General features: G+C 38.9%; 1 pseudogene across 1 annotated transcript; it reads right to left on the reverse strand.

Moving 5' to 3' along the window:
• Positions 1–24,577: 24,577 nt before the first annotated feature.
• LOC311187541 (proteasome subunit alpha type-6-like) lies at positions 24,578–25,069 on the reverse strand (annotated as a pseudogene). The gene has a single exon. The product of its transcript is annotated as a proteasome subunit alpha type-6-like (transcript).
• Positions 25,070–72,089: the final 47,020 nt, after the last annotated feature.

The following is a 72,089-nucleotide window of genomic DNA, read 5'->3' on the forward strand; positions in this document are numbered from 1 at the left end:
TGTCTCACCCAAAATAATGTCTTCAGTGTCCAGTAGTCCCAAACAAAACACTGCTTATTCAAGATGGTGCTGGAGCTGGAGCTAATGGCACACCAGTCAGCAGCATAACTGTAGTAACTCATGGTAGCAGCTGAAGTTGTTCATGGGTGGATCTCTGAGGTCCCACAGCAATAGTGTGAAGGCCATGTTGGACATTACTATTCAATGGACCAGACAACAACAGAGACAACAACACTGGGAGGTTGTGCTAGATGATCAGATGGGGTGGACAGCTCTCAAAGGTGGCTGGACACAGAGTGAAAGTCACCTGTCAACAGTGCTGGTTAGTGCCTCTCAGCAGTGCCAGTCACCACTGGTCACAAGAAGGCAGTTTCAGAGATATCAATGTTACACCTTTTTTTGGGTCGTTGGCCTTCACCACCAACAAAAAGTTCTTTGTGAGCTATTGGTGTAAGCCAATAGCAACCAACTCCTTTGAAACACTGGGTCAGGCCAGCAGTGCTCTTTGCAGGCAGTCTCAGAAGCAGGGTCAGAGGCAGGTGCAGCAGCCAGGTGTCTGCAAAGGTCTATGGAGATCTGGGAGTCTGCTGAATACCATGGAGGTCATCTGCTGAATGTACCTTCTCTTGGAGAACTTCTGCTGAATCCTTCATGTCTCTTCAGAGGACTTAAGCAGAATGAATCAGTTTGGTTCCTGCCCTGCATTATATCCTCTTTCAGGTCCCCAACTATATAAGCCTGATAGACACATTTACAATCCTAAACATCTGATTGGTGCCAGTTAGCACCAATCAGCTCATTTCACTTCCATTATATAACCAAGATGAAAATGCATACATTGTGCAAAAATAAAAAAATTATGTAAAAATATATAAAATAAAATTAAAATTAAAAAATTGAAAATGCATACATTGTGCAAAAATGAAAAATGATGTAAAAATATATAAAATAAAAATTCAAAAAGCCTATGTCTTCCCATCACCCACATATATTTCTGTCTCCCCCCCTCTTAATTGTTTGTATCCCAATAATCCTTGATTATTTTTTTTCGTTATAGTGTTACTTACCTTTGTCTTTTAATCTTTCTCGTAGCTTCATAAGTGATTTATTCACTATCTTTACTACACTTTTATTTTCTTTGAAAATTTACATATGGCTTCATATATTAATAACATTTTACTGCTTTATCATTGGTTTATAATGCTATGTAAGCTTCAGGAGTACAGCGTCATACTCTGATACATGTATATACATCACTGCCCCACCACTGACATTCTAGTGTCATTCTCCATTATCAATTTGACATCCTCAAATCTCTCTTCCCAACCCCTTCGACTTGTCTTGGCAAACAACATATTTCTTAGAGTCTGAGAGTTATTTTTGTTGTGTTCAGTTACATCATTTGCCTTGGTTAATTATATTCCACACACGAGTAAAGCCATCCTGTAATTGTCTTTCACTTTCTGATGTCACCTAGTATAATCACCTCAAGTTCCATCCATATTGCCATAAAAGGCCAATTTTTTCATAGCTAAGTAGTATTCCATTGTGTATATCTACACAACTGCTATATACAAGATTGGCTTGAGTAAGAATTGAATTAATTTATTAAAGAATCAAGATTTAGGACTCAAGCTTGGAAACAGGTTCCAAATGGCTTTGGGAGAGATGCTTAATCTTTGAGCTTCTCAATCATGATTTTATAGAATTTGTAAGGGAAACACATCAAGGATCCAGGCAGGTGGTTAATGTATCTATCTGATGTTCTCTATACATTAAGGAAAACAAAAATTGTTGACATTTATCCATCTATGTACAGCCTTATCTTCTGGAAATTGGGAGTTTTACCAGTGTCATAATCCATGAAGTCTGTTTTTCTTTGAAGTTACTGATTTTCTTGGAGGCAACAGTATTCAAAATGTTACTTTTTCACAAGGGCAGCATTTTTTTTTTTTTTGGACATAGGAGCAGAAAAGTTGCATGTTGACTCTTGACTTGTGCCCTTTAGTTGGAATAAGAGAGTGGGGTACCCACTTAATTGTTAGCTTTGGTCAACAATCCCCCCTCCCCTTTTGCTCACCGCCGCGGCGGATCCTGCAGGATTCTCCACAGCTCCCGTTCACAGGGTGTGGTGGCTGAAATAGTTCCTTTCCACTCACAGTCCCGCTTGCTGCGTAGTTTGTTCTTGTTGGTCCTTTTAGTTTGTTGTTTTCCTCCTCTCTGCCGGTCGGAGAGTGCAGCCTCTGTGGGCGGGGGAGGGGAGCAGGGTTTTGCGCTTTCCTCCCTTCTGGTCCTCTTTTATGGCCACTTTCTTCTTCGGGCAGTTTGATGGAGTCCTCCGTTTATCTTCCGTGTCCCAGTTCTCACTGGGACCTGCCGCTTTTCCTCCGTATTAACTTTTTTTAATGGGAGATCTTTCTCGCAGTGTCTCCTTGCTGCCATGTTGCTCCGCCCATCCCATAATGCATAATTCTTGTGGTATATGTTGAATTCAATTTGTTGGCATTTTGTTGAAGTTTTTGGTGTTGATATTCATGAGGGATAGTGGTCTCTAATTTTCTTTTCATGTGTTTTCTTCTGGTTTTGGTATTATGGTAATGTTGGCTTCATAAAATACATTAAGGAACATTCCTTCTTGAATATTTAGAAACAATTTAGCATGGTAAGCATTAGTTCTTTATGATTTGATAAAATACATTTGTAAATCCATCTGCTTTGGGGCTTCTTTTTTTCCTGAGGATTTTTTTTTTTTTACTGTTTCAATTTCTGTGCCTACGATCGGTTTGTGCAATCCATCTGGTAGGCTTTTGATCTGGAAATTGTTCCATGTCTTCAAGATTATTAAATTTATTGGCATAAATTTTTCTTAGTAATATCTTGTTATCTTTTATATTCTGTTCATTCCAGGGACACAAGGATGGTTCAACATTCGAAAATCAATCAATGTTATCCAACACATCAACAAAAAGAAATATAAAAACCATATGATAATATCAATCAATGCTGAGAAAGCTTTTGACAAAGGGCAACACCCATTCATGATAAAAGCCCTTGGAATTCTTGGGATACAAGGAACATACCTCAACATCATAAAGGCCATCTATGACAAGCCAACAGCCAGTATCATCCTCAATGGTGAAAAGCTGAAAGCAATTCCATTAAGATCTGGAACAAGACAAGGATGTCCACTCTCACCACTGCTTTTCAATATATTACTGGAAGTCCTAGCCAGAGCAATAAGACAAGAGAAAGACATCCAAGGAATCCACATAAGAAAAGAAGAAGTGAAACTATCACTATTTGCAGATGATATGATAATATACATAGAGAACCCTAAAACTCCACAGAAAAACTAATTCAACTTATCAATCAATTCAGTAAAGTGGCAGGATACAAAATCAACACGCAAAAGTCAGTAGCCTTCCTATACACAAACAATAAATCTGAAGAAGAAGAAATAAAAAAAATATCCCTTTAATTATCGAAACAAAAAAAATCAAATATTTGGGAATAAATCTAACAAAAGAGGTAAAGGACCTATACAAAGAAAATTATAAAACACTGTTAAAAGAAATAGAAGAAGACACAAAGAAATGGAAAGACATCCCCTGCTCATGGATTGGAAGAATAAACATTATTAAAATGGCCATCCTACCAAAAGCAATATACCCATTCAATGCTATTCCAATCAAAATTTCAATGTCATTCTTCAAAGAAATAGAACAATTATTGATGAAATTCATATGGAATCACCAAAAACCCCGAATAGCCAAAGCTCTCCTGAAAAAAAAAGAAGGAAATGGAGGCATCACACTCCCAGACTTCAAACTATACTACAAAGCCATAATCATCAAAACTGCATGGTGGGCCTCCCCGGTGGCGCAGCGGTTGAGCGCTGGGTTGCGAAGCTGCCCGCGGCCTCTGCAGCGCCGGTTCGATCCCCGGTTGCTCCCCGGCCACCGGAGGAGGGTCCCACATGGTGCGCAGACCTCTCCTGCCGCCCGCTGCTCCCCTCAGCAGTGTACTTCGGTCCTTCTGCCTGCTCTGCTCCCCGCTCTGGCTCTGGTGAATTCTCTCACCCTCCCGCGCTTCTGACTGTACCCAGTGCATGTATAAACCAAAACAAACAAACAAATAATAAATAAATAAATAAATAAGACATGCCTCTAGAAAATTAAAAAACAAAACAAAACAAAACAAAAAAACTGCATGGTATTGGAACAAGAACAGACATACAGACCAATGGAATCAAATAGAAAATCCAGAAATAAACCCACAGATTTATGGTCAACTAATCTTTGACAAAGGAGCAAAGACTATGCATTGGAGCAAAGAAAGTTTGTTCAATAAATGGTGCTGGGAAAACTGGGTCGCTACATGCAAAAGAATGAAGCTTGACCACTACCTCACACCATACACAAAAATCAACTCAAAATGGATTAAAGAACTTGACATAAGACCTGAAACCATAAAATATATAGAAGAAAATTTAGGCAAAACACTACGTGATTTGCACATCAAAGACATCTTTACAGACACATCACCCAAAGCAGTGATAGTGAAGGCAAAGATAAACAGCTGGGACTACATCAAATTAAAGAGCTTCTGCACAGCAAAAGAGACAATAACAAAAACAAAGAGAAACCTCACCGACTGGGAGAACATTTTTGCACACAACACTAATGATAAAGGACTGATCACAAAAATCTGCAAAGAGCTGATGAGACTCAACAACAACAAAGAAAAGAATCCAGTCAAAAAATGGGCAGAAGAGCTAAAAAGAAACTTCTCTGAAGAGGAAATGCAAATGGCCAACAGGCATATGAAAAAATGTTCAACATCACTTGTAGTCAGGGAAATGCAAATCAATACTACCATGAGATACCATCTTACACCAGTGAGAATGGCACATATTAAAAAAACTAGCAACAACATATATTGGCGAGGGTGTGGAGAAAAAGGAACTCTTCTGCACTGTTGGTGGGAGTGCAAACTGGTCCAACCACTGTGGAGAGCTGTGTGGAGATTTCTGGACCTACTAAACATAGAGCTTCCATATGATCCAGCAATTCCACTCCTAGGTATTTACCCAAAGGACACAGAAACATCAATTCCTAAGAACACCTGCACCCCTATGTTTATAGCAGCACTGTTTACAATAGCTAAGCTTTGGAAACAACCCAAATGCCCAAAAATAGATGACTGGATCAAGAAGATGTGGTACATATATACCATGGAATATTACTCAGCATTCAAAAAAGATAAACACATGCAATTTGCAGCAACATGGATGGCGCTGGAAGGGATCATGCTCAGCGAAATAAGCCAGAAAGAAAAAGAAAAATACTGGATGGTCTCACTCATAGCAGGAATCTATAAAACTTAAATAAGGGACCAGGAAAATGATTAACTATAAGAAAGTGAAAATCAAAATCAACAAAAAACTATGAACCAGAGACACTTTTAGGGGGGTGGGGGCGGGAGGGGAGGGATTGGGGTCAGAATGGGGGGGGGCTGCAATTGTATGGGGAGTATAAAAATAAAATTTATAAAAAAATAAAAAAAAATAATGGAATATACACACACACACACAAAAAAAAAGAATTATGCATTATGATCTAATGAGATTCATCACAGGGTTGTGAGGATCGTTTAATGGTAATGATAAAAGACCCGACCATATCAAAAGACACAGAGAAAGCATTTGATAAGATTCAGCAATTATTTATGATGCACACTTTTTTTTTAAAGATTTATTTATTTATTTTTACAAGCACTGGGTACAGTCACAAGCATGGGAGGGTGAGAAAATTCACCAGAGCCAGAGGGGAGAGTAGAACAGGCAGAAAGACCGAAGTACACTGCTGAGGGGAGCAGTGGGAGGCAGGAGAGGTCTGCGCGCCATGTGGGACCCTCGCCGGGTGGTCAGGGATCGAACCGGAGCTGCAGAGGCTGCGGGCAGCTTCACAACCCAGCGCTCAACCACTGCGCCACCAGGGAGGCCCTGATACACACTCTTAATAAAATGGAGATAGAGGAAACTTACCTCAATAAAATAAAATCTATATACCACATGCCAGCAGCCAATATAATACTCAACGGAGATAAGCTGAAAGCTTTCTCCGTAAGATTTGACACAAGACAAAATGCTTATTGTCTTCTACAAGTGGATGGAGCCCCAAAAAAAAATCAGGGCCAGCAATAATAATAATGGATAAAATAGATTTCTGGTTAAAAATAGGTAATAAGACACAGGAATGGACACTACATAATGGTTAAGATAACAATACATCAGGAGGATGTAACAATTATCAGCAAAGGAGCACTGGAATACATTAGGCAACTACTATCAATTCAGAAAACATATACTGGAAAAAACACATTTGTTGTAGAAAACTTCAACACCCCACTCTCACCAGTGGACAGAGCAACAACACAAAACAATTAATAAGGACTTAATAGCTTCAAACAAAGAATTAGACAATATGAACCTAATATTTATAATATAGGAGCCTGCATATCAAAAAAAGCAATAAAACCCAGAGTTTACTTTTTTTTTTTCAAGTGCACATGAAACCTTCTTTAGGATTCACCACATATTGGGCCACAAGACAAACATCTATAAATTCATGAAGATTGAAATCATACCAAGTATCTTCTAGGAACATAAAGGTATCAAAGTAGAAATCAGCTACAAAAAGAGAGCAAACATCTAATATATGAAGACTGCACAACACACTACAAAAAGACCACTGGCTCAAAGAGGAAATCAAAGAAAAAATCAGAAAGTAACTAGCAGGAAATGACAACGAGAACACAAATTTCCAGAATATATGAGACACAGCAAAAACAGTACAAGAGGGAAGTGTGTAACAGTATAAGGTCACATCAAAAACAAGAAAGGACACAAAGAGACAACCTTATATTTCATCTTGGGAACTAGGGAAAGAAGAACAAAAAATTCAAAGACTAGTAGAAAGAAGAAAATAATAAAAAATAGAGAAAAAATACATGAAAAAGAAATTTTAAAAACATCAAAAGATCAACGAAGCAAAAAGCTGAATCATTGAGAAAATAAAATTGACAAACCTTCAGGTAGGCTCAATAAATAGGATCAGAAACCAAACAGAAGTTACAACAGACACTGCAGAAACTCATAAAATAATAAGAGACTACTGTGAATACTTATACATAAACGAATTCAATAACCTAGATGAGATGGACAAAGTCTTAGAATTATACAATCATCTGAGACTGAATAAGGAAGAAATAGAAAACCTAAACCAACCACAAGCAAGGAAATGGAAACAGTAACCAAAACTCTCCCTAAAAGGTAAACAAGGAACAGATGGCTCCCCAATTGAAATCTGCTAAATATTCAAGGAGAAAATAATACTTATTCTGTTCAAACTTTTTCAAAACATTGAGAAGGAAGGAATACTACCAAATATATTTTATGAGGCCAACATATATGTTAACACCAAAGCCAAACAAAGACAACACAAAGAAAGAAAACTCCCTAATGAGCACAGATGGTAAAATCTCCCTAATGAGCACAGATGGTAAAATCTTCGATAAAATCTTAGCAAACTGAATTCACAGTGCATTGAAAAAATTATACACCATGACCAAGTGGGATTTATACTAGGAACACAAGGGTAATTCAGTATCTGAAAATCAACCAACATAATTCACCACATCAACCAAAAGGTAAGTAAAAAACATATGGTCATATTAATAGATGCCAAGACAGCATTTGACAAGATTTATCAAACATTTATGATGAAAACCCTTGAATAACTGGGGATAAAAGGGATATATGTTAACATAATAATAACCATACATGACAAACCCACTGCAAGTATTCTCGATGGCGAAAAATTGAAAGTATTTCCACTTGTCTGCTATAAGACAAGGATGTCCACTTTCAGCACTACTATTCAGTATAGAATTGGAAATCCTAGCCAGAGAAACTAAGTGAGAGAAAAATATAAAAATGAATCCAAGTTGGGAAAGAAGAATTAAAGGTATCATTATTTAGAGGTGATATGATACCTAAAGACCCCATATAAAAACTAATCAAATTAATAAACCAGTTCAGCAGAGTGGCAAACTGTAATATCAACACCCAAAAATCAGTTGCTTTCCAGCATGCAAATGATGGGCTAGAAGAAGAAATAAAACTTTTTCATTTATAATGTCACAAAGTTACTTAAATACCTGAGAGAATAAGCATAACAAAGGAGGCGAAGGACCTATGTAAGAAAAACTAAGAAACATTGCTAAAAGAAATAGAAGACACAAAGAAATGGAGAGACATTGATGGCTTGGAAGAATCAACATTGTCAAAATGGCCATCCTACCCAAAGCAATTTACAGATTTAATGCAGTCCCAATAAAAATCTCAATGGCATTCTTCAAAGAAATTGAACAAATATCACCGAAATTCATATATGGAATTGAAAAAGTCAAACTACAATACAAAGCCATAATAATCAAAGCATCATGGTATTGGAACAACAACAACAACAACAACAACAAACAATAGACACACAGACCAATGGAAAATAATTGAGAGGGCCTCCCCTGGTGGCACAGGCAGTTGAGTGCTGTGCCGTGAAACTGTCAGCAGCTTCTGCAGTGCTGATTCGATCCTGGCTGGCCAGAGAGGGTCCCACATGGTGCAACAGACCTCTCCTGTCGTGCCCACTGCTCCCCTCAGCAGTGTATTTCAGTCGTCTGCCTGTTCTGTTCCCCGCTCTGTCTCTCGTGAATCCTCTCACCCTCCCGCGGATCTGGCCTGTACCCAGGCTCTTATATAAATAAATAAATCTTTAAAAACAAAAAAAAAGAAAACAATTGAGACTCAGAATAAAGTCACATATATGCAGACAACTAAGCTACAATAAAGATGCAAATAATATACACTGATGGGAAGAAAAACTTCTCAAGAAATGGTGCTGGAAAAATTGAACTGAAACATGCAAAAGAAATTTAAAAAAGAAGAAAATAGACCACCAACTCACAACATACATGAAAATCAATTCAACATGGATAAAGGACATGGATGTAAGACACAAAACCATAAAATACATATAAGAAAACAACTGCAAAACACTCTATGGCATAAACTTCAGAAATCTCTTTGAGGATTCATCTCCAGAAGTAGGAAACAAAGCAGAATATAAACAATTGGGACTACATCAAACTGAGAAGTTTCTATACAGCAAAAGAGATGGCAGCCAAAATGAAGAAAGCCCCACTGAGAGGGAGAAAATATATACACATCATACATCTAACCTGGGTTTGATACTGAAGGACTAGAGAGATTACACACAACTCAACAAAAAGAAAACAAACAACTCAATCCAAAAATGTGCAAAAAAGATAAATAGGCACTTCTCTAACAAAAACATACAGATCACCAACAGCACTTGAAAAAATGTTCGTCATCACTTATCATCAGGGAAATGCAAATCAAAACTACAATGAGATACTATCCCATACCTGTGAGAATGACCCATATTTAAATAATAATTTTAACAAAAACAGAAACAGTAAGTGCTGGATAGGGTGTGAAGAAAAAGGGACCCTCCTACACTTGGTGGGAAGGTATACTGGTCCAACCCCTGTGGAACACAGTGTGGAGATTCCTCAAAGACTGAAAATGGATCTGCCATAGCACCCAGCAATTCACTCCTAGGTATCTATTCAAAGAACACAAAAAATCAATTCAAAAGGAAACCTGCATTCTTATCTTTATCGCAACATTTTTTACAATACCCAAGACATGGAAATAACCTAAATGTACCATAACAAATGAGTGTATATATACCACATCAAAAAGATGTGGTATATATACACAATGAAATAGCATGCAGCAATCAGAAAAGATAAACTCGTGTCATTTGAGGCAATGTGGATGGAGCTGGAGGGGATTATGCTAAGCAAAATAAGCCAGAAATTGAGCGCTAAATACCATATGGTATATGTTGAACATAAAATAATCAAGCAAAAGGTCATACACTTTAAAACCAATTCTTGAAAACTAAAAATATATCTGAGGCATCTGAGAAGGGAGGAGAAGAGGGAGGGAGAGACAGTGGAATGAGATTGTGTGGGGGAAAGGAGAGCACAATGGACTCAGATGGGAGATTATGGGTGCTTTGGTGTTGGGAGACGTGTGATCTCCACACCTGAAGGGAGAAATTTTACATTGTCAAAATATTAACAAAGATGTAAAACAATGATTCTTCACTAACAAAAACATAGTAAAAATAAAATAAAAACTTAAAAATTTGGTGGCATATTATATTGCAACTGATGAAAGCACAAACATCAATAAAACCACACAGTTAACTATATTTATTCACAGTGTTCAAAGGATTTTTGATATGACCAAAGGATTTTTGGGCAAAATGTCTCTAATAGGAATAACATTAAGAAATTACTTTTTTGGGGCCTCCCTGGTGGCGCAGCAGGTTGAGCGCAGCACTGTGAAGCTGTCTGCAGCCTCTGCAGCACCAAGTTCGATTCCCGGTCAGCCAGGGAGATTCCCAGCTGGCCAGGGAGATTCCCACATGGTGCACAGGTTGAGCGCAGCACTATGAAGCTGTATGCAGCCTCTGCAGCACCAAGTTCGATTCCCGGTTAGCCAGGGAGATTCCCAGCTGGCCAGGTTGATTCCCACATGGTGCAGCAGACCTCTTTTGTCCTGCCCGCTTCTCCCCTCAGCAGTGTATTTTTGTCTGTCTGCCTGTTCTGCTCCCCTCTCTGTCTCTGGTGACTCCTCTCACCCTCCCACGCCTGTGGCCTATACCCCAGCTCGTGTCTGAAAATAAATAAGTCTTTTTTAAAAAGAAGAAATTACTTTTTTATGTATTATTAGGGAAATGTTCATGTTGGACAAATTCAAAATTATTAATCAACACTGTATAAATGATCAGTGGTCTATAAGTTTAATTCAAGGTAACAACATGCTCCTAAGTTACAGAAGTATAAGAAATAATAACCGGTCCGTGCCTCCCTGGTGGTGCAAGGGGTTGAGACACAACCTTTGAAGCTATCTAAAGCCACTGCAACACCAGTTCGATTCCTGGCCAGGGAGATACCCACATGGCACAGCAGACCTCTCCTGACTCGCCCACTGCTCCCCTCAGCAGTGTATGTCTGTCAATGTGCGTATTCTGTTCCCCACTCTGTCTCTGGTGAATCCTCTCAACCCCTCACACCTCTGGCCTGTCCCCCAGTTCTTGCATGCATAAATAAATCTTTAAAAAAAAGAAATAATAACTGGTCCACTTTTGTACCCTGAAATTGGTTTCTAGAAATTAAAATATTGCTTCAACTAGCTTCTCAAAAGTAGTAGAGTTGAGGACTGAGTTCCAAGAAATATCTGACTTAACATTTTGTAACAATGACTTAGCATTTTGCAGTTAACCTTCTTTTGTGAACAAAGAACTAAACATACAATACTAAACTGGGGCAAAACAAAGCTGCAAAACAAATATGTTGGCATTAAGATATTAGAACTCTACAAGTATTTCAGATATAGCTATGCTAAATAAGAAACAAGTCTGCTAAAATATTTTCGATGTTCAGAATGCTTTATGTTCGCTGTTTTCAAATCATGAAAATGAATAAAATGTAACAATGCCCCTATTAAAGTATTATGCTTGAATATTTATTGTACATGGAAATTCAAAATGCAAAAATGAAAGGTATACCTTAATTCCAATGAAAAAAATAACTGAGGACAGAGGGAGAAAGATAAGTACTGGATGGTTTCACTTATTGTGGAATCTAGAGAAAATAAACAAATGATCAGGAAAAGACAAACTCTAAAAGTGACCCTTGAAAGCAGATGTAGATTTGAGACCCTCAGGAAGAGAGAGGAAGGGGAAGTGAGTGGAAGAGTATAGAACTGGGGGGATATGAATGGTATGGAGTATAGAGGAGCACTGTGGGAAAACAATGGTGACCACACATAAGGAAAGTAATCTTACATTTTGAAAATAAATAAGTATGTTTAAAACAAATATTAAAAAATTGAGGGTTTGGGTTCCAAATCAAATAAATAAAAAATTATGAAATAAAGATGATGACTACTTTCACCACTTCTGTTTAACTTACATGGGTTGACGAGTTATCAGACAAACAGGAGATAATGGGAATCCAAGGAGGAAAACAAGTGAAACTATCATTATTCACAGAAAATATGATATTATATATGGAAAATTCTAAATACTCCCTCAAAGTTGTTAGAAACAATAAATGAATACAGCAATATGGCAGGCACCAAAATTAACATCACATATTTATAGCCTTTTATTTTTTTATTTTATTTTAATTTGATTTTTATATTCCCCACACAATTGCAACTTCCTTATTTTGACCCAATTCCCTCCTTTCCCCAGCACCCCATAGTGTGTCTCTGGTTCACAGTTGTTTGTTGATTTTGATTTTTTCTTTCTTATAGTTATTCTTTCTCCTGGTCCCTCATTTAGATTTTCTAGATTCCTGCTATGAGACCATCCAGTATTTTTCTTTTTCTTTCTGGCTTATTTCTCTGAGCATGATCTCTTCCAGCTCCATCCATGTTGCTGCAAATTGCATGTGTTTATCTTTTCTGAATGCTGAGTAATATTCCATTGTGTATATGCACCACGTCATCTTGATCCAGTCATATATTTTTGGGCATTTGGGTTGTTTCCAAAGCTTAGCTATTGTAAATAGTGCTGCTAGAAACATAGTGGTGCAGGTGCTCTTTGGAATTAATGTTTCTGTGTCCTTTGGGTAAACATCTAGGAGTGAAATTGCTGGATCATATGGAAGCTCTATCTTTAGTAGGTTGAGGAATATCCACACAGCTTTCCATAGTGGTTGCACTCCCACCAGCAGTGCAGGGGAGTTCCTTTTTCTCCACAACCTCGCCAAAATTTGTTTTTGCTAGTTTTTTTTTTTTTAATATGTGCCATTCTCACTGGTGTAATATGGTATCTCATTGTAGTTTTGATTTGCATTTCCCTGATTACAAGTGATGTTGAACATTTTTTCATATGCCTGAACATTTCTCTTCAGAGAAGTTTCTTTTCAGCTGTTCTACCCATTTTTGACTGGATTATTTTCTTTGTTTTTGTTGAGTCTCATCAGCTCTTTGTAGATTTTTTGTGATCAGTCCTTTATCATTAGTGTTGTGTGCAAATATGTTCTCCCAGTCAGTGGGGTTTCTCTTTGTTTTTGTTATTGTCTCTTTTGCTGTGCAGAAGCTCTTTAATTTGATGTAGTCCCAGCTGTTTTTCTTTGCCTTCACTATCACTGCTTTGGGTGACGTGTCCGTAAAGATGTATTTGAGGTGCATGTCATGTAGTGTTTCGCCTATATTTCCTTCTATATATTTTATGGTTTCAGGTATTATGACTAGTGCTTTAATCCATTTTGAGTTGGTTTTTATACATGGTGTGAGGTAATAGTTAAGTTTCATTCTTTTGCGTGTAGTGACCCAGTTTTCCCAGCACCATTTATTGGACAAACTTTCTTTGCTCCAGTGCATAGTCTTTGCTCCTTTGTCAAAGATTAGTTGACCATAAATCTGTGTGTCTATTTCTGGGTTTTCTATTTGGTTCCATTGCTCCATGTGTCTGTTCTGGTTCCAATACCATGCAGTTTTGATTATTATGGCTTTATAGTATAGTTTGAAATCTGGGCGAGTGATGCCTCCATTCCCTTCTTTTTTTTTTTTTGTCAGTAGAGTTTTGGCTATTTGGGATTTTTGGTGGCTTCATATGAATTTCATGAATTTTTTTTCTATTTTTTGAAGAATGACATTGAAATTTTAATTGGGATAGCATTGAATCTGTAGATTGCTTTTGGTAGGATGGCCATTTTGATAATGTTAATTCTTCTGATCCATGAGAAGGAGATGTCTTTCCATTTCTTTGTGTCTACTTCTATTTCATTTAATAGTGTTTGATGGTTTTCTTTGTATAGGCCCTTTACTTCTTTTGTTAGGTTTATTCCCAAGTATTTGATTTTTTTTTTGTTTCAATAATAAAAGGAATGGTTTTCTTTATTTCTTCTTCTTCAGATTTATTGTTTGTGTATAGGAAGGCTACTGATTTTTGTGTGTTGATTTTGTTTCCTGCCACTTTACTAAACTGATTGATTAGTTGAATTAGGTTTTCTGTGGGGATTTTGGGGTTCTCTATGTATATTATCATATCATCTGCAAATAGTGATAGTTTGACTTTTCCTTGCCTATTTGGATTCCTTGTATGTCTTTCTCTTGTCTTATTGCTCTGGCTAGGACTTCCAGTATTATGTTGAAAAGCAGAGGTGATAGTGGACATCCTTGTCTTGTTACAGATCTTAATGGGAATGCTTTCAGATTTTCACCATTGAGAATGATATTGGCTGTGGGCTTGTCTTATATGTCCAGGTATGTTCTTTGTATCCCGCGATTTCAAGGGCCTTTATCATAAATGGGTGTTGTACTTTGTGAAATGCTTTCTCAGCATCTATGGATATTATCATATGGTTTTTATATTTCTTTTTGTTGATGTGTTGGATTACATTGACTGATTTTCGGATGTTGACCATCCTTGTGTCCCTAGAATAAATCCTACTTGGTCATGGTGAATTATCTATGGATGCATTGTCAGATTCTGTTGGCAAGGATTTTGTTGAGCATTTTTACATCAGTGTTCATTAGGAAGATTGGCCTGTACTTTTTTTTTATTGTGCTGTCTTTGTTGGGTTTTGGTATTAGTGTAATATTGGCTTTGTAGAACGTATTTGGTAGTATTCCTTCTTTTTCAATTTTTTGAAAGAGTTTTTGTAGGATAGGCACTAATTCACTGCTGAACGTTTGGTAGAACTCATTTGTGAAGCCGTCTGGGCCTGGGATTTTGTTTTTGGTGAGTGCTTTGATTACTGCTTCAATTTTGCTGCTTGTAATTGGTCTGTTTACTTGTTCTATTTCTTCTTTGCCCACCTTTTGATGATTATATTGTTCTAGGAGTTTTTCCATCTCTTCTAGGTTGTTGAATTTGTTTGTGTATAAGTGTTCATGATAACCTCTGATTATTCTTTTGATTTCTACTGAGTCTGTTGTGATTTCTCCTCTTTCATTTATAATCCTATTTATATGTGTTTTCTCCCATTTTTTTCTTTGTGAGCTTTGCTAGAGGTTTGTCTATTTTGTTTATTTTTGCAAAGAACCAACTTTTCATTTCATTGATCTTTTTGATTGTTTTTTAAATTTCTAATTCATTTATTTCTGCTTTGATTTTTATTATTTCCTTTCTTCTACTGGTTTTAGGGATTTTTTGTTCTTTGTCTAGTTCTTTGAGATGTGAGATTAGGTTTTTTCTTTGAGTTCTTTCTTGTTTGTTGATGTGAGCCTGTATTGCTATATATTTTCCTCTTATTACTGCTTTTGCTGCATCCCATACATTCTGGAAAGTGGTGTCCTCCTTGTCATTCAACTGAAAGTATTTTTTAATTTCTTTTTGATGTCCAGTGTTCTTCCAGTAGTGTGCATTTCAATCTCCACAAAGTGGGAGGGTTCCTTGTTTTCAATTCATGATTTATTTCTAGCTCAATGTCTTTATGATTGGAGAAGATAATCAGAATGATTTTGATTTTCATGTATCTGTTGATGTTTGTCTTGTGGTCCAGTATGTGTTTGATTCTGGAGAATGATCCATGCACACTTGAGACAAATGTGTGCTAGGATTTATTGGGTTGCAGTGTCCTAGTGATGTCTGTTAAGTCCATGAGTTCTATGTCTTTATTTAGGGCCCTAGTGTCTTTGTTTATTTTTTGTCTCATTGATCAGTCCATTTGTGAGAGTGGGGTGTTGAAGTCTCCCACTATATATATATTTTCTTTAATATTTTTTTTCAGAGCTGATAATAATTGTCAAATATGTTTTGGTGCCCCTTCATTTGGTGAGTGTATGTTGATGAGTGTTATAAATTCCTGATGTATTGCCCCCTTGTTCATAATGTAGTGTCCATCTATGTCTCCTTTTCCTTTTTTTAATTTGAAGTCTATTTTATCTGATATAAGTATAGCTGTTCCCACCTTCTTTTTTGGTCCATTTGCTTTTAGGATTGCTTTCCAACCTTTTACTTTCAGTGTGTTTATCTTTTGTGGTTAAATGTGTTTCCTGGAGACTGCAGAAGGTTGGTTTTTGTTTTTTAATCCAGCCTTCTACTCTGTGTCTTTTTATTGGTGAGTTTAATACATTTACATTTAGAGTTAATATTGATATGTTGTCATCTGTGTTTGCATTTTGTTTCTCTTTTTTGTATTTTTATTTCTTTCTTTATTCTGTTCTTCTTGTTCATTCCTCTGATATTTTTCGCTTTAGGACTTGTAGAATGTTTTGGAGTGGGGTTTTAGTTGCAATGAATTTCTGGAGTTTCTGTTTGCCTGAGAAGGTCTGTATTTTTTCTTTGTAGAGGAAGGAGAGCTTTGCAGGGCAAAGTATTCTTGGTTGGCATTTGCTGTCTTGAAGTTGGCTGAATATGTTACTCCATTCTCTTCTTGTCCGTAATGTTTCTTCGGAGAAGTCAGAAGTTAACCTTATTGGGTTTCCCTTATAAGTTATCTGTTTCTTCCCCTTTGCCAGTTTCATTATCTTTTCCTTGTCTTGAACTCTTGCAAGCTTTACTATTAGGTGTCTTGCTGTAGTTTTCATTGTGGTAATTGGGAGTTCTTCTTGCTTCTTGTATGTCTATATTCATCTCCTTTTTCATGCTTGGGATGTTTTCTTCAATTATCTCCTTGAATAATTTCTCAGTTCCTTTGTCTCTATCCTCACCTTCTGGAATGCCTATAACTCTTACATTTCCTCTCTTCATGGAGTCTGATAATTGTCTAAGAGTCTCCTCCTACTGCTTCATTTGCACTTCTCTCTCCTTTTCTCTTTGGCTCTTTTTATTTCTGTATTTTGATAGTACTGATTCATTCTTCCATTTCATCGATTCCATTTTCATTGCTTTTCCCAGAGTTCCTTGTCTCCTCTAGTAATCTTTTTGTCTCCTGCTTTTCTTTTCTTTCCTTTCTTAAGGTCTCAATTTCATTCTTTAGTTCAGTGATTATTAGTCTCAAATCGTTTTTTTTTTCCTTTTCATTTTCTTTCTGCTTTTTAATCAGGATGTTCCTTAATTCTCTATCTGATGGGCCTAGAATTTCTTCCATGTCATTGTTGAGCTCTGGTGACTGTATTTCTTTACGTGGTGTGTCCTCCTGCTGGCTTCCTTGGTTATTTATATTTTTTTCTTCTCCCTGTTGTTTGCTTTCTAATTAGTTCTATGCATTGGGAATTTGTGCCACTGGTGTTGGCAGGCATCTCTTTGGAGTGCTGCTTTAGAGGTGTCGGAAAGAGTTTACTGAACTGAGACCAGCACTGGTAGGCCAAAACTCCACCAGGGTGTTGATGCTGTGTTGCTGGGCACTGTCCCTTACAGTTCCCTCCCTCTGTATTTAGGTCATTTCCAACAGGGAATCAGCTAGTTGGTGATTTTGTTCTGGTCACGAGGTGGTGCCAGAGACCCGTACTTGCTGACCTCTGCTTTTTGCTAGTGGTTCTCTGAGTGTGTGTGTGTGTGTGGGGGGTGCACGGAGGGGAGCACCTCAACACAGGGGCTCTTATTCAAGCCTCAATCCGGGTGCTGTGTCTGCCCCATATTCACTGGGTGTTGTGTCCGCAGCTGTAGGGATCCTGCGCCCTGAATTCTGCACTCTAGGTCTCAGTTCCAGGGCTTTGGGATCCAAAACGCTGGCTGTCACCCTGTACAGTGCCTGCTGCTATGTCATGTCCCTTGCCCTGGATCCTGTGCCTAGCTCTCAGTTCCAGGATGGTGTCTTTCTCCAGGTCTTATTTCCCTCCTTACCCCAATTTGCTTGGCCCACCCTCTCTCAGCGCCTGAGGGTGTTTTTGGGATCCCAGGTTTCCAACTATAGGGTGTTGGTGATTTTTTTCTGGTCATTAGGCGGCGCCATAGATCTTTCCTAGTGTCCTTCGGGAAATGTTTTTTTTTTATCCAGTGGGTGTGGGGAACAGAGTCGGAATGGCGTGGAGCACTCAAATGTGTGGGGGTGCTGTGTCTGCCTTGTGCCCCACCGTTGTGGGGATCTCACACCCTCAAATCCATGCCCTATGTCTCAGTTCCAAAGCCCTCAGGTCCAGGACGTGGGCTGTAGCCCAGTTCAGTGTCCGCAGAAATGGGTCTTTTTGTACCCCGCCCCTATGTCTGGGGGCCTGGTTTCTGATTACTCAGTGAGGGACATTCCTCTCAATGAGGGCTCCAGCGTGTCTCCCCACAAGCCTAGGTGGCAGGTGCGGGGACCTGGGCAGCTGTGATCCACATATGCTTATCAAGTGCATGGTTTTTCTGCTCAAGCTTACTGGCTGGCCTTGGGCTATTTGTAGGTCTCCTGTGAGTCTTTGTTTTTCTCTAAAGGTGCCTGGAGCCATTTGCTCACCTCCACAGTGATTCCTGCACCTTCTCCACAGTTCCAGTTCTAGGGTACAGTGACTGAAATATAGTTTCTTTCCACTCACAGTCCCGCTTGATGCATAGTTTGTTCTTGTTTGTTGTTTTAGTTTTTTTTTTCCCCTCCTTTCTGTTGGTCTGAGAGTGCTGACTTTGTGGGTGGCGGAGGGTAACAGGCTTCTGAGCTTTCCTCCCTTCTAGTTTTCTTTCATGGCAACTTTCTTTTTCAGGCAGTTTGCCAGAGTCACCCATTTCTCTTCCATGTCCCAGTTCTCTCAGGGACCTGCTGCTTTTCCTTTTCCTCCCTATTAACTTTTTTTTTTTTATGAGAGGTCTTACTCACAGAGTTTTCTAGTCATGTTGATCCAAGTCTCCTTATGGCCTTTTAAATGCAAACAACAAATAAAAGAAACAACCAAAATTAAGAAAATAATTCCATTTATTATTGCTTCAAAAGAATTGGATGCTTCAGAATCAATCTAACAAAGGAGATGAAAGAACTGTTCAAGTAGAACTGCAATATATTAAAGGATTTAGATAGAGAAATAAGGAGATAGAAGGATCTCCCATGCTCATGGATTGGAAGAATCATTATAATCAAAATGACTATGTTCCCTAAAGTTATATATAAATTTAATGCAATCCCTACCAAAATATCAGAAATAGTTTTCAAAGAAACTGAAAGAAAATATTAAAATTTATATGAAGCCACAAAAGGCCCCAAATTGCAAAAGCAACCCTAAGAAAATGACAGAAATGAATATGTTATATTACCCCACTTTAAAATTTACTATAAAGCGATGGAGCTAGAAGGTATTATGTGCAGTAAAATAAGCCAGAAGGAAAAATAAAAATATTGGATGGTTTCCCTTATAACAGGAATATAGGGGAACCAAATTAGACATCAGTATAAAAATAATAGCAGTACAAACCACAACAACACAAAAACAGACAATTATAAACCAGAGACATACTGCAGGGGAGGAGGCGGAAGAGGAGTGAGAGGGAGGGAGTGAGGAGCACAGGGACTGTAGTGATGGTGCATGTGTGCCTTGGAGAATGAAATTCTAGGGGGACTCAATCTGAGAGGGTAGGGGGAAGCAAATATTATCTAAAACATGTAAAATATCATAAATGTTAAAATAAAAATATTATAAAGCAACAATATTAAAAATAATATGTTACTGGTATAAAAATATACATTTGGGTCAAAGGAACAGAATAAAGAAAAACAGAAATTCACATACATAACATTACTTAATGTATGGTAAAACCCTTACCCATAAAATGAGAACAAGACAGTCTCTTTAATAAATGGTCTTGGAAAACTGGAAAGTCACACATAACAGAATGAAGTTGGGTTACTCTTTAATACCATACACAGAAAGTAAATGTCAAATGGATTTAAGATTTAGATTTAAGACCTGAAACAATAAAATATACTGAAGAAAACATTAGTAATATATTCCATGATAATGAGACACAGGGCAAGCTAGAAATTAGGCAGTTTTAGGGACAGTGCAGGAGGGGACCTCTGAAGAATTTAGGGAGGCTTCAGAGATCAGTACAACCAAGGGAATGTAACCAATTCCACTAGGAAAAACAAACATCTCAGGACCAAGGACAATATTGTTAAAGCTGGTCCTGGTTTCCTTCAAGTGGTAAAGTGAGGCAGAGATTGGAGAAATGGAGAGTGGTTTAATTTATGGACAACTTAGAAGGGCAGCTGTTTAACTTCAATGCAGGGATGCCCATCCAGAGGACTGGGCCATAAATATAAAGATGCAACAAATGGGGAAAGACAAATCTGTTAGATAAGGAATGTGAAGATCCCCCACTCAGTAGCAAATTAAGTGATACAGCTGAGAACTAACCAATCACAAAGAGACTGGTGGAGATTTAGAATAATGAGGGAAGAAAAGGTATATATTCCCTGAGACACGACTCCATTTGGGCTTCCTTGCCCCTCCCAGGCCTGGTTCCCTGGCCTGGGAGTCCCACTTTATTTCTGTTCTTTTTCTCCTCAATAAACTTTTTCTTTCTCAAAACAAACCTGCCTCTTCTCGCTTGCTTGCCTGAGTGTCTGCGAAGTTCCTGCTGCTGCTTCGTGAGACACCAACCCATGGGGGTCTAGTGGCTGGGACTCAGCACTGCCCCTGCAGCCTGGAATCTGTTCCTGGCTAGGAGACTAGACCTGACAATTCCGGTATCAATAACAACAACAAAATATCACCTCACATCCATGACAACATCATATATTGAAAAGCTCCCCCCATTGAACAAGTGTTGGAGAGGATGTGCAGATAAAGAAAGCCTATTATACTGCTGGTAGGAATGTGAGCTGGTACAACCACTATAGAAAGAACTCTGAATTTACCTTAAAAAACTAAAATGGAAATACTGCACAACCGAGCAATACCACTCTTGAGCTTATAAACAATCACTAAAAAAGAACAACATATATTCCACAATGTTCAAGGCAGCATTAATTACAATAGCTAGGACATAGAAGCAGCCTAAATGTCCATTGGCAGACAATTGGATCAAGAAGATGTGGTATTCCACACCATGGAATATTATGCATTCATAAGAAAGTATGAAATACAGCCATTTTCAACAAATTGGAGGTAATTTTGTAACCAGTGGCTGAAGCCAAAAACTGTTACAGGTGGTGCTCCCTGGAGGGTGGTGCTGGTGAGAATGGATAGCCCCAGGGAATATGCCAAAAATTATCAGTGGGGGTGGAGACTCTGATATAAGGTATTGCAGAAGCAGCCCTGCACATTCAGTGTTTGGGATTGAGCTTTTGGGATTTCAGCATTTTGGGATCTTCAGGGAGTCCAGGGTCAGCCATTTAGAAATGGCTGATCTTCCATGAAGATCGTCTTCCATGCCGATCTTCCAGAAGGCTGTTGAAGGCCTCTAAAGAACATGGAGAGGCTTCCAGCAATCAGTCTCAGAGAGAAAAAGTTTGGACGCTATACAAGTAGCAGATGACCGACTGTTTCTGTTTTTGCTGTTGTTACAGCCTGGCAGGGAAGGCAAAGACCCAGAGCCAATCACCTTGCTGAGCTGTATGAATGTGGGTCATTTGTTGGGTAGTTCAGCTGCTGCAGATGCTGTTTTGAGTGTCGCTTGTCTGGTGCTGTGCTGAGGCATCTTGGCAGCTCTGATGAGCATCTCCTGTTCTGTCTTCTGCTGTCTTCATGAGTTGGAACCTAGTCTATAGTCTGGCTGCCACATGCTCCATGTCCTCAGTGGCAGGAAGATGCCATCTTGGGAGCATTTGTGTTTAGGAATTTAAAACAATAAACAGTGCTTTGGGTGAGGTAAACAGCCATTTCTAGACTTAGTCACTCTTTTTTTTTTAAGATTTATTTAATTATTTAATTATTTATTTATACATACAAGAACCAGGGTACAGACCAGATGCGTGGGAGGGTGAGAAGATTCATCAGATAGAGCGGGAAACAGAACAGGCAGACTGATGAAATACAATGCTGAGGGGAGCAGCAGGCACGATAGGAGAGGTCTGCTGCGCCATGTGGGACCCTCGCCGGTGGGCCGGGATCAAACCGGCGCTGCAGAGGCTGCGGACAGCTTCACAGAATGGCACTCAACTGCTTGCGCCACCAAGGGAGGCCCTAGACTTAGTGACTCTTTGTTTTTCCCTGGTTTGTTAAATAAATCCCATTACTGTTCTCTGAACCTGAGTAGTCTTACAATGAGATGAGTGTGAAGAACTCAGGTGGCGACCGGTAAACTATTTGGGGAGAGTCCTTATCCAGTTTTAGTGCCCCTTGCTGCCCTGTATCAATTTGAGAGAATTATGTGCAGTAAAGTAAGTCAGAATAATAAAAACAAATACTGGACATTTATGTAGCACAGCATTTGATAATGTAAAATGCTTTCAAAAACTAGTGGGTATTAATAGACTTCCTGAGATCTCTGAGGCTGAGGGAGAGGCGAAAGAGAAAAATGAGGGGCCTCCCTGGTGGTGCAAGGGGTTAAGCACCACACTATGAAGCAATATGCAGCCTCTGCAACACGAGTTTGATCCCTGGTGGCCAGGGAGTAGCCCACATGGCACAGCAGACCCCTCCTGTCTCGCCCTCTGCTCCCCTCAGCAGTATGCTTTGGTCGATCTGCCTGTTCTGTTCCCCCTTCTGTCTCTGGTGTATCCTCTCACCCCCTGCACTTCTGGCTTATGTCCCAGCTCTTGTATGCACAAAATAAGTAAATCTATAAAAAAAAAAAAGAAAAAAGAAAGAGAATATGAGACACAAGGGATGGTGCTGGGGTGGAGATTGGGAAATTAACATAATTACATACATTTGTTCTAACAATTAAATTTAAGCTAAAATAAGGGAAGAGGGTGATTACAAAGATAATTGTAGTGGAAAAAAACGATATCTCCCTTGGCCTATACTTATTTGAATTTTTTTCAACTTTTAAGAAAGATTTATTTATTTATGCATACAAGAGTTGGGGTACAGGCCAGAGATGCGGGGGGTGAGAGTATTCACCAGAGACAGAGTGGGGAACAGAACAGGCAGACTGACTGAAATACACTGCTGAGGGGAGCAGCGGGCGAGACAGGTCTGCTGTGCCATGTGGGTTGCTCCCTGGCCGGCCAGGGATTGAACTCATGCTGCAGAGGCTGCAGATTGCTTCATAGTGCGGTGTTTAACCCCTTGTGCCACCAGGGAGGTCCTAAGCCTATAATTATTTGCACCTTGTAAGAAACATAATTATTCTGGGCTAAGACTTATTATCCCGAACAGTAAACTTTTCATTGGCCCAATTTGTTTTCATAGAGGCTTGACAAGGGGATTGATAACTATATTCCAGTATACATAATTATCTATATTTGTGCAATTTATAAGGGTGTTAAGGTCAGGATTTTTATTGTTACTAGTTCCAGTATTATACCAAATGCTGGTTTGGTTTAGTGTTGAGTATAGTTACAAAACAATTTTATTAGTTGCATAATAGCGTTTTTATGTGCTCACATGACAGATTGTTCTACTTCTAGTCCTAGTCCACAATTGTGTGTTTTTCATCCTTGTGGTTGTGGATTCTACAAAGGTGTAGTCAATTCCTAGAGATTGGCAGCCATCCTAGAGCTATTTGGAAGCTGTTTCTGGGCTGAGATATCAGTCTTGATTCTTTAATAAGCTCACTTAATTTTGCTTGCTTCAATAACACCAGCCATCCATTTATGGGCATTTAGGTTGTTTCCATGTCTTGGCTATTTTAAACAATGCTGTTGTGAATATTGGGGTGCATATGTCTTTTTAAGTTAACATTTTAATTTTCTTCAGTTTAAATATCTAGGAGCAGTAATACTGGATCACGGGATATTTTAATTTTTAGTTTTTTAGGTAATCTTTATGCTGTTGACAAAGAAACTACACCAATTGTATGTTTACTTTTGTCAGTGAGACTAAGCTTTATTACTACTTCTTAGTGAGACTTCTAATCTTTTCTTTTTAAAGATTTATTTATTCAAGCATACAAGAACCGGAGTACAGGCCAGATGTGTGGGAAGTTGAGAGAATTCACCAGAGACAGAGCGGGAAATAGAACAGGCAGACAGACCGAAATACACTGTTGAGGGGAGCAGCGGGAAAGACAGGAGAGGTCTTCCGTGCCATGTGGGCATCTCTTTGGCCGGCTGGGTTCGAACCCATGCTGCAGAGGCTGCAGACAGACCCACAGCGCCGCACTCAACTGCCTGCGCCACCAGAGAGACCCGCTTCTAATCTTTTTATAGAGGTCCCTTTAATATTTCTCAAAGACTGATTTGGTAGTGATAAATCTTTTGTCTGAAAAGTTCTTTCTTTTAAAATTCTGAACAATATGTTTCCTGGGTAGAGTATTTGTAATTGAAAGTGTAATCTTATTGCTTTTTTTTTTCCCAAAAAGCAGTTTTTATTTATACAGAGTTCTAACCACTTCAGCAGGAGGAGGAATGGAAAAGGTTCCCTTTGTAATTCAGGGACCTCCATAATATTGATCTGTTGTTAGCAAATACACAGGCAAGTGGTGTCATGAATTTGGTAAGCTAACTACAAAATTTGGTCTCTCTCTTCTAGAGGAACAAGGTGAGCATTAATTGCTGCTTCTACAAGAATCCTGAATTTGGGATTTTCAAATGTAACTACTCCAGCTTCTGTATCGGAAGATTTTAAATCAATTGAGAGAACAGTAGACAGGCATTCAATCATTTTCCAGTGTCAGTTTAAATGTCCAATCAAATTTATTCTTGACTCCCCCACCCAGGGAACTGTTGGTTCAGATTGTTTAACTTCTGCTCTAGAGGCTTTAAACCCACAGTAGTAATCTGCAGGATCACACTTGTACTCCTGAGGGCTTTGTTCATCACTATGCCAATTAAAATCATAAAATAGCCTCATTTCAGCATTTTGTGTGTAAACCTGACAAATATCAGCAATTATTTTACACAGCATGTCCACGGGAATCTCATAACCACACTTGTATTTCCGATTAACTGTCAAATAGTTTGCCTTCTGAACCCGGGATCTGCTATCAGCTGTCATTCACACAGCTAATGTTTTTAATTATCTTGAATAAGTGAGTAACCATGCTGGAATCTAGTCATTTGTCAGGTACATTCTTCTGTTTGACAGTTACTGCAGTCTTTCTCTCTTACACCTGTTGATGTAAGACCATCCTGGTTAATACTCTAAAGAGCATATTATACTGGTAGAGCCAGCCCTTGGGAGAAAAAAAAATGATAACGTGACAGTCAAAACCAGCACTGGAACCAAGGAACCTGTTATTGCACACACCATTTCAAGCCCTCAGCCCTGCAGCTCCAGCACCAGACCAGAAGTATTTTCTTTTCAGCACTTGGAACATATCATGCCATTCCTTTCTGATCTGCAAAGTTTATGTTGAGAGATCCACTTATCACCTTATGGGGATTCCTTTGTAAGTAAGTTGTTTTTCCTCTTTCTGGTTTTAGTATTCTCTCTAACTTCTGCTATATTATTTATAGTATATCAGGTGTGTGTTTTTGGACTCAGAAGTCTTGAAGCTTCTTCTTCTGGATGTCTGTTTCCTTTTCTAGGTTAGGGAAATGTGCAGCCATTATTTCTCCAAACATATTTTCTGTCATTTTCTCTCTCTCTTCTCTTACTAGTACCCATATAATAATGCAAATGTCATTCCTCTTGACATTATCCCATAGGTCCCTTAAACTATACTTTTTTAAATTCTTTTTTTTTTCTTTTTGTTGTTCTGTTTAGGTGAATTCAACTAGCCTGTCTTCCAGACCACTGGTTCTGTTGCTTCATCTAGTCTGCTGTTGAATCTCTCTATTGTATTATATTTAGTTTAGCTATCATATTCTTCAGCTTTGTGAATTCAATTTGGAACTTTTTCATGTTTTCTCTTTCTAAAGTTCCTCCTTTGTTCACACATTCTTCTCCTGTGCTTTTTGTGTATGTTTAGGATAATTTGAAATCTTTATCAGGTAATTTATTTTCCTCTGCTTCGTTAAGAATTTTACCTGTGGCTTTATCTTGTTCTTTTGCTTTGGACATATTCCTTTGTCTCCTCATATTTTTTGTCTCTGTGTTTATTTCTATGTGTTAGGTTAAACAGTCTAGAAGAATTAAGTTTGTGTTGGAAATTAATTTTATTGATTAACCTTGTACTACTTTTTTGTTGTCTATATAATTTTGTGCTTATCTGATCAGTCTGATTTTTTACTGATAATTCCAGTTGTTAAGAGTGTCAAGGATTGTCTTTCTGGTTGTTTCACTTCCTTTGGTTTCAGTAACACAGTTCTCCCTGGCCACCAAGTGATATGCTAAAGTGGTGTCCTCCATATGCATTGCACATGCTGCCAAGGCCCAAAGACCCACCTGTTATTGGCACCAGAGGGAGTTGCAAGAACACTTGAGCATGTGTGGTGATGACCTGGAGCAGTGGATGCCAGGTGGTTCACCCTCTGACCTTATAAGATTAAATTGATCTTGCAAGTATGGTGTCTACCAGTAGCAGGAATAGATGGACAAAGAGGTAACTAGAGCCTCCTTGGTGGCGCATGGTGATAAGACACAACCTATGAAGCTATCCACAGCCACTGCAGCACAGGTTCGATCCCTAGCCAGGGAGCTACCCACATGGTGCAGCAGACCTCTCCTGACTTGCCTGCTGCTCCCCTCAGCAGTGTATTTCACTCGATCTGCCTCTTTTGCTCCCCACTCTGTCTCTGGTGAATCCTCTCACCCCCCCCCCACCTCTGGCCTGTAGCCCAGTTCTTGTATGCATAAATAAATAAATCTTTTTTTTTTAAGAGGTAACTAAAAGATGGCTCCTGTAGTGTCTTTGTTCCCAGAAAGATTATCTTTTTTCCTGCTCCTACCCTCCAGCTGGTTCTAAATTTAGCAAATCAATTTCATGCAGCTATGGTCTAGGTATCCTTCAGCATCCTCCTTTTATATTGGTTCTTGGGTAGTTGGGTTTATGTTCAGCCCTTTAAGAGCAAAATCTCCATTTTGCATTACCTGATTATGTCTACTTAACATAAGCCATTTTGTTTTCTAACCTTAAATATTATTGGGGATTCATTTCTTCAGTCATGTTCAAGTTTAGAGGTACCTGTGGGACACAAGCCCAACACCCAGGAAAAAGCTTCATATTTATGATAACCCTTACAGTTAAGAAATTCACTTCACTGTGAAGTGCATCAAGGGGTGCTGTTTCTAGTCAGATCATGTCAGATTCTCTTACACTTATTTGTAGGGGCTTTTCCTTCTATGTGGTGGAGATGCTACTCCTTAGTTTTCAGTTGTGTTTCAAATGGAATTGTTCCATATGTAACTGTAGATTTGTTATGTCCATGGAAGAGGTTGATTTTAGGATCTTCTTACCTCTTCATCTTTAACCTGCCTCTCTATATTTTTTAAATGTTTAGATTACAGTTATGTAAAGACCAAATTTTCTGAAACTCAGTATTTTAACTATCAGATATAGAGTTAAAATAATTTGTGGACTGTTATATAGCAAAACAGCTATGTTTTTGAAAGGTCCATATAGCTAAAAATTATAAAGGAAGATCTTACAGTGAGTACATAGGAGATGTTATCCAGAATGTTCAGGCTGATAAAATAGAATCTCATTATTCTACTTATTTTGACTACAACATGTGTCTAATATATGCAGGATCTAAGAATACGAGAGAAAAATCAAAGGAAAAAAAATCAAGAAGATTTTGTCCCCTAAGTGCCAGCAACAAACATAGACATAAAATATTTCAGACATCCATAAGGAAAATTAGTTAAAATCAGGCTATTTTCACCTTCTACAGCTTATAACCTTGAAATGCTATGTTTTCCACTATTTAGCATACAACCGATGGGCCTTGAATTTTCAAGAATTTATCACTTATGTGGCTATGGGCACTTAACAGTGTAGAGGGGGCTCAGTTTCTGTTCTGCCTCTCTCAGTCTTGGAGCCACACATAGTCTCTCTTGCCTGCCTGTGAATATGCTCCCCGTTTCAGCATTAAAGGTCTGAAAAATTCACCAAGGGCTTCAAATTCTATTTTGGTCTTCAATAACTGACATGAGCCTACGCTGCCTTGGATGGTTGCACAAGTGGCATAGAAATCAGCAGGATTCCATGAAGTTGGGTATGGAGCCCTTTGAGACCTGGGGAGAGACTGGGGGGTGACCAGCCATGAGCAGGTGGTATGCAGTGTCCAGCCTCCTCCCTCAGTGGACATTTCCCCATGAATAGCCAGACATAGACAAATGCCTGGTGCAATTGGAACAGGTCCTGTGCAGGATGGAAGAGACCTTGCACAGATATAGTGCCCATGAGGTGGCAGGGGCTTTGGGATGGATATTTCTCCCAGCTTTATGAGAGCCTATGCTGAAAGAAGAATCCAAGGTTTGATACAGGATGAGATGTGGGAAATGTGACAACATCTTGATACAGGGCAGCAAGGGGCAATAAAGCTGGTCAAGGAGAGTGCCCAAATAGTTTACTAGTCACTGTCTTAATTCTTCACCTGTGCACACAATTGCAAGACTACTCAGGTCCAAAAAATAACAAAAAATGGGATTTATTTAACAAACAAGAAAAACAAAGGGCTATGGAAGCCAAAAATGGCCATTTACCTTACCCAAAGTGGTGTCCAATGTTTTAAAGTCCTAAACACAAAGCCTTCCAAGATGGCATCTTCTCACCACTGAGAGCCTGAAGCATGTGGCAGCCAGATAATAAACTGGGATCCAGATCAGGAGATAGCAGAAGACACAACAGGCAATGCTCACCAGAGCTGCCAAGATTTGCCAGCACAGCACCAGACAATCAACACTGAAAGCAGCAGCTGCAGCAATTGAATGACCCAACAAATGGCCTACACTCATCCACGTGCCCAGCTGCAGGTCTTCACCTTTCCTTCCAGGCTATAATAGCAGCAAAGCTGGGAACAGTTCGAGTCGCTCGGCTACCTGCAAAGCCTCCAAAATTTTCTTCTCTGAGGTTTGCTTCTTGAAGGAAGCCTGTCCGCTTCCTTCTGAGGCCCTCAACAGCCTTCTGGGAGATCAGCATGGTGGGGGCGGAAATGGCTGAACCAGGAATAGCTGAAGATCTGAAAACACTGAAATTTTGAATGCTGAATCCTGGGGGCCTGCTTCTATAGTCCCTTATATTTCTTATCTGAGTCTACACCCCCACCTATACTTTGTTCACATTTTCCCTGGGGCTATCCATCCTCACCAGCACACCCCTCCAGGGGGCACCAACTGTAACAATCTTTGGCTTCAGCCCCAGTTACAAAAATTCTTAAAAATAACTTTTTAACCAAGAGTAATCTTTCCAGCAATCAATTTTATAAGTTAGACATAATTTCTACTAAAATTATATGTAGGGAAATAGTTTTTATTTCCTGTAAATTAACTAGTTTTGCTAAGAATATGTTTTTAAAGTAGCCTAGAAGTAGTATTGAGGTGTCTCAAAACTTTAAACATGGGTCTGCCATTATACTCAGTAATTCCACTATCCCAGAACAGATGAGCAGATCAAGAAAATGTGATAATGGGCCTCCCCTGGTGGCTCAGGAAATTGACCACCATGCTGTGAAGCTGTCTGCAGCCTCTGCAGTGCCAGTTCGTTCCCAGCCAGCGAGGGTCCCACATGGTGTGGCAGACCTCTCCTGTCATGCCTGCTGCTCCCCTCAGCAGTGTATTTCGGTCAGTCTGCCTGTTCTGTTCCCCGCTCTGTCTCTGGTGAATCCTCTCATCCTCCCAGAATCTGGCCTGTACCCTGGTTCTTGAATAAATAAATAAATAAATAAATAAATAAATAAATAAATCTTTTAAAAAATTTTTAAAAAAGAAAATGTGGTACTATACATGATGGAATACTACACAGTGATCAAAAAAGATAAACTCATGCCATCTGAAGCAACATGGATGGTGTTTGAAAGGAAATAAGTGAAATAAATCAAAAGGAGAAAGATATGTATAATATTAAGTCACTAAATTAATAGTCAGATAAAGACAAACTGAAAAACTAACCCTTGATAACTGATTACAGAACTGAGACACCAAGGGGGGAGGAGGTGAGGAAGGGGAAAGAAGAGGCATGGAGGGAAGCATAATGGTCTGTTGTGATAGAGTATGGGTGAATTGGTGGTGGATGTACTATGCTGGTACCCCAGTTACTGTTAACTGCACTTAAAAATTAATTAACTATTTTTAAAAGTAGCCTAAAGATAGTTCTTATCTTGGGTGTCCCTGGTGGTGCAAAGGGGTTAAGATACAACCTATAAAGCTGTCTGCAACCACTGCACACAAGTTCCATGCCCAGCCAGGGAGCAACAACCCACATGGCGCAGCAGACCTCTCCTGAGTCACCTGCTGCTCCCCTCAGCAGTGTATTTCACTCCATCTGCTTGTTCTGTTCCCCACTCTGTCTCTGGTGAATCCTCTTACCCCCCACACCTCTGGCCCGTACCCCCGTTCTTGTATGCATAAATAAATAAATAAAATTTTAAAAAAATATAGCTTTTATCTTAAACCAAATTAAGATAATGTATAAAATATATATTTATTTGGAAAGGTGGTGTTGTGCAACCTGGCCAGGCCAGGTTGGTTCATTGTCAGGATGACAGATTCACTGTCATTTGTCAGTTCTCACAGACAAAAAGAAAATTGGAGGCCTCCCCTGGTGGTGCAAGCAGTTGAACGCAGTTCAATCCCGGCCAGCCCGCAAGGGTCCCACATGGCGCGGCAGACCTCTCCTGTTGTGCCCGCTGCTTCCCTCAGCAGTGTATTTGGTTAGTCTGCTTGTTCTGTTTCCCACTCTCTCTCTGGTGAATCCTCTCACCCTCCCACGAATCTGGCCTGTATCCTGTTCCTGTATAAATAAATAAATAAATAAATAAATCTTAAAAAAAAAGAAAATTGGAGACTTTGGTGGGTTTTGAAGGCCTTTACTAACAAAACAGGGGGCTGTATACACAGGCAGACAGAGAGAAACTGAAAAAGACTGAGAAGCATAAAGACCAACAGCAACTGAACTCCTCCTAGACCCCTCTACCATGTTGAGTGCCCATAGTCAAACAACTGATATATTGTTGCTAATGCAAGGCCCATCTGTTGTTTGCTAGATGTCTAAAAGGTGTAAAACATAGTATTTTAGGGTTATGCACCTTCTGGGTTTTTTGAAAGGCAAAATAAACCTGATAAACTTATTTTCCTTACTGTTGGTTAGTCCACAATGGTATAAAAACTTAGAAAAAGTTCATTACCTTTTGCATTGTTTTAAAAATAGTTTGTCAAACAATATATACAGCATGTAAGTTTAAGGCTTATAGCATAATGACTTTCCTATATTATGAAATTATTCCCAGAGTAAATTTGGTTAATTAACATGAATCATTTTTTATAGATATTTAAAAAAAGAAAAGAAATGGTTTTCTCTTTTCTCCTTGTGGTGAGAGCTCTTAGAATTTACTATCTTAACATGCAAATATGCCATGTGGCAGTGTTAACGAAAGTCGTCATGTACATTATACTCCCAGATGTTACTTATTTTATAACTGAGAGTTTGTATCATTTGATGACTGTCATCCATTTTTTCTACTCCTTCCAATCTCCATGTCACTAATAAACACAAATCTGATTTTTCTCTGAAGATTCTTTTTCTTTAGATTGCACATATCAGTGAGATCATATAGTATTTGTATTTCTCTTTCTGACTTATTTCACTAAGCATAATGCCCACTAAGTACATTCATGTTATTCAAATGGCAGGATTTTCATTTTTATGGCTTTTCAATGGCTAAATAATTTCTTGATGATTCTAGATATAGATAGGTAAATAGATATGGAGATATATAAAGATGATAACATACTGATAGTAAAAAGAAAAGATAGATATAATCAGTTGCTGAACTTTGGGAACAAATAACTAAGGCCTGCTGAGACAGGACTTCTAAAATATGGCTGGAAAGCTGCAGTCCAAGGCAATTTTTACTGGCTACAAGGGGGGGTCTCTGGAACCAGAGGGACCATAGAGTTCTTAAAATTGTGAGTGTTTATTCTTTTTTTAAGATTTATTTATTTATACAAGCACTGGGTACAGTCAGAAGCATGGGAGGGTGAGAGAATTCACCAGAGCCAGAGCAGGGAACAGAACAGGCAGACCAACAAAATACAGTGCTGAGGGGAGCAGCGAGCTCAGTAGGAGAGGTCTGTGTACCATGTGGGGCCCTCGCCGGTGCCTGGGGATCAAACCGGCGCTGCAGAGGCCGAGGGAAGCTTTGCAACCCAGTGCTCAACTGCTGCGCCATTGGGGAGGCCCATGAATGTTTATTCTTGAGATAAACTGAATTCTGTCTAGGCAAGAGATGTATTTATGTGTACAAAGCAAAGAACAACACAGCTCCTACTGGTGGCAAACCAAATAAAACAAGAGTGTCCTGGGAAAAGGTAATGTATGCCCACGGAAAGAGTGGTATGTTTCATGCCAATTTCTGAAGTAACTTTCCTGCTAGGATCATAGGACACCAAATCCACATGATGCTGTACCCTTTAAGGATTTAAACTTACTGAGGAGGCAATAAATAAAAGCAGATTTGTCCTCTTTATTATTATTTTTTTTGTGTGTGGGACCCTTGCCTGCGGCCAGGGAACGAACCGGCGCTGCAGAGGCTGCGGGCAGCCTCGCAGCCCAGTGCTCAACCGCTGCACCACCAAGGGAGGCCCAAATTTGTTCTCTTAAAAGAATATCTTGAGGAATCACCACAGTGTTTTCCATGAAGACTGTATTATTAATCTCATGAACATTACGCAATCATTCCCCTTTCTCCTCATTCTTGCCAGTTTTTATCACTTGTCTTTTTGATGATAACCATTTACAAGCATAAGATGATATCTCATTGTGGTTTTTTTTTTTTTTTACATTTTGATCTTTTAATTTTTTGCAACTATTATTTCTTTTTTTGTTATATATAGAGGCATGTTTTATTTATTTATTTGTTTGTTTGTTTGTTCGTTTTGTTTATGCATGCACTGGGTACAGTCAGAAGCGCGGGAGGGTGAGAGAATTCACCAGAGCCAGAGCGGGGAGCAGAGCAGGCAGAAGGACCAAAGTATACTGCTGAGGGGAGCAGCGGGCGGCAGGAGAGGTCTGCGCGCCATGTGGCACCCTCCTCCGGTGGCCGGGGAGCAGCCGGGATCGAACCAGCGCCGCAGAGGTCACCGGCAGCTTCGCAACCCAGCGCTCAACTGCTGCGCCACCGGGGAGGCCCTCATTGTGGTTTTGATCTGCATTTTTCTGATGAATAGTGATGTTGAGCAACTTTTCATGTAATTGTTAGGTGTTTGTTTGTTTGTTTTTTGTTTTGTTTTGTTTTGTTTTTTGTAGCCCTTCATTAGAGAAATGTCTATTCAGGTCATTTGTCCATATTTTAATTGGGTTGTTTGTTTCTTGTTATTGAGCTTTATGAATTCCTTTTACATATTTTATATTAACTCTTTATTGGATATATGGGTTGCAGATAGTTTGCTCATTGTATAGATTGCCTTTTCATTTTGTCAGTCATTTCCTTTGCTGTGCAGAATTATTTTTATTTGATGTAGTCCTACTCTTGACTTTTCATTTTGTTTTCTACATATCTGGTGTCATATTCAAAAAATTGTTGCTGAGACCCTTGTTAAAGGATTTTTTTCTTATGTTAGCTTCTAGAAATTTTAAGATTTTACAGTGCTACATTTAAGGCTTTACTCCACTTCAAGTTAATTTTTGTGAAAGGTGTAAGAACCACTTAATGGGAATAGTGTATTTTTAAATCATAAGCATCCTGTTGCTGTAAACAAAATAGCACACTATGGCTTGAACTGAAGTTTGATTTGTACAGAAGTGACAGGGCATTTTAGATGAAGAATGAGGGAATTAGGTGGAGGATGGGAAGAATTTTTATAGAGTAAGGCAAGCGAAAAATTAAAAAAAAAACAGGGAATAGGTTGATCCATGTAAAACTTACATGGATTTGTTGAACTGGTGTATATTGAAATTAGACTATTACCTTCCCACACAGACAGGGAGGCAGGAGTTATGTCTTCAGTTGTTGGCTGGAAAAAAACAGTGAATTATTTTATCAGCTGTGAATTTTTCAAATAAGCCCTCTAGGGAAGACTAGACTTGTCCTCTGTATCTATTAGAAACTATGTGTGTTTTTATTCAAACCTTTATAGACCAAAATTGAGGCTTAGTCAAGAAGATAACTCAGAGGAGTCTGACTAGAATTAGGCTAACGAGAAAATCTTTTTGAGAAAGCTTGTAGGTAAATAGATGTTTTTCCGTGAATAACATCACTACCAGCAAGTACTTCACATTGGTAACCTACTTCAAGGATTGCTAGTTACTTGTTTCACAGCTCTTTTTTTTTAAAGATTTATTTATTTATTTATTTATACAGAACTGGGGTACAGTCCAAATTCGCGGGAGGGTGAGAGGATTCACAAGAGAAAGAGCGGGGAGCAGAACAGGCAGACTGATGAAATCCACTGCTGAGGGGAGTAGAGGGTGCGACAGGATAGGTCTGTCGAGCCATGTGGGATCCTCGCCTGTCAGCTTGGATGGAACCTGCACTGCAGAGGCTGCAGACAGCTTCACAGCGCAGCAATCAACTGCTGTGCCACCAGGGGAGGCCCTTGTTTCACAACTCTTATGGAGACTGATCAGTAAAACAAACAGTTCATTATCAAAAAACTCATATTCTGGTGAATAGACAAACTGATCAGCAACTAAACAAGTAAATATAAAAATAGTATTGGAATATAATAAGAATTACAAAATATTAAAAGAGGAAGGGAAAATAAAAAGAGGTGATGTAGGGTCATCAATATGACAAAGTACAGTCAAAATGACATTTGAAGTGAAAGGAGGTACCTACAACTAGATCTAGTGGAAAAGCATACCAAAATATTGATACAGCAAATGTAAAAACTATGAGACTGATATCAACTTCATGTTTTATTGAAGAGAAAGGCCAGAATAGCTGAAATAGAGTAAGAAAAGAGGAGAATATCATGACCTATAGCCAGCAAGCAATCAAGGGTCAGATCATAGAGCACCAACAAGGTGTTTTTTGCCATGGGTTTCAAATACAATTAATTCTAACATCAATTCTGACAACCAGGAATGGTAGTTTGATGTGAAATTTGATGAGAATTAAATCACAACAGATTGATCCAGTTGAATTATTTCTCCCAGGAAAGTGAATGCAAGAATATAGAATACTAGATAGTGAGTTATGTGTTTATTATGTATGATAATGAGTTATTGTGACTCTCACTCTCAGGAAAACTTGTCTCAGTAATAATTAGGTCTATGATAGCTAAATCGTTCCCTATGCTAACTCACTTTCTGTGTAATTTAACAACAAAGCCTCTTTATGGTAGGTGATGCGTACAAGTATGTTTATTATGTGATTCTGAATGTTCTAATATAGGACACCTTGTATTGTTTGCTATTTCTCTATAATTTGTTTTGTGTATGTTATTTAAGTAGGTTAAAATTTACTATCTCCAAGAATTTTTTTTTAAAGTTTGAAAGCAGTTATTGCTTATTAACTGGCCCTATTACAAAAACAAGTCACAGTAGACACCTTAGTTTATTCTTCTCACAAGCCCGTTGATCTCGACTTCCCTGTTGCCAGCATCTCCACCTTCTGCAAATATCTAGCTTTCATTTTCATTCCACCTCATGGAGAAAGCAATTTGAAAGGCCAGAAGTTGTTTGCCTCTCTGAAGTGTTTTCCAACAGTAAAATTTCATGAATCAGATCCTCCGTACAGATGATGCAATATTTGCCAAGAGATGGAGCAATCAATGCATTATCTGTTAGAGTGATTCACTTCCTGTTGCTTTTGCTATAGCTATAATTGTAGATCAATTCATTAATTGACTTAATATTTGGATACCCCTATGCAATATATGGTTCCATAATCCTCAGCATGTCAATTGAAGCTTTGTTGAGCTTAACAAAAATGCTACTGAATATCTGGTGAAGGCAAAAAAGCTGCAACTTTTGGGCTCACACCAGTGATGCTGCCATATGATGAATATAAAATGGTTCAAGCAAATGAAGTTATAATTGGCCTGAAAGGATTTTGAAATAAACTAGAGACAGCATTCTTATAATAATTAAAGGAAGGAATGTGTAAGCAAGAGTTACAGTCTGATCATTTCATTTTTAATTTCCAGAAATGTTCTTTTCCAAAGGGTTTAACAATAAATTCATTTTTTTATTATTGGGTGGCTAACATAAGTAAGAATATGTAGGCCTCACAATTGAGTTTACCCTATATATTTTTTAAACAATTCTTCAGTTTAATAGCCTTCTATGTCAGAAGACATTTTGGCATCGTTTCATGTTTCCACAATTTTTAGGAAATCTTAATCACAACAAAGACTCTCTGACTTCCTAAATTATGTCTGTATCTGGTTTGCACATCTTAGATTTCCACATGTCTATAAAGATGATAATACAAATAATTATTCTATTGATAACAACAGAGATTTTTTCACTTCTATATGAAAATTCATTCTAATAAAAGTAATTTGCTTAATTTCCCATCATTTTGTGAAGTGTTTAGTTCTCTTTTTTTAAATTTTCTTACATTATTGGTCATTTTTAACAATATATTATTTCTCTTCTCATGTGAAATACAATATTTTAAAGCTAGTAACTGAAGATAAAAATAATTTTCTCTGTTCAGTGACTGACTTTTGTCACCAATTTGCCATGATTACTATCTGCAATGAGGACTGTACCTGAATTTTATAATGAAGTGCTTTGGATCATTTTTAACACAATATGAAGGACAGTATAAATAATTACATATTGATAATAACTATAATAAACAGAAAACAAAAAATATCCCAAATCTACAAAGTTGGACAATTCTGAATTTTAGTATAGTCATTCAATATCATGTCATTTAGCTATTGCAATTATGTTGCAAAATATCATTAATTTGAGAAAGGTGACTTTTTTCGCATATACATTATAGTCATAATTAATGTGAAAAGGACATTATTTTAAGTATTTAAATATGGAAGGACCTTGAGGTAATTATGTTGAGTGAAATCAGTCAAAAAGTCAAATATGTGTGCCATTCTTACTGGTGTAAGGTAGTATCTCATTGTAGTTTTGATTTAAATATCCCTGATCATAAGGGAAGTTGAACAATTTTTTATATACCTATTGGTCATTTGCATTTCTTTGGAGAAATGTCTTTTAAGTTCTTCTGCCAATTTCTTGACTGGATTGTTTACATTGCTTTTGTTGAATCATGGGAGTTCTTTTTTTTTTTCCAATGATGATAATTTATTTCAAGTAACAACTTAAAAATATTAAGCTTATATTGTGGGGATAAAGAAAACAATTAAAATGAAAATTTCATTAGAGGTATTATTTTTTTTAATTTAAATTTTATTTTTATATTCCCCATACAATTACAACCCCCTTATTTTTACACCAGGCCCTCCTTTCCCCGCCCCCAACCCCCATAGAGAATCTCTTGTTCATAGTTATTTGTTGATTTTGATATTTTCTTATAGTTATTCTTTTTCCTGGTCCCTTATTTAAGTTTTCTAGATTCCTGCTATGAGTGAGACCATCCGGTATTTTTCTTTCTCTTTCTGGCTTATTACGCTGAGCACGATCCCTTCCAGCGCCATCCATGTTGCTGCAAATTGCATGTGTTTATCTTTTTTGAATGCTGAGTAGTAGTCCATGGTGTATATGTACCACATCTTCTTGATCTAGTCATCTATTTTTGGGCATTTGGGTTGTTTCCAAAGCTTAGCTCTTGTAAATAGTGCTGCTATAAACATAGGGGTGCAGGTGCTCTTTGGAATTGATGTTTCTCTGTCCTTTGGGTAGATACCTAGGAGTGGAATTGCTGGATCATATGGCAGCTCTATGTTTAGTAGGTCCAGAAATCTCCACACAGCTCTCCATAGTGGTTGGACCAGTTTGCGCTCCCACCAACAGTGCAGAAGAGTTCCTTTTTCTCCACACCCTCGCCAACATTTGTTGTTGCTAGTTTTTTTAATATGTGCCATTCTCACTGGTGTAAGATGGTATCTCATGGTAGTTTTGATTTGCATTTCCCCGATTACAAGTGATGTTGAACATTTTTTCATATGCCTGTTGGCCATTTGCATTTCCTCTTCAGAGAAGTTTCTTTTTAGCTCTTCTGCCCATTTTTTTACAGGATTATTTTCGCTGTTGTTGTTGAGTCTCATCAGCTCTTTGCAGGTTTTTGTGATCAGTCCTTTATCATTAGTGTTGGGTGCAAAAATGTTCTCCCAGTCGGTGGGGTTTCTCTTTGTTTTTGTTATTGTCTCTTTTGCTGTGCATAAGCTTTTTAATTTGATGTAGTCCCAGTTGTTTATCTTTGCCTTTACTACACTGCTTTGGGTGATGTGCCTGTAAAGATGTCTTTGATGGGCAAATCACGTAGTGTTTCGCCTATATTTCCTTCTATGTATTTTATGGTTTCAGGTCTTATGTCTAGTTCTTTAATCCATTTTGAGTTGATTTTTGTGTATGGTGTGAGGTAGTGGTCAAGCTTCATTTTTTTGCATGTAGTGACCCAGTTTTCCCAGCACCATTTATTGAACAAACTTTCTTGCTCCAATGCATAGTCTTTGCTCCTCTGTCAAATATTAGTTGACCATAAGTCTGTGGGTTTAAGCTGGGACTACATCAAATTAAAGAGCTTCTGCACAAGCAAAAGAGACAATAACCAAAACAAAGAGAAACCCCACCAACTGGGAGAACATTTTTGCACACACCACTAATGATAAAGGACTGATCACAAATATCTGCGAAGAGCTGATGAGACTCAACAACAACAAAGAAAATAATCCTGTCAAAAAATGGGCAGAAGAGCTAAAAAGAAACTTCTCTGAAGAGGAAATGCAAATGGGCAACAGGTATATGAAAAAATGTTCAACACCACTTGTAATCAGGGAAATGCAAATCAAAACTACCATGAGATACCATCTTACACCAGTGAGAATGGCACATATTAAAAAAACTAGCAACAACAAATGTTGGCGAGGGTGTGGAGAAAAAGGAACTCTCCTGCACTGCTGGTGGGAGTGCAAACTGGTCCAACCATTATGGAGAGCTGTGTGGAGATTTCTGGACCTACTAAACATAGAGCTTCCATATGATCCAGCAATTCCACTCCAGGTATTTACCCAAAGGACACAGAAACATCAATTCCAAAGAACATCTGCACCAATATGATTATAGCAGCACTGTTTATAATAGCTAAGCTTTGGAAACAGCCCAAATGCCCAAAAACAGATGACTGGATCAAGAAGATGTGGTACATATGCACCATGGAATATTACTCAGCATTCAAAAAAGATAAACACATGCAATTTGCAGCAACATGGATGGCTCTGGAAGGGATCATGCTCAGCAAAATAAGCCAGAAAGAAAAAGAAAAATACCGGATGGTCTCACTCATAGCAGGAATCTAGAAAACTTAAATAAGGGACCAGGAAAATGAATAACTATAAGAAAGTGAAAATCACAATCAACAAAAAACTAAGAACCAGAGACACTTTTTGGGGGGTGGTGGTGGGAGGGGAGGGATTGGGGTCAAAATGGGGGGCTTGCAATTGTATGGGGAATATAAAAATAAAATTTATTATTTAAAAAAATAAATCTGTGGGTTTATTTCTGGATTTTCTATTTGATTTCATTGGTCTGTGTGTCTGTTTTTGTTCCAATACCATGCAGTTTTGATGATTATGACTTTGTAGTATAGTTTGAAGTCTGGGAGTGTGATGCCTCCATTCCCTTCTTTTTTTTCAGGGGATCTTTGGCTATTTGGGGTTTTTGGTTATTCCATATGAATTTCATCAATAATTGTTCTATTTCTTTGAAGAATGACATTGAAATTTTGATTGGAATAGCATTGAATCTGTATATTGCTTTTGGTAGGATGGCCATTTTAATAATGTTTATTCTTCCAATCCATGAGCAAGGGATGCCTTTCCATTTCTTTGTGTCTTCTATTTCTTTTGACAGTGTTTTATAGTTTTCTTTGTATAGGTCCTTTACCTCTTTTGTTAGATTTATTCCCAAATATTTGATTTTTTTTTGTTTCGATAATAAAAGGGATTTTTTTTATTTCTTCTTCTTCAGAATTATTGTTTGTGTATAGGAAGGCTACTGACTTTTGTTGATTTTGTATCCTGCACTTTACTGAACTGATTGATGAGTTGAATTAGTTTTTCTGTGGAGTTTTTGGGGTTCTCTATGTATATTATCATATCATCTGCAAATAGTGATAGTTTGACTTCTTCTTTTCCTATTTGGATTCCTTGGATGTCTTTCTCTTTTCTTATTGCTCAGGCTAGGACTTCTAGTATTATATTGAAAAGCAGTGGTGAGAGTGGACATCCCTGTCTTGTTCCCGATTTTAATGGAATTGCTTTCAGCTTTTCACCATTGAGGATGATACTGGCTGTTGGCTTGTCATAGATGGCCTTTATGATGTTGAGGTATGTTCCTTGTATCCCAAGAATTCCAAGGGCTTTTATCATGAATGGGTGTTGCCCTTTGTCAAAAGCTTTCTCAGCATTGATTGATATTATCATATGGTTTTTATATTTCTTTTTGTTGATGTGTTGGATAACATTGATTGATTTTCGAATGTTGAACCATCCTTGTGTCCCTGGAATGAATCCTACTTGGTCGTGGTGAATTATCTTATGGATACATTGTTGGATTCTGATAGTTAAATTTTTGTTGAGGATTTTTGCATCAGTGTTCATTAGGGAGATTGGCCTATAGTTTTCCTTTTTTGTGTTGTCCTTGTTCGGTTTTGGTATTAGTGTAATGTTGGTTTCATAGAACGTGTTTGGTATTGTCCCTTCCTTCTCAATTTTTTGGAAGAGTTTGTGAAGGATAGGCACTAATTCTCTCTGAATGTTTGGTAGAATTCATTTGTAAATCCATCAGGTCCTGGGTTTTTGTTTTTGGGGAGGTTTTTGATTACCGTTTCAATTTCGCTGCTTATAATTGGTTTGTTTAGGTGTTCTATTTCTTCTTTCTCTAGCTTTGGGTGATTGTAGAGTTGTCCATCTCCTCTAGATTGTTGAACTTGTTTCCATATAACTGTTCATAGTAGTTACTGATTATTCTTCTGATTTCTGCTGTGTCTGTTGTGATTTCTCCTCTTTCAATTATGATCCTGTTCATTTGTGCTTTCTCCCTTTTTTCCTCTGTGAGTCTGGCTAGGGGTTTGTCTATTTTATTGATTTTTTCAAAGAACCAGCTCTTGGTTTCATTGATCTTTTGGTTTGTTTTTTTAGTTTCGATTTCATTTATTTCGGCTTTGGTTTTTATTATTTCTTTTCTTCAACTGGTTTTGGGGTTTTTTTTTGTTCTTTTTCTAGATCTTTGAGCTTCGAGATTAGGTTGTTTCTTTGAGTTCTTTCTCGTTTCTTGATGTGAGCTTCTATTCCTATATATTTTCCTCTTATTACTGCTTTTGCTGCATCCCATACATTTAGGATATTGGTGTCCTCCTTGTCATTCAATTCAAAGAATTTTTTAATTTCTTCTTTGATCTCCTCATTAGTCCAGTGGTCTTCCAGTAGCGTGTTTTTCAATCTCCAAGAGGTCAGAGAGTTCCTTGCCTTCTTTTTATGGTTTATTTCTAGTTTGTTGCCTTCATGGTCAGAAAAGATGGTTGGTATGATTTCAGTCTTGGTGTATCTGTTGATGTTTGTCTTGTGCCCCAGTATGTGATCAATCCTGGAGAATGATCCATGTGCGCTTGAGAAAAATGTGTACTCCGTTTTTTTGGGGTTTAGTGTTCTATAGATGTCTGTTAACCCCAAATTTTCTAGGTCCTTATTTAGAGCTTTAGTTTCTTTACTTATTTTTTTTGTCTTGTTGATCTATCCATTGTTGATAGTGGTGTGTTGAAGTCTCCCACTACGTATGTGTTTTCTCTGATGTCTTTTTTCAGAGAGGACAACAGTTGTCTGATATATTTTGGTGCTCCTTCGTTTGGTGAGTATATGTTAATGAGTGTTATTTCTTCTTGAAGTATTGTCCCCTTGATCATAATGTAGTGACCATTGGGGTCTCTTTTTATCTTTTTGAGTTTGAAATCTGTTTTATCTGATATAAGTATAGCTGTTCCTGCTTTCTTTTTTGGTCCATTTGCTTGTAGGATTGTTTTCCATCCTTTAACTTTGAGTCTATTTTTATCTTTTGTAGCTAAATGTGTTTCCTGGAGACAGCAAAAGGTTGGGTTTTGTTTCTTAATCCAGGCTGCAACTCTGTGTCTTTTTATTGAAGAGTTTAGTCCATTTACATTTAGAGTTAATATTGATATGTTAGCATCTGTATTTGCCATTGTGTTTGTCTTTCCTTTGATTTTATTTATTTATTCTTTTAATAACTTTTTTTGGGGCCTCTGAGGTTATGGCTTTATAATTCCTTGTAGTATTTTTTGGAGTGGGTGTTTAGTCGTAATGAAATTCTGGAGTTTCTGTTTGTCTGGGAAGGTCCTTATTCTTTCTTCATAGGGGTAGGAGAGCTTTGTAGGATAGAGTATTCTTGGTTGGCATCTGTTTTCTTGGAGTCTTTTGACTATGTCCCTCCCTTCTAGTCCTCTTTTATGGCAACTTTCTTCTTCAGGTAGTTTGCTGGATTCATCCATTTATCTTCCGTGTTCCAGTTCTCACTGGGACCTGCCGCTTTTCCTCCCTATTAACTTTTTTTTAATGGGAGATCTTACTAGCAGCGTCTCCTCATCGCCATGTCTACCTTCTTTTTTGGTCCATTTGATTGTAGGATTTTTTCTGAACCTTTTACATTCAGTCTATGTTTATCTTTTTTTTTTTTCAAGCAGTGTTTCATTTAATTAATTTATTTGTTTAATATTTTATTTTATATAATTCTTACATAAGTTATCATTTCTGCACAATATATGCATTTTCATTTTGGTTATATTCCCCATACTATTGCACTCCCCCTTATTTTGACCCTAATCCTTCCTCTCCCTGCTGCCCCCCCCCCAGTTTGTCTCTGGTTTATAGCTGATTGTTGATTTTGATTCTTACTTTGTATTAATTAGTCTTTTTCCTGGTCCCTTATTTAGGTTTTTAGGTTTTCTAAATTTCTGCTATGAGTGAGACCATCCGGTATTTTTCTTTATTTTTCTGACTTATTTCGCTGAGCATGATCCCTCCTAGCTCCATCCCTGTTTCTGCAAACTGCATGTGTTTTTTTTTCTTTTTGATTGCTGAGCAATATTCCATTGTGTATATGTACCACATCCTCTAGATCCAGTCATCTATTTTTGGGCATTTGGGTTGTTTCCATAGCTTAGCTATTGTAAATAGTGTTGTTATAAACAAAGGGGTGTAGGTGCCCTTTAGAATTAATGTTTCTGTGTCATTTGGGTAAATACCTAGGAGTGGAATTGCTGGATCATATGGAAGCTCTATGTTTAGTAGGTCAAGAAATCTCCACACAGCTCTCCATAGTGGTTCGACCAGTTTGCACTCCCACCAGCAGTGCAGGAGAGTTCCTTTTTCTCCACAACCTTGCCAACATTTGTTGTTGCTTAACTTTTGTGGTTAAATGTGTTTTCTGGAGACTGCAGAAAGTTGTATTTTGTTTTTTTAATCCAGCCTGCTATTCTGTGTCTTTTTATTGATGATTTTAATCCATTTATATTTAGACTTAATATTGTTATGTTGGCTTTTGTATTTGCCATTTTTTGGTCATTTTTTTGTGATTTTATTCCTTGCTTTGTTCTGTTCTTCTTGTTCTTTCCTTTGTTGGTTTTGCCTTTAAGACTTGTAGAATTTCTTGTAGAATTTTTTGTAGTGGGGGTTTAGTTGCAATGAATTTCTGGTATTTCTGGTTGTCTGAGAAGGTCCATATTTTCTCTTCGTAGAGGTAGGAGAGCTTTGCAAGGTAAAATATTCTTGGTAGGCATTTGCTGTCTTGAAGTTTGCTGAATATTTTACTCCATTCTCTTCTTCACGGTAATGTTTCTTCATTGAAGTCTGAAGTTAAACTGATTGTTTTTCCCTGATATGTTATCTGTTTCTTCCCCCTTGCCAGTTTCATCATTTTTGTCTTGTTTTGGAAACTTGCAAGCTTTTCATTTTATGAGTCTTGCTGTCATTTTCTTTTCATTGTGGTAATTGGGAGTTATTCTTACTTCTTGTATGTCTATATTCGTCTCCTTTTTCATGCTTGGGAAGTTTTCTTCAATTATCTCCTTGAATAATTTCTCAGTTCCTTTGCCTCTCTCCTCACTTTCTGAAATGCCTATAACTCTTACATTTCCTCTCTTCATGGAGTCTGATAATTGTCTAAAAGAGTATCCTCATACTTCTTTGTTTGCACTTCTCTCTCCTTTTCTCTTTTGGTTCTTTTTATTTCTGTATTTTGATAGTACTGATCCATGCTTCCATTTCATTCATTCTGTTTTTAGTTCTTTTTCCAGAGTTTTTATCTCCTCCAGTAATCTTTCAAACTCCTGCATCCATCTTTCTTTCTTTCTTTCTTTCTTTCTTTCTTTCTTTCTTTCTTTCTTTCTTTCTTTCTTTCTTTCTTTCTTTCTTTCTTTCTTTCTTTCTTTCTTTCTTTCTTTCTTTCTTTCTTTCTTTCTTTCTTTCTTTCTTTCTTTCTTTCTTTCTTTCTCTCTCTCTCTCTCTCTCTCTCTCTCTCTCTCTCTCTCTCTCTCTCTCTTTCTTTCTTTCTTTCTTTCTTTCTTTCTTTCTTTCTCTCTCTCTCTCTTTCTTTTTTAAGATTTACATATTTATTTATACAGGAACCAGGGCACAGGCCTGATGCACAGGAGGGTGAGCGGATTCACCAGAGACAGAATGGGGAACAGAACAGGCAGACCAACGAAATACACTGCTCAGGGGAGCATCTGGAGAGACAGGAGAGGTCTGCCGCACCATGTGGGACCCTCGCTGGCCTGCCAGGATTGGACCTTTGCTGAGGCTGCGGACAGCTTCACAGCACTGTGTTCAACCACCTGCACTACCAGGGGAGGCCCTTTTTTACTTTCTTAAGGTCTCAATTCATTCTTCAGTTCAGTGATTATTTGTCTCAAATCATTTTTTCCTTTTCATTTTCTTTCTGCTTTTTAATCATGATGATCATTAATTTTCAATCTGATAGGCTGAGTAGTTCTTCCATGCCATTGTTGGTGACTGTATTTCTTTTTGTGGTATGTCCTTCTCCTGCGGGTTAGCTTGGTTATTTATATTTTTTCTTCTCCCTGTTGTTTGGTTTCTAATTAGTTCTATGTGTTGGGACATTGTGCCATTGTTATTGGTGGGCATCTCTTTGGAGTGCTGCTTTAGGGGTGTCAGAAACTGTTTACCAGACTGAGACCAGCACTGGTAGGCTAAAACTCAATCAGGGTGTTGATGCTGTGTTGCTGGGCACTGACCTTACAGTTCCCTCCCTCTGCATTTACTCAGTTCCTACAGGGAATCAGCTAGTTGGTGATTTGGTTCTGGTCACGAGGTGTCACCAGAGACCCGCACTTGCTGACCTGTGCTTTTTCCCAGTAGTTCTCTGAGAAATGAAGGGGGGGTTGTGGAAAGTGCCTCAACACAGGGTCTCTTATTCAAGCTGGGTGCTGTGTCTGCCCCCTGTTCATCCTGTGCTATGCCTGCAGCTGTATGGATCACGTGCCCTGAATTCTGCATTCTAGGTCTCAGTTCAAGGTCTCTCAGATCCAAAACACTGGCTGTCACCCTGTGCAGTGCCTGCTGCTATGGCACATCCCACACTCCAGATCCTGAGCCTGGCTCTCAGTTCCAGAATGGGGTCTTGCTCCCCACCTTATTTCCCTTCTTATCCTCTTTTGCTTTACCTACCCTTTCTCAGAGCCTTAGGGTATTTTTGGGATTCCTGGTTTCCAACTATCATGATGTTGGTGATTTTGTTCTGGTCGCTAGGCGGTGCCAGAGATCTTTCCTAGTATCCTTCCAGAACTGTTTTCTTTTTTTCTCTGGTGGGTCCGGGGAACAGAGTGGGGGTGGCAAGGAGTGCCTCAGTGACATGGATGTGCTGTGTCTTCCCTGTGCACCACTGTCATGAGGATCCCACATCCCAAATTTTGTGCCCTGGGTCTCAGTTCTGAAGCCCTTAGATCCAGAATGCAGACTATAGCCCAGTTCAGTGTCTGCAGAAATGGCTCCTTTTACCCTGCTCCCATGTCCAGGCACCTAATTTCTGATTACTCAGTGAGGGACATTCACCTCAGTGAAGGCTCCCACTCATCTCCCCACAAACCTAGGGCATGGGGACCTGGGCAGCCCTGATCTACGTATGCTCTCTGAGTTCTTTGCATTTCCCCACAAGCTTACCTGCTGGCCTTTGGCTATTTGTATGTTGCCACAGAGTCCTTATCTTCCCCTAATGGTGCCTGGAGCTGTTTTCTCCCCTCTGTGGAGATTCTACATGGTTCTCCACAGTTCCTGTTGGCGGGGTGCAGTGCCTGAAACAGTCCCTTTCTACTCAGTGTCCCACTTCCCACTTGATCTGTAGTTTGTTCTTGTTTTTTTTTTTTTCCTCCTTTCTGTTCATTGGAGAGTGCCAACTTTGTGGGTGGGAGAGAGTACCAGAGTTCTGAGCTTTCCTCTCCTTGTCCTCTTTTGTGGCAACTTTCCTCTTCAAGCAGTTTGTCAGAGAATCCTAATTATCTTCCTTGTTCCAGTACTCTCAAGGACCTGTGGCTTTTCCTCCCTATTATATATATATATATTTTTTTTAATGTGAGGACTTACAGCATTTTCCCACCGCCATGTCGCCATGTTAATCCCAACCTCTTACAAGGAGTCTTTTTTTTTTAAGATTTATTTATTTATTTATACAAGCACTGGGTACAGTCAGAAGCGCGGGAGGGTGAGAGAATTCACCAGAGCCAGAGCAGGGAGCAGAGCAGGCAGAAGGACCAAAGTACACTGCTGAGGGGAGCAGCAGGCAGCAGGAGAGGTCTGCATGCCATGTGGGACCCTCCTCTGGTGGCCCGGGAGCAGCCGGGGATCCAACTGGGGCTGCAGAGGCTGCGGGCAGCTTCGCAACCCAGAGGTCAACCGCAGAGCCACCAGGGAGGCCCCCTACAAGGAGTCTTAAAGCCAGAACCAACAGAGGGATGAATAAGAATGAAACAAGATATAAATAAATAAATAAAACCAGAGTAAAGACATACAAAATTGCAAATGCAGAGAGTAAGATATCACTATTAACTCTCAATGTAAATGTGTAACAGGGTGGTCCCCAGGAAAGGGGGAGGTTCCAGGTTCCATGCCCCACCCAAATGGAGGGTGGAGCTGAGCAAGGAGAGAAGAAGCTGCAGAGGAGACTGAGAAGGAAGGAAGCAGGATGGAGATCCAGAAGGAGACCTGGAGGAAGCACATGAAATGGAGAGACATGTGAAGAAACTGTTCTTGCCTTTTGGTCATGGACTGGGTGACAAAGATGTGGGTGAGACCTGTGGGGAGGTATCAATGGAAGCTTTTATTTTTATTTTGATTTTGCTCTTTTCCTTCTGGGCTTGTCTGGTTGTTTCTGACTCTTTTCTGTGGGTCCCCACTGGAAGATGCTTTAGACTTGTGGCAGGCTTTGGGGACTTGCTCTGGGCCAATCCCATGTGGATGGAGTTTTACCCACGAGGTGACAGGTAACTTTGGGTGCTTGATTTAGAAACTAGATTCTTTGCCTTTCCTGTATTGTTTCCTAGTTGTGTTAAAGTCCCTTTCCATTAAAGCCTCACATGTTTTGTGTTGATGCGGCAAATGGCAGAGCCCATTTAAAAGAGGCAGGTTTGCGGAGTTTGGGCTGCCCCTCTCCCTGTCCCATAACAAATGGACTAAACACTTCAATAAAAACACACAGAGGCAGGCCTCCCCTGGTGGTGCAGGTGGTTGAACGCTGCACTGTGAAGCTGTCTGCAGTCTCTGTAATGCCGATTGAATCCCTGGCCAGCTGGGATTCCCACATGGCACGGCAGACCTCTCCTGTCGCGCCCGCTGCTCCCCTCAGCAGTGTATTTCATCAGTCTTCCTGTTCTGTTCTCCACTCTGTCTCTGGTGAATCTTCTCACCCTCCCACGCATTTGGCCTGTACCCAGGTTCCTGTATAAAATAAATAAACAAATTAAAAAATAAACACACAGAGTCACAAGCAGAATTAAGAAACAAAACTCAATCTTTTGCTGTCTCCAGAAAACACATTTAATTACAAAAGATAAAAATAGACTGAAAGTAAAAGGATGGAAAACAATCCGACAAGCAAATGGACCAAAAAAGAGAGCAGGAACAGCTATACTTATACCAGATAAAACAGATTACAAAATCAAAAACGTAAAAAGAGACCCAGATGGTCACTAAATTATGATCAAGGGGTCAATACCTCAAGAAGACATAACACTCATTAACAAATACTCACCAAATGAAGGAGCACCAAAATATATCAGACATCTGTTATCATCTCTGAAAACAGACATCAGAGAAAAAACATATGTAGTAGGAGACTTCAACACACCACTATCAACAATGGGTAGATCAATGAGACAAAAAATAAGTAAGGACATTAAAGCTCTAAATAAGGATCTAGACCTCATGGGTTAACAGACATCTATAGAACATTAAACCCAAAAAATCTGAGTAAACATTTTTCTCAAGTGCACATGGATCAGTCTCCAGGGCTGATCACATACTGGGCCACAAGACAAACATCATATGAAGAAATAAAAAAGAACTGAAAGAAACAACCTAACCTCACATCTCATAGAGCTAGAAAAAGAACAACAAAAAACCCTAAAGCCAATAGAATAAAGGAAATAATAAAAATCAAAGCAGAAATAAACAAAATAGAAATTGAAAGAACAATCCAAAAGATCAATGAAACCAAAAGTTGGTTCTTTGAAAGAATAAACAAAATAAACAAACCTCTAGCCAGGCTCACAAAGAAAAAATGAGAGAAAACACATATAAATAGGATTATAAATGACAGAGGAGAAATCACAACAGTCTCACTAGAAATCAAAAGAATAATCAGAGATTACTATGAACACTTACATGCAAATTCAACAACCTAGAAGTGATAAGTAATGGACATTCCTAGAACGACACAATCCAAAGCTGGACACAGAAGAAATAGAACAACTAAACAAGCCAATTACAAGCAGCAAAATTGAGGTAGCAATCAAAGCACTTCCCAAAAACAAAAGTCCAGGCCCAGACGGCTTCACAAATGAATTCTACCCATCATTCAGCAGTGAATTAGTGCCTGTCCTACACAAACTCTTTCAAGAAATCGAAGAGTACCAAATATGTTCTATAAAGCCAACATTACGCCAATACCAAAACCAAACAAAGAAAGCACAAAAAAAGAAAAGTAGAGGCCAATCTCCCTAATGAACACTGATACAAAAATCCTCAACAAAATCCTTGCAAACGGAATCTGACAATGCAACAGAGGGATAGTACACCACGATCAACTGGGATTTGTCCCAGAGACACAAGGATGGTTCACCACATGAAAATCAGTAAGTGTAATCCAACACATCAACAAAAAGAAAAACAAAAAAAAACATATGATCAATCAATAGATGCTGAGAAATTGTTCAACAAAGTCTAACGTCCATTTATGATGAAGTCCCTTGAAATTCTCAGGATAGAAGGAACATACCTTAACATGATAAAAGCAACATACAACAAACCCACTGCCAATATTATTCTCAATGGTGAAAGCTGAAGGCCTTTCCTTTAGGGTCAGAAACAAGACAAAGGTGTCCTCTCTCACCACTGCTCTTCAATATAATACTGGAGGTCCTAGCCAGGACAATAAGACAAGAGAAAGACATACAAGGAATCCAAATAGGGAAAGGAGAAGTAAAACTATCACTATTTGCAAATGATATGATGATATACATAGAGAACCCTAAAAACTCCACAGAAAAGCTACTCAAAATAATCAACCAGTTCAGTAAAGTACCAGAATACACAATTAACATGCAAAAATCAGTAGCCTTCCTACACACAATCAATCTGAAGAAGAAGAAATCAAGAAAACCATCCCTTTTATAGTTGAAACAAAAAAAAATCAAATACTTGGGAATTAAGAGGTGAAAGGCTTATAAAAAGAAAAATTATAAAACACTGAAGACACAAAGAAATGGAAAGACATCCCCTACTCATGTATTGAAAGAATTAACATTATTAAAATGGCCATCCTCCCAATAGCAATATATAGATTCAATGCTAGTCTAATAAAAATCTTAATGACATTCTTCAAAGAAATAGATCAAATACTGATGAAATTCATATGGAACTACAAAAAACTATGAATAGCCAAAGCCTAACTGATGAAAACAAAGAGAAATGAGGTATCACACTTCCAAACTTCAAGCTATACTACAAAGCCATAATAATTAAAACAGTTTGGTCTTAGAGCAAAAACAGATACACAGACCAATGGAACTGAATGGAGAACCCAGAAATAAAGCCACACTTATATGAACAACTAATCTTTCACAAAGGAGCAAAGAATATGCAATGGAACACAGACGGTTTGTTCAATAAACAATGCTGGGAAAATGGACCTCCACTATGTCTCAGCGTGCACAAAATTCAACTCAAAATGGATAAAAGACCTGGACTTAAGACCTGAAACCATAGAATATATAGAAGAAAATATAGGAAAAACACTACAAGACATATATCTCAGAACCATCTTTAAAGACTAAGCACCCAAAACAAAGAAAGTCAAGGAAAAGATAAAAACCTGGGATTATATCAAACTGAAAAGCTTCTGTACAGTAAAAGAGACATTAACCAAAACAGAGAGACACCCCACTGATTGGGAAAAAAATCTTTGCACTCCATTCAACTGATAAGTGACTGATCACAAAGATATACAAAAAACTCACGCAGTCAGCATAAAAAAAAAATAAATCCAGTCAAAAAATGTGCAGAAGAACTTAAAAAAAAAATTCTCCAAAGAGGAAATGCAAATGGCCAACAGGCATATGAAAAAATGTTCAACATCCCTTATAATCAGGGAAATGCCAATCAAAACCTCACTGAGATACCACCTTACATAACAGTAAGAATGGCACATATCAAAAGTCAAGCAACAACAAATGTTGGCTAGGATGTGGTAAAAAAGGAACTCTCCTACATTGCTGGTAGGAGTGCAAACTGGTCCAACCACTGTGGAAAGCTGTCTGGAGTTTCCTCAGTCTACTAAAAATGGAGCTACCATATGATCCAGCAATTCCACTACTAAGGATCTACCCAAAGGATGGAAAAACAGTGATTCAAAAGAGCACCTGTACCCCTATGTTTATTGCAGCACTATTTACAATAAGTAAAACCTGGAAACAACCCAAATGCCCCAAAATAGATGACTGGATCAAGAAGATGTGGTATATATACCCAATGGAATATTATTCAGCAACCAAAAAAAGATAAATTCATGCCATGTGCAACAACGCGGATGGAACTAGAAGGAATTAGGTTCAGTGAAATAAACCAGACAAAAAAAGAAAAATATCCTATGGTTTCAGTTATAACAGGAATATAGGGGAACCAAATAAGACATCAGTGTAAAAAAATAATAATAACAGTACAAAACACAGCAAAGCAAAAACAGACAATTATAAACCAGAGACATACTGCAGGGGAGGAGGAGAAAGAGGGGTGAGAGGGAGGGAGGGAGGAGCACAGGGGACTGTGGTGATGGTGCATGGGTGCCTTGGGGAAGGAAATTCTATGGGTACTCTACCTGAGAGGGTGGGGGGGAAGCAAATATTGTTTAAAAAATAATATATATATATATATATATATATATACACAAAAGTAAGTTACAGAAAAATAAAATTTTTCTACGATTAGCCATAAAAAGTGAGAGACTTCTCTACCAAAAAAAAAAAAGTGTATACAGGAAAAGAGAGAGCAAGAAATAAGGAAGAAATTGCCAGAGAGAGAGGATTAGCAAACTGGACCCACAAGTATGAGCCCCTGCATCCCTCTACTCCACTGGTCTTTCTTGTGCTCATTCTCATTCCCCCACCCCCATCCCTGGCTGCTGTTGATCCTAAGCAATTCTTACCTTCCTGACTTCAGCCTGACTTAGTTGCAACATTCTGCTGTCTGCCATTCTCCAAGTCCGTAAGGTCTGCTCCCTTTGCCACAAGCTCCAAGCCTTTAGATAGAGTCTTGCTAGTCCATGCAGCCTGTCAGGCGCCCTTAGGCTTTTGTCAGTGTCCCCCCTTCCTCCCTCCCCCCTCCTTCCAGCCCACCTGCTGCTACAGCATTGATTTCCTACCAGAAGTACAGAATCCAGGTCAAGTCAGATTTCCTGCACTTAGTTTGTGACCAAAGATTCCCACATGAGTATGTTTCCCTGGCAATGGCTCCTTCCTTCAGAATATCATATCCCAAGGAATGGAAAGAGTGCTACTCTGAACTAATGCTCAACACAGCCATGACCAGCCTGCTGAAAGTTTTTTTTTTTTATTTCTATGGCTTTAAGCTAGGGATTATAAAGAAAGAAATAAAAGTAATTGGAATTGGAAGTGTCCATCAACTATGCACAGCTCTTTTTTTTAGGATTTATTTATTTTTTTATACAAGCACTGGGTACAGTCAGAAGCGTGGGAGGGTGAGAGAATTCACCAGAGCCAGAGCAGGGAACAGACCAGGCAGACCGACGAAATACACTGCTGAGGGTGTTACGGTGCAGCCCCGATATAAAACGTGTTGCCTGGCTGTGGGTCCTCACCCACGGGCTTCAAAGGGACTTATTAATATTCCACTACAGGCACACACAAAAGGTTAATAAAAGGTTTATTTACAAGGGAAAGGGAAATGAGGGAATGTACAACTCAGGGAGAGAATAGGGAAATAAAATCTTTAATGTGTCCCACCCGATCCGCTGACCTGGAAACCCAAAGGTACTTTCAGAGCTGGCCTAGCGCTGTGAGCTGGCGGAGAGCCAAAAAGGGACCCCCCCCCCCCCAAAGCCCACATGTCTGGTTTTATAACAAACCTCGATGCTTAACCCCACCCTCAGGTTCCAGCAACCTTCCCTTTGGTGGTGATGGGATTTGTAGTTCCCAGTGTCTTTTGGCTTTGGTCTGGCATGGGGGTGGAGTCCACAAAGCCTGTATGGAATTAGCTTTAGGACATCATTTTCCCCCTAACAAGGGGAGCAGCTGGTGGCAGGAGAGGTCTGCGCACCATGTGGGACCCTCGTTGGTGGACAGGGGATCGCTCAACAGCTGCACCACCAGGGGAGGCCCTATGCACAGCTCTTTATTGACCTAGGATTCCTTGAATGAACATGTGGTGTTTTTGTAGTTAAATCAACAAAAGAAAAATAAATAATGATGAATAAATAAAAATGTATTGTGTATACAGAAAAACCTTATGATTACAGCACCTTATGTCGCTTCAGAAATATGTAATGTTTTATAAAAAAGAGGTGATGGCCATGTTCAAATGTCAGTTCAGACTTCAAGTAGGAAGAAATTTCACAAAAGGGATATAAAGGTCCTCTACTATTGTCAAGAGACCTAAGAGAACTTAATATTCTGAACACTCCCATCAGAAAGAGAGTTACCACATGTTGCAGTTGTTTCTGAATCGTGACATGTCATAAAATCAAGTCCTGAAGTTTCTAGAACAGAGAAACCTTTGCATGTCGGAAAGTAGGAGACTCCCTTTGTAGAAAGATTAAGCTCAGGCGCTTTAAATTCATGCTACCTTTGTTAGAATCCAGTTTTACACTTTTTAAAAAATATTTTATTTATTTATGCATACAAGAGCTGGGGTGTAAGCCAAAGGTGTGGTGGTGAGGGGTGGGGAGTAAGAGAATTCACCAGAGACAGAGTGGGGAGTAAAACAGGTGGATTGACTGAAATACATGCTGAGGGGAGCAGCGGGTAAGACAGGAGAGGTTTGCTGTGCCATGTGGGTTAGCTACCTGGCCAGGGGTAGAACTCATTCCATTCCTAGGTTTTTACCTAAAAAGTATAAAAACAGCAATTTGAAGGGAAACATGCACTCCCATGTTCACTGCAGCACTATTTACAATAGCCACAAAATGGAAATAACAAGAACCAAGGAATTTTCACCTTGAATGAGAAGCTGCTGTACAATGGAATACTACTCAGTAAAAATTAAACTACAAAAAATTAAACTACAAAAAATTAAACTACTAAAAATTAAACTATCAAGTTTTCCCTTCCTCTACAACCTTGAACCCACTTGTTAATCCTTGTCTTTTTGTTGACATATCCAGCAGATTTGAAGTGGTATCTCATTGTGGTTTTGATTTTCATTTCTCTCATGAGTAATGTTGTGGAAGATCTTTTCATGTACCTATTAGCCATTTGTATGTCTGGAAAAATGTCTCTTCAGATCCTCTGACCATTTTATAATCAGCTTGTTTTGGCTTTTCTATTGAGCTGCATGTGTTTTTTTATATATTTCACCCATTAACCCCATCATATATATGATTTGGAGAGTTTATTTAAGCAATGTGGTTTTTTACCTTTCATTCTGTTAATGTGCTGTATCATTGCTTTGTATGTGTTGAACTCTCTTTGCACTCCAAGGGTAAATCCCACTTGGTCAATGTGTGTGATCCCTTTAATAGGCTATTCAGCTTGTTAATATTTTATAGAGGATTTTTGCATCTATATTGGCCTATACTTTCATTTTCTTATAATGATCTTAGCTTTGGCATAAGGGTAATGCTGACTTCATAAAATGTGTTTAAAAGCATTCTTTCTTCCATTTTTTGGAATAGTTTAAGAAGGTTTGCTAATAATTTGATAGAATTCACAAATGAAATCACATGCACCTGGGCTTTTCTTCGTGGGGAGATTTTTGATTAGTGATTCAATCTCCTATTTTGTTTTTAATCTGCTCAAGATTTCTAGTCTTGATTCAGTCTTCATAGGTTGTATGTTTCCAAGAATTCATTCATTACTTCTAGATTGTCCAATTTATTGGCAAAAAAAATTGTTCATAATAATCCCTATGATCCTCTTTATTTCTGAGACATCTGTTGTAATATCTCCTCTTTCATTTTTGAGTATATTTATTTAAATTTTCTCTCTTTTTCTCCTTAGGTAGTTTAGCTAGTGGTTTGTTGATTTTATCTCTTTTTTTAAAAAGATTTTATTTATTTATTTATTTATTTATTTATTCATTTATTTATTTATTTATTTATTTATTTATTTATTTATTTATTTATACAAGAACTGGGGTACAGGCCAGATGTGTGGGAGGGTGAGAGGATTCACCAGAGACAGAGCGGGGAACAGAACAGGCAGACTGATGAAATACACTGCCGAGGGGAGCAGCGGGAGCAACAGGAGAGGTCAGCCATGCCTTGTGGGACCCTCGCCTGCCGGCAGGGATCAAGCCAATGCAGCAGAGGCTGCGGATAGCTTCACAGTACAGCTTCACAGTGCAGCACTCAATCACCTGTGCCACCAGGGAAGGCCCTGATTTTATCTCTAAAAAAAAATCCCTATAGAATTTCCTTCCCCAAGGCACCCATGCACCATCACCACAGTCTCCTGTACTCCTCCCTCCCTCCCTCTGATCCCTCTCCCACCTCCTCCACTGCAGTATGTCTCTGGTTTATAATTGTCTGTTTTTGCTTTGTTGTGTTTTGTATTGTTATTATTATTTTTTATACTGATGTTTTATTTGGTTCCCCTATATTCCTGTCATAAGTGAAACCATCCATTCAGTATGCATATTCACTTGTCCTTGCACTATCCAAGCAACAGTAGGATCTTTTGTGATGTAAAAGTGTGTGAATTAGAAAGAAGAACTACAGTTTGCTGGCCTGCTCATCTTAGTCCACAGAGTCTGATGTATTGTGAGCCAGACCCAATAGAAGTAGACTGTGGGATTCCTTGACTGATGAGAATATTGAGCTTTCAGTGACTCAACTCATAAACATTCCTGTTTTATTTCAAAGATCTGTTTTGCAGGGTAGGGATTTTTACCTTGAGCTGGGAGGTTCTTCCTATTCCTGACCCAGCCCAGACACGGTAGTCATTTAGGAAAGACTTAATTCTACAAATGTCGCTCAACAATTGTTCTTAGGCAACTGGCAACTTCAATAACATGGACGGCCCATGTTTAAGCAGCCTCAGGTTGTTTTTTTTTTTCCACCTAACAAGATACAGGCAGCAGCGATATTTACAACATCCATAGCCCCCAGGCAGGTGGACAGCCCCCTCTCCCCAATGGCCCTCTAGGGCAGCCTCAGGGTGGTGTGGAGTGGGGGGTTGGCCCAGGTAGCAACAGCAACTGCAGGCAGAAGCAGTGGCAACAGTCAGTGGCAGTACCCCTCCCCCAACTAAGGCCAGTATAGTAGTGGCTTTCCAGCAGTCTTATTAGCTTTTATATGATTTATAGACAAAGCCAGCACAGAGCCAAATTTATGCCTAGCTTACATAAGTATGTTTTTGCCCATGTGACCTATACCTTAAGATACATATTACTTACTGTTTTCTGCACAAGCAGACTACATCTAGTAGGCCACCTGTGCTGGAAGGTCATAGCAAAAAACAGTCTGGGAAACACTGAGAAAACTTTTTTTTATTTGTCCTATATTTCCCTTATGTCTTTCTTATATAGGACTTATGAGGAAAAAAAATGGTTTCAGTGCACAAATCCCAGCAGCTGAGATTTCTGCAGGAGAACGGGATCTCAGCAAGGACTTGTGCCTTCTTTCCAAGGGCCTGCTCCTTTTTCTCCAATGCTCACTTGTCCTCCTTAAATCTGTAGTGAGACAGAAGCAGAGTAAGCAAAGTTTCAGCCTGTCAGGGTAAGGTGGAATGCCCCAGAAACCTTTGTCAACACTGAGAATAAGCAAAGGCATGTAGATAGGGCTGTGCCATTTAAAACGACAGCTAGTGGCCCATCTATTACAGGTGACCAGTCATATTTGCATATACAGGTACACACACATGCACACTCATATATCCTTATAAGGCTTAGTGGAACACTCACACACACACACACACCCCAACTTCCTCCTTTCTTGGACACTGCTGAGGGGAGCAGCAGGAGAGAGAGGAGACGTCTGCTTCACCATGTGGGATTCTCGCCGGCTGGGGGGAATCAAACCTGTCCTACAGAGGCTGTGGCCAGATTCACAGTGCAGTGCTCAACTGCCTGTGTCACCAGGGAGGCCCTGTTCCTTTCATCTTATGGAGGTTTCTGTTATACATGTGTAACACGCATGGTCAAATGGTTATTATTTTTAAAACATGCTGTTTAATACTTTCGTATATTAAATATGCTGCACTTTACACTTTTCCTTGAACTACATTCTTAGCAATAAACTGCAGTCTTTGATTATATACATAAGTGCCCTTCAGCTGACTTTCCTGAAGAGGTAAATAACTGCTTTAGGAATCAATTTGACATACAAGTGTTAGAAACGAATCTATTTTATGTTAGTAAACCTGAGGTCTGATTGCCTTGAATTCCTGGGAAACATCACCTAAATTATTAACTTTGTTTTTTTATTATTAACTCAAGGATGTGAGTATTTCTTAATAATGAATTTCTAAAGAGAATGATTTGCTCAAACTTTTTTTTTTTAAAGATTTATTTATTTATTTATACAAGCACTGGGTACAGTCAGAAGCGCGGGAGGGTGAGAGAATTTACCAGAGCCAGAGCGGGGAGCAGAACAGGCAGAAGGACTGAAGTACACTACTGAGGGGAGCAGCGCGCAGCAGGAGAGGTCTGCACACCATGTGGGACCCTCGCCGGTGGCCGGGGATCCAACTGGGGCTGCAGAGGCTGCAGGCAGCTTCGCAGCCCAGCGCTCAACCGCTATGCCACCAGGGAGGCCCTTGCTCAAACTTTAAAGTATCAAATTAGAATGGCATGAAAAGGAAATACATTAAGTTTTCAGAGTGTGAAATATGTAATTTTGAGATTTAAATACATACTGTTCCTGAAAACTATACCTTAGAGGCAGTCAGCCTTCAGAATGCCTGTCTTACCCCCAACGGCTCTGGCACCGCTTACATTTGCTCACACTTTTTTTCACTATCAACTTCCAAATATCAACCTGGCCATATTTTCCTACGTGGAGGACATGTGATTACAAAATGAAAAACTGATCTGTAAGTCTGTTTTCACAGATTTTTTTCCACCCTGTCACCCAAATAGCCAACCTGTTGCGTATAGGTGCTTTAAGCTCTCACAGGAGCTTGGCTCTGGATCAATCTTGGATAACCTTGCTCACTGGTATCTGTGGAACTACCCAGTTTTGGGAGTGGATTTTGGAATTTTTATTGGATGATTAACATATACAGACTAAGTCCTATTTTTTTTCACTTAGCATACATTGCTGACTAGTACATTCTTTTGAGTAGCTCTATAAATCTAAAGAGGTTTGCTCAAAGAAGTCAATGGGCACTGGGCTGCTCTGGAAAGGACCTGGGCCTCTGAGCTCTACCCAATAATGTGCTAGATCCCCCAGGGTCCTGCATCATGGCTGTGTCCGTGGTGTCAGCTCAGAGGTTCAATACAAATAAGACATTATCCTGCTAGTACTGCCTTTAACTGGCAGAGCCCAAACCAGTGACACAGTGGGCAGGGAATCACCCTGACTGGGTGAAATCAGGTTAATATGAAAGTCAAGGCCAAATTTGAAAGAGGAAGAGACAGTCTGAGAAGTGTATCAGAGGGAAAACACTGATTACCTAGTCTGCATCCATTCATCCATGCATGCATGCTTTCTCTCATTCAACAAATACTGGAATGCCTACTGTGTACCAAGCAGTATTCTAGGTTTGGGGATATCAAACAGTCAGAAATATTTGCCTTCTGAGGTTCTAGAAGGGGGAAGATGAACAACAAACAAAATAACTAAGAAAATATTTGTTGGGGCAGGATGTTGGCCCCATGATTTTTGTCTCTAGTTTCCACTTGTGAACATGTCACCTTACATGGAAAAGGGGTTTTGGCAAGTGTAATGAAGATTGCTAATCAGGTAACCTGCAATTAGGATGATTATCCTGAATCAAGCAATAGCCCCAGTGAATCACAAGGGTCCTTGGAAGCAGGAGGAACAGAAGCTTGAGGGAGCCTCTACCTACATGTACATGGTTTGGAGGTATAGAAGTCACAACCCAGGACATGCAAGTGACTTATATAAGCTCAGAGCAATCCTGGTTGACAGTTAACAAGAAGCAGTGAGTTCAGTCTTAATTCTGAGATTGGTAGCCAGAATGGAGGAGGATTCTCACCCAGATCCCCAGCAGCTGACACCTTGAGTCTAGCCTGGGAGTAGGGGTAGACTTGGGGGGAGCATGAGAACTGAAGCAGAGAAAGCACTCCTTATAACCTGCAGAAACATGAGATAATACTGTGCTGTTGTTTTTAGCCACCACATTGGTCATATTTTGTTTCACAACCACAAGCAGCAAATCCCTTCAGAGAAGGGTGATAATTGCTAGGGAGGAAAATCAAAGGAGGGAGAGGGGAAGGGAGGGGGTAAACAACAGGAAAGTCTTTCAGTGGAAGTGAACAGTGGAATGCAGATCTGATTAGGGATACAGAACCACCAGGAGGGCACTCTGGAGGAGAGCTTTGAAGGTAGAGGATACAGGAAGTGCAAAAGACCTGGAGGAGGGGAATCTGCCTGGTGAGTTTGAGGCAGAGGAGGGATGAGAGGCAATACTGGAAGAAATGACATCAGAAACCCAAAGAAGGTGGGAATGGGGAGTCTGGCATCCATGTAGATTACAGCAGCAAGATAATTCTCCCAAATGCAAAATAGAAGAAAGATACCAGACATTAAATGATATACACTATCCTCCACTTACATCAAACTCAAAAACATAATAAACTGACCCAGAAATTGGGCTCTGACTACTTTTGGAAAAAAGGAAAATTGTGATAAATGAAACCAAGTTGGAGGGTATTGTACAAACATCCCAAGCCGGGTAAGTTCATTGTCAGTTCTCACAGACAAAAAGAGAATTTAGAGCCTTTGGTAGATTTTGCAGTCTTTTAATGCTGAGACAGGAGACCATATACACAGTCATGCTGACAGAGCAAGAAAGACTACAACTCTGAGAGAAGCAGAAGAGCAACTCCACTGCCTGGCACTCTTTATACTGTTAAGAACCACAGTCACACAACTAAGACATTTGCAGCAAATGCAAGGTCCATCTATTGTTGCTAGATATCCAAATGGTGGAAAATATAGCATGTCAAGGCATGGGGTATCTGTTGTGTGGAATGGGAAAAATAGCTTGATTTTAATTCATTTTCCTTACAGTCCACTCCACCAAGTTTTCTCTGTACAACCTACACTTCAATCATCGGCGAGGTTCCCTTGGTGAGGAGTGTAGGACACTGTACCCATAACCTGCAAAATCAATATAAGCTGTAATAGAATACAAATGAATACAATTTATTCAATAATATAACTAAGCCCAGTCCACTAAGATATTAGGGCATACCAACCTAGGGGCCAAAAGACAAAGAAGTTATTGGCACCAGCAATGGGAGATCTCTCCCATCTGACAATATACAGACCAACTTTTTGTCAGAAGACAACACTGTAGTTGGCAACATGGCCTCCCTGGTCTCAAGTACCATACATAATTTTCCAGTGAAGAGGAATCAGAGGGTTCTACATGCAACAAAATTGGTGAGCTCATAATAGGCCATAAAGTTAAAAGAAATATTCTTTTTGGATTACCCTCTGATTTGCTACCCCAGGGTGGGTAATACATATGATTGGGGGCCATTGCCTAGTTATCCAGAGTGTTATTTGTAGGTCGGCTTCCAGGCTGCATACCCAAGGGGCTATCAGGACCACACAGTGCATGTGGGGAACCTTTTTTGTCCAGGGCTATGCCCAGTCTACAGTTTGTCCTGGGCCCAACCTGGTCTGGGCTGACAAACAAGACATTGCCCTGCTGCCCAAACCTGGGCTTTAGCATAATGTCTGAAGTATGTATTTGTATAAACAGAAGTCCAAATTTGGGCCACCTGTTACCACTAATGCCAAAAAACTAGAGACAGGAATTGAACATTTATAATGAGCTTTAATAAGACAGCCTGCAATCTGGAAGATGGGGGGTTAACACCCTAAAGAACCTTAGGGTTAACACCCAAAAGAAGTCTTAACATTTCATTTCCAGTTGCCTTTCTGTAGTGAGTAGAACAAAATGAGTTTAGCAGTAAGCAGGCCTTCACTGCTGCCAGGAGATTGTGATGTCCAGCCTTCAGAGCTCCTTATCACCCTCTTGGACACCTGGTCTCGGGCTTGTCCTAGTGTGCTGAGGCTGGTCCTCAGATAGCACTGGCTTCCCACACTCCTCCTTGGGCTGGAAAATAATTTTATTTTATTTTTTAAAAGATATATTTATTTATTTATACAAGCACTGGGTACAGTCAGAAAGCACGGGAGGGTGAGCGAATTCACCAGAGTCAGAGCGGACAGCAGAGCAGGCAGGACCGAAGTACACTGCTGAGGGGAGCAGCGGGCGGCAGGAGAGGTCTGTGAGCCATGTGGGACCCTCACCCGGTGGCCAGGGATTGAACTGGCACTGCAGAGGATGACAGGCAGCTTCACAGCCCAGAGCGCAACCTGTGCCACTGCCACTGGGGAGGCCCTGGAAAATTATTTTTAAAAGGAAAGCCAATAAACAAATGAATACAGCAAAAGTCCCATTAGATAAACATTCCAACCCAGATGCAATAAGAAAGTTTGCTTTCCCTTATCACTTGCAAATTCTCCTTTTGTCTGATGGATTTATGGCTGGTCTTTACATTAACAAGGCTACATTCCAAGAGGAGGGAGGGCAGCATAGTAGCCAACTTATCTTCTGCTGGCCCTTTCTACCTCCAATTGTGTAACTCCCCTTTTGCTCTTCCTTTGTCTGAAGGACAAAATGTAGTCAACCCATGTAACTTATGTTATAATAACTGAGTATAAAAGGAAACTTTTGTGTATCCTCAGAAACCCAGATCTTAGAAAGAGAGAACTCTCTCCTGTCTGTGCCCTGTAGTGTGATAATAATAAAACCTGTACCCACTTGTCCTTGGAGTATCCTTTGATCCTTTTTAGCTGCAAAAATAGTTTTCTATAACAAATACAGAGCATACAGGCCATAAGAAATATGTATGTGCAGATTTCCTACTATGCTGGATTAGTGTCTCACCTGATCTCCTCCCCATCCCTAGCCCTTATCATCTCCCCCATTAGTTATAACCCTTATATCAATAAGGCGTGTTTTAGTTCAAAGATGGCACGCTGCCTTTGTGCTTACAATTGGTTGTGGTCATTGTGACGTCACCTTTTTGATCTAAGAATCTTCTTGTGCAGGTGGGTGCATGTATACAACAACAGGCAGTTATACCGAAGAAAACAAAAAAGCAAAAAGATTAGAAAAGCATCTCTCAGGCACTATGCTGGGGAGCCAGGAGGTTAAGGGAAGTAGATCAAGACTAAATAAAGATGGAATCCAATCAACATGGCAGCGGGGAAATGCTGCGAGTAAGTTCTCCCATTAAAAAAAAAAAAGTTAATAGGGAGGAAAAGCAGCAGGTCCCTGTGAGAACTGGGACATGGAAGATAAAAAGGCAACTCTAGCAAACTGCCTGAAGAAGAAAGTTGCCATAAAAGAGGACGAGAAGTGAGGGAAGCTCAGAACCCTGCTACCCTCTCCCACCCACAAACTCAGCACTATCAGACCAACAGAAAGGAGAAAAACAAACAACCAAACAAAAAACAACCAAAAAGAACAAACTACACATCAAGAGGGACTGTGAGTGTGAAGGAACTATATCACCGCACCCTGTGAACTGAAACTGTGGAGAACCGTGCAGGAATAGCCATGGAGGTGAGCTAACATCTCTGGGCACCATTGGAGGAAAACAAAGACTCCTAGCACACCTACAAATAGCTCAAGGCCAGCAGGTAATCTTGTGCTGAAAAGTGGCATGCTCGAAAAGCATCGTGGATCGTGGATCTCAGCTGCCCAGGTCCCCACACCTGTGACCTAGGCTTGTAGGGAGATGTGTGGGAGCCCTCATTGAGGTGAATGTCCCTCACTGAGTAATCAGAACCCAGGAGCCAGGGCATGGGAGCACGGTGTAAAATGTGCCATTTCTGCAAACATTGAACTGGGCTATAGCCCACGTCCTGGATCTGAGGGCTTCGGAATTGAGAACTGGGGCATGAAATTCGGTGTGAGGGATTCCCATGATGGAGGGGCACAGGGCAGAAACAGCACCCCCACACCATTGAGGCACTCCATGCCACTCCCTCTCTGTTCCCCTGGACCCACTGGGGAAAAACAAACAGTTCTGGAAGGACTGTAGGAATGATCTCTGGCAACACCTAGTGACCTGAAAAAAATCACCAACATCCTCATAGTTGGAAACCAGGGATACCAAAAAATCCCTCATGCTCTGAGAGAGGGTGGGCCATGCAAAGAAGGGTAAGGAGAGGTAATAAGGCATGGAGCAAGACCCCATCCTGGAACTGAGAGCCCGGCACAGGATTAAGGGCATGGGACATGCCACAGCAGCAGGCACTGCACAGGGTAACAGCCAGTGTTTTGGATCTGACAGCCTTGGAACTGAGACCTAGATGCAGAATTCAGGGCATGGGATACATACAGCTGCAGGCACAACACCAGGTGAACATGGGGCAGATGGAGCACCCAGCTTGAATAAGAGCCCCTGTACGGAGGTGCTCACCTCTGCACCCACCCACCCACCCCACACTGTTTCTCAGAGAACTGCTGGGAAAAAAACACAGGTAAGCAAGTATGGGTGTCTGGCACCACTTCGTGACCAGAACTAAATCACCAACTAGCTGATTCCCTGTTGAAACTGAGTAAATAAAGAGGGAGGGAACCGTAAGGGACAGTGCCCAGCAACACAGCATCAAGAACTGGTGGAGTTTTGGCCTACCAGTGCTAGTCTCAGTCTGGTAAACAGTTTCCGACACCCCTAAAGGAGCACTCCAAAGAGATGCCCGCTAACACCAGTGACACAACGTCCCAACAGATAATACTAATTAGAAAGCAAACAACAGGGAAAAGAAAAAACACAAATAGCCAAGCAAGCCCGCAGGAGGACACAACACAAAAAGAAATACAGTCACCAGAGCTCAACAATGACATGGAAGAACTTCTTGATAGAGAACTTTCAGATAGAGAATTAATGATCATCATGATTAAAAAGCAGAAAGAAAACAATAAGGAAAAAATGTTTTGAGACAAATAATCACTGAACTGAAGAATAAAACTGAGAAATTAAGTATGGAAAGAAAAGAAACACAAGAGATTAAAAAATTACTAAAGATGATAAAGAACTCTGGGAAAAGCACTGAAAACAGAATCAATGAAATGGAAGCATGGAGCAGTACTATTGAAGATACAGAAATAAAAAGAGCCAAAAGAGAAAAGGAGAGAGAAGTGCAAATGAAGAAGTATGAGGATACTCTTAGACAATTATCAGACTCCATGAAGAAAGAAAACATAAGAGTTGTAGGCATTCCAGAAGGTGAAGAGAGAGAGACAAAGGAACTGAGAAATTATTCAAGGAGATAATTGAAGAAAAATTCCCAAGCATGAAAAAGGAGACAAATATAGACATGCAAGAAGCGAGAAGACTCCCAATGACCACAATGGAAAGAAAACTACAGCAAGACATCTGATATTAAAGCTTGCAAGAGTCCAAGACAAGGAAAAAATAATAAAACCAGCAAGGGGGGAGAAATAGATAACATATAAGGGAAAACCAATCAGGTTAACCTCAGATTTTCCCAAAGAAATATTACAGGCAAGAAGAGAATGGAATAACATATTCAGCAAACTTCAAGACAGCAAATGCCAACCAAGAATACTTTACCCTGCAAAGCTCTCCTTCCTCTACAAAGAAAAAAATATGGACCTTCTCAGACAAACAGAAATACCAGAAGGTCATTAAACTAACGCCCCACTCCCAAAAAATCTATAAGATCTAAAGCCAAAACCAACAGAGGAATGTATGAGACAAACAAAATGGCAAACACAGGTGCCAACATATCAATGTTAACTCTAAATGTAAATGGATTAAAATTATCAAAAAAAAAAAAAGACACAGAGTAGCAGGCTGGATTAAAAAACAAAATCCAATCTTCTGCTATCTCCAGGAAACACATTTAACCACAAAAGATAAATATAGGCTGAAAGTAAAAGGTTGGAAAACAATCCTACAAGCAAATGGACCAAAAAAGAAGGCAGGAGCAGCTATACTTATATCAGATAAAACAGATTTCAAACTCACAAAGGTAAAAAGAGATTCAGATTCAAAAGAATAATCAGTAACTACTATGAACAGTTGTATGGAAACAAGTTCAACAATCTAGAGGAGATGGACAAATTCCTACAACTCTACAATCACCCAAAGCTAGATAAAGAAGAAATAGAACACCTAAACAGACCAATTACAATTAGCGAAATTGAAATGGTAATCAAAAACCTCCCCAAAAACAAAAGCCCAGGACCTGATGGATTTACAAATGAATTCTACCAAACATTCAGAGAGGAATTAGTGCCTATCCTTCACAAACTCTTCCAAAAAATTGAGAAGGAAGGGACAATACCAAACACCTTCTATGAAGCCAACATTACACTAATACCAAAACTGAACAAGGACAACACACAAAAGGAAAACTACAGGCCAATCTCACTAATGAACACTGATGCAAAAATCCTCAATAAAATTTTAGCTATCAGAATCCAACAATGTATCCATAAGATAATTCACCACGACCAAGTAGGATTCATTCCAGGGACACAAGGATGGTTTAACATCCGAAAATCAATCAACATTATCCAACACATCAACAAAAAGAAATATAAAAACCATATAATAATATCAATAGATGCTGAGAAAGCTTTCGATAAAGTGCAACACCCATTCATGATAAAAGCCCTTGAAACTCTTGGGATACAAGGAACATACCTCAACATCATAAAGGCCATCTATGACAAGCCAACAGCCAGTATCATTCTCAATGGTGAAAAGCTGAAAGCAATTCCATTAAGATCTGGAACAAGACAAGGATGTCCACTCTCACCACTGCTCTTCAATATAATACTGGAAGTCCTAGCCAGAGCAATAAGACAAGAGAAAGACATACAAGGAATCCAAATAGGAAGAGAAGAAGTCAAACTATCACTATTTGCAGATGATATGATAATATACATAGAGAACCCTAAAAACTCCACAGAAAAACTAATTCAACTCATCAATCAATTCAGTAAAGTGGCAGGATACAAAATCAACCCGCAAAAGTCAGTAGCCTTCCTATACACAAACAATAATTCTGAAGAAGAAGAAATAAAAAAAAAATCCCTTTTATTATTGAAACAAAAAAAAAATCAAATATTTGGGAATAAATCTAACAAAAGAGGTAAAGGACCTATACAAAGAAAACTATAAAACACTGTCAAAAGAAATAGAAGAAGACACAAAGAAATGGAAAGACATCCCCTGCTCATGGATTGGAAGAATAAACATTATTAAAATGGCCATCCTACCAAAAGCAATATACAGATTCAATGCTATTCCAATCAAAATTTCAAAGTCATTCTTCAAAGAAATAGAACAATTACTGATGAAATTCATATGGAAACACAAAAAACCCCGAATAGCCAAAGCTCTACTGAAAAAAAAGAAGGAAATGGAGGCATCACACTCCCAGACTTCAACTATACTACAAAGCCATAATCATCAAAACTGCATGGTATTGGAACAAGAACAGACATACAGACCAATGGAATTGAATAGAAAATCCAGAAATAAACCCACAGATTTATGGTCAACCAATCTTTGACAAAGGAGCAAAGACTATGCAATGGAGCAAAGAAAGTTTGTTCAATAAATGGTGCTGGGAAAACTGGGTTGCTACATGCAAAAGAATGAAGCTTGACCACTACCTCAAACCATACATAAAAATCAACTCAAAATGGATTAAAGAACTAAACATAGGACCTGAAACCAAAAAATACATAGAAGGAAATATTGGCAAAACACTACATGATTTGCATATCAAAGACATCTTTACAGACACATCACCCAAAGCAGTGATAATGAAGGCAAAGATAAACAGCTGGGACTACATCAAATTAAAGAGCTTCTGCACAGCAAAAGAGACAATAACAAAAACAAAGAGAAACCCCACCGACTGGGAGAACATTTTTGCACACAACACTAATGATAAAGGACTGATCGCAAAAATCTGCAAAGAGCTGATGAGACTCAGCAACAACAAAGAAAATAAGCCTGTCAAAAAATGGGCAGAAGAGCTAAAAAGAAACTTCTCTGAAGAGGAAATGCAAATGGACAACAGACATATGAAAAAATGTTCAACATCACTTGTAATCAGGGAAATGCAAATCAAAACTACCATGAGATACCATCTTACACCAGTGAGAATGGCACATATTAAAAAAACTAGCAACCACAAATGTTGGCGAGATTGTGGAGAAAAAGGAACTCTTCTGCACTGTTGGTGGGAGTGCAAACTGGTCCAACCACTATGGAGAGCTGTGTGGAGATTTCTGGACCTACTAAACATAGAGCTTCCATATGATCCAGCAATTCCACTCCTAGGTATTTACCCAAAGGACACAGAAACATCAATTCCAAAGAACACCTGCACCCCTGTGTTTATAGCAGCACTATTTACAATAGCTAAGCTTTGGAAACAGCCCAAATGCCCAAAAATAGATGGCTGGATCAAGAAGATGTGGTACATATATACCATGGAATATTACTCAGCATTCAAAAAACATAAACACATGCAATTTGCAGCAACATGGATGGTGCTGGAAGGGATCATGCTCAGCGAAATAAGCCAGAAAGAAAAAGAAAAATACCGGATGGTCTCACTCATAGCAGGAATCTAGAAAACTTAAATAAGGGACCAGGAAAATGAATAACTATAAGAAAGTGAAAATCAAAATCAACAAAAAACTATGAACCAGAGACATTTTTTGGGGGGTGGGGGGCGGGAGGGGAGGGTTTGGGGTCAGAATGGGGGGTTTGCAATTATATGGGGGAATATAAAAATAAAATTTATTATTTAAAAAAAATAAAATAAATAAAATAAAAAAAAGAAATTAAAAAATACTTTGAGTTGAACAACAAGGTGGACACAAATTTCCAGAATGTATGGGATGCAGCAAAAGCAGTAATAAGAGGAAAATATATGGCAATACAGGCTCACATCAAGAAACCAGAAAGAACTCAAAGAAACAACCTAATCTCACATCTGAAAGAGCTAGAAAACGAACAACAACAAAAAAAAACCCTAAAGCAAGTAGAAGAAAGGGAATAATAAAATTAAAAGCAGAAATAAATGAATTGAAAATTGAAAAATCAATGCAAAATATCAATGATACCAAAAGTTGCTTCTTTGAAAAAATAAACAAAATAGGCAAACCTCTAGCCAGGCTCACAAAGAAAGAACTGGAGAAAACACATATAAATAAGATGACAAATAAAAGAGGAGGAAATCACAACAGTCTCAGTAGAAATCAAAAGAATAGTCAGAGATTACTAAGAACACTTACATGCAAATAAATTCAAAAACCTAGAAGAGACAGACAAATCCCTAGAACAATATAGTCATCCAAAGCTGGACAAAGAAGAAATAGAACAACCAAACAAACCAATTACAAGCAGCAAAATTGAGACAACAATCAAAGAACTCCCCAAAACCACAGGCCAGGTCCAGATGGCTTCACAAATGAATTCTACCCAACTTTCAGCAATGAATTAGTACCTATCCTACACAAACTCTTTCAAAAAATTGAAAAAGCAGGAATACTACCAAATAGTTCTACGAAGCCAACATTACACTAATACCAAAACCAAACAAAGACAGCACATAAAAAGAAAAGTACAGGCCAATCTCCCTAATGAACACTGATGAAAAAATCCTCAACAAAATCCTTACCATCAGAATCCCAGAATGCATTAAAGGGATAGTACACTATGATCAAGTGGGATTCATCCCAGTGGCACAAGGATGGTTCAACACATGAAAATCTATCAGTGTAATCCAACACATCCATAAAAAGAAAAATAAAAACCATATGATCAATCAATAGATGCTGAGAGCATTCGACAAAGTCCAACATCTATTTACAATGAAGGCCCTTGAAATTCTCGGGATAGAAAGAACATACCTTAAAATGATAAAAGCAATATACAAGAAACCCACTGCCAATATTATTCTCAATGGCGAAAAGCTGAAGACCTTTCTTTTATGATCAGGAACAAGACAAGGGTGTCCTCTCTCACCACTGCTCTTCAATATAATACTGGAGGTCCTAGCCAGGGCAATAAGACAAGAGAAAGACATTCAAGGGATCCAAACAGGGAAAGAGGAAGTAAAACTATCACTATTTGCAGATGATATGATAATATACATAGAGAACCTTAAAAAACTCAACAGAAAAACTACTCAAAATATCAACAAGCTCAGTAAAGTAGCAGGATACAAAATCAACATTCAAAAAATTGGTAGCCTTCCTACACACAACAAATCTGAAGAAGAAGAAATCAAGAAAACCATCCCTTTTATATATGAAACCAAAAAAAAAATACTTGGGAATAAATCTAAAAAAAGAGGTGAAAGACCTATACAAAGAAAATTATAAAGCACTGTTAAAAGAAACAGAAGACACAAAGAATTGGAAAGACATCCCCTGCTCATGGATTGGAAGAATCAACATTATTAAAATGTCCATCCTCCCAAAAGCAATGTACAGATTCAATGATATTCCACTAAAAATCTCAATGACATTCTTCAAATAAATAGAACAAATACTGATGAAATTCAAATGGAACCACAAAAAAACATAAATACTCAAAGCCCTACTGATGAAAAAAAAGGAGAAAGGAGGTATCACACTGCCAAACTTCAAGCTATACTACAAAGCCGTAATAATTAAAACAGTTTGGTATTGGAACAAAAAAGAGACACACAGGCCAATGGAACTTAATAGAGAACCCAGAAATAAAGTCACACTTACATGAACAACTAATCGTTCACAAAGGAGCAAAGTATATGCAATGGATCACGGACAGTTTGTTCAATAATTGGTGGTGGGAAAACTGGATCTCCACATGCAAAAAAATGAAACTAGATCACTACCTCTCACCATGCACAAAAATCAACTCAAAATGGATAAGAGAACTGGACATAAGACTTGAAACCATAAAATATATACAAGAAAATATAGGGGAAACACTACAGAACATACATCTCATAAAAATCTTTAAAGACTCATCACCCAAAGCAGCGATAGTGAAAGCAAAAATAAACCCCTGGGATTACATCATACTGAAAAGCGTCTGTACAAAGAGACATTAAACAAAACAGAGAGACACCCCACTGACTGGGAAAAACATCTTTGCACTTCATTCAACTGAAAAGGAACTAATCATAGAACTCACATGGCTCAACAAAACCAAAATAAACAATCCAGTCAAGAAATGGGCAGAAGAACTCTATAGACATTTCTCCAAAGAGGAAATGCAAATGTCCAACAGGCATATGAAAAAAATGTTCAACATCCCTTATAATCAAGGAAATGCAAATCAAAACCACACTGAGATACCACCTTACATCAGTAAGAATAGCTCATGTCAAAAAAACAAGCACCAAGAAATGTTAGCGAGGATGCAGTGAAAAAGGAACTCTCCTACATTGCCAGTGGGTAGTGGTCCAACCACTATGGAAAGCTGTCTGGAGGTTCCTCAGTCTACTAAAAATGGAGCTAGCATATGATCTAGCAATTTGACTACTAGGGATCTACCCAAAGGACACAAACATTGATTCAAAAGAGCACCTGTACACCTATGTTTATTGCAGCACTATTTACAATAGGTAAAACCTGGAAACAACCCAAATGCACAAAAATAGATGACTAGATCAAGAAGATGTGGTACATATACCCAATGGAATATTATTCAGCAACCAAAAAAAGATAAATTCATGCCATTTGCAGCAACATGGATGGAACTAGATGAAATTATGCTCAGTGAAATAATCAAGAAAGAAAAAGAAAAATATCAGATGATTTCACTTATAACAGGAATATAGGAGAACCAAATAAGATATCAGTGTAAAAAAATAACAGTACAAAACACAACAAAGCAAAAATAATTATAAACTGGAGACATACTGCAGGGGAGGAGGAGAAAGAGGGGTGAGAGGGAGGGAGGGAGGAGCAGAGGGGATTGTCGTGATGGTGCATGGGTGCTTTGGGGAAGGAAATTCTATGGGGACTCAATCTGAGGGGGTGGGGGGAAGTAAATACCTAAAAATATAAAAAAGATAAATGTTAAAATAAAAAAAGAAATCTAAGAAAAGCTATAGAAAAAAATAACTCTAGGTACTAATGAAAAAAAATGGCCATCCTCCCAAAAGCAATGCTATTCCAATAAAAATCCCAATGACATTCTTCAAAGAAGTAGAACAAATACTGATGAAATTCATCTGGAACCACAAAACACCATGAATAGCTAACGCCCTACTGATGAAAACAAAGGAGAAAGGCGGTATCACTCTTCCAAACTTCAAAGCTATATTACAAAGCCATAATAATTAAAACAGTTTGGTATTGAAACAAAAAACAGACACACAGACCAATGGAACTTAATAGAGAACCCAGAAATAAAGCCACACTTATATGAACAACTAATCTTTGACAAGGGAGCAAAGAATATGCAGTGGAACACGGACAGTTTGTTCAATAAAATGTGTTGGGAAAACTGGACCTCCACATGCAAAAAAAAAAAAAAAGAAAGAAAAGAAAAGAAACTAGACCATTACCTCTCACCGTGCACAAAAATCAACTCAAAATGGATAAAAGAACTGTACATAAGACCTTAAACCATAAAATATATG

Source organism: Talpa europaea, assembly GCF_964194135.1.
Source record: "Talpa europaea genome assembly, chromosome: X".
Taxonomy (NCBI): Eukaryota; Metazoa; Chordata; class Mammalia; order Eulipotyphla; family Talpidae; genus Talpa; species Talpa europaea.